General features: G+C 38.6%; 1 protein-coding gene and 1 long non-coding RNA gene across 2 annotated transcripts; one reads left to right on the plus strand and one right to left on the minus strand.

Moving 5' to 3' along the window:
• Positions 1–12,669: 12,669 nt before the first annotated feature.
• Positions 12,670–18,420, minus strand: LOC127526713 (uncharacterized). Its single transcript, XR_007934145.1, has 3 exons — positions 18,343–18,420; positions 17,021–17,089; positions 12,670–13,092 (listed from the first exon to the last, which is right to left on the minus strand). It is a non-coding gene; the product is annotated as an uncharacterized LOC127526713 (long non-coding RNA).
• Positions 18,421–18,509: 89 nt separating this feature from the next.
• Positions 18,510–52,887, plus strand: nceh1a (neutral cholesterol ester hydrolase 1a). Its single transcript, XM_028794706.2, has 5 exons — positions 18,510–18,716; positions 30,288–30,516; positions 32,328–32,397; positions 38,410–38,581; positions 50,786–52,887. The coding sequence occupies exons 1-5, from the start codon at positions 18,579–18,581 to the stop codon at positions 51,401–51,403; spliced, it is 1,227 nt and encodes a 408-aa protein (XP_028650539.1). The 5' UTR covers positions 18,510–18,578; the 3' UTR covers positions 51,404–52,887.
• Positions 52,888–72,089: the final 19,202 nt, after the last annotated feature.

A 72,089-nucleotide genomic window follows, 5' to 3' on the forward strand; every position in this document is an offset into this window, starting at 1 on the left:
AGGAGTTTCCATAATAAAGTTTCTAACATCACATCCACATTAATAAAAGGATGTTTCTGTGTGTCTGTCCAGTTGCTATGTCTCTGTCATTCCAATAGATAGTGAATTGCGAAACATTAACACTGCTTTTACAAATCCCATGCCAAATTGCATATAACAGAGACAGGTGCATTACATGGTTCCTCTGGAAACATTAATGTTGATTATTTAGATTTCAACCCATCTTAGACAGGTTACAGCTAGTGAGAAATAAAATCTTTAATAGCCACTTCTAATGAGGTCTGTTGGTATACCTAAGAAGGGGAGAATTGATGTTTTTGGGCATCTAGAGATTTTTTGTTAGTACACTAAAAAAATTAACAATTAAAAAGAGAAATTAATTCAAAGAGGTAGACAGCTTACTGTGGAGAACAGCTAACAAGGTGGTTTTCTCTGATATTCTGCTGGTGCAATGCAACAATTCAAGTAAGAGCAAGGAGACGTAAGGATTTGGATGAATATGACTGAAACCTTTGGGTAGGGTAGATGGGGCAGATTTATGGGACATTTGGCTGCCTAGGTTGTATAGGTTGCATTAAGTAGTCAAGGAACGTTTAAAACATGAAATCGGGGGACAAGGAGTTTCGGACAGATTGACCTTACATTTTTGGGGTATCATCATTATCAGTCTGCCCAGGTGAGTCCCCCTCCACATTCTACTGTCCCATTCTTTTCATTAGTTTTTACACCACTTCCAACCACATCTTCTTTGGCCTGCCTCTAAGTTTCATCCTCTATCCTGGTGTACGTCTTCACCCAATACTCATCTTCCTTTCACTCGCCTATATTTTCCTGTTTCTCTAAAGCACTAACTATTGCGTTCATAACAAGTAATTCTCTCAACTCAGCATTCATCTTCCTCTCACTCTATGATGCTCCACACAATCATCTGATCATTCCCATTTAATTTTCCATCATGTTCCACCTTTATCTGCTACATCTTACTCCCATACAGCAGATTACTCCTCACATAGCTTTTATAAGTTTACCCTGTAATTCTAGAGACACTGCTTTAGAAGTCAGAATGGGGGACAGCTCCTGAAATGTTTTCCATGCTCCTGTCATCTCGCTGTAACTGCTGAGCCTGCACCCAATATGTCACCTAAGCAGCAGAGCATTCTTACTGTTTCTCCAAAAAAACTCCAATGCTGAAATCTAAAATTATACTTATTACATGAGCATGCTGTGCCACTCTCACACATTTTTCCACAAACAAAGGTCTCACTTGGCACCTATAGACTACCACTCACTTCTGATAAATTGTGCACTGGATGGAGTTTCTCCCAACACCTCTATCACACATGCCTTACAGCCATTCACTAACCTCTTCCACACCTCCCATTTGTCTCCAAATATCACCATGGTCTTTACTATACTTACAGTATATTTACAGTTCAATTTTAGATGAACATTTCAGTATATTTTCTTTGTACTCCAATTCATTTTTTGCCATTCATTTCAGTTCATTGACATACAAGAGTTCCAATGGTGATCTTACACATAATTTTCTAGTCACAACCTCCATAATTATCATGAAAAACAACTCAGAGCAGATCCTTGGCGCAGCCCCACCTTCATATCAAAACTTTCAATATCTCCATCTGCTGTCCTTTCCACCACTCCTGCGTCCTTATACACTGACATTGCCACCAGTGCTGGTGACAGGTAATTTTGTGCCCTAGGCCAAGCTTATTAGTGCACTAACCAACTGTTTGGTAGCCAACCTGTATAGCTGGGTCCCCCTCACCATGATCTGTGCCCTAGGCGAATGCCTATTTTACCTTAATGGTGACACTGGCCCCGATCACCACAGATATTAACATGTTTTTTCACACATTCAATTCTTAATGCCCTACTCACCTCCACCTTGTCCACATTTACAAATGTATAATGTAGCTTCTTTCTTTTCCCCTGATGCTTTTACTGCATTTGAATGACAACAAGATCTCATCTGCTGTTCTCTTCACATATTTAAAAAAAATGTAACAAGTAAGGAGTTAAGAAAGAAACTGCAGAAGACGAACATCTGCATAATGGATACAAAGTCAGGTAACTACAGCTGTAAAAACATAGGACTTAGGAGCATGTGACAGAAATGATTAAAAAGGAAATTAGAAATGCCAAAAGGCAGTTAAAGAATATTGCTTAAAATACAAAAGTTAACCACAAGAAATTCTTGCAATATTTTAGCAGTAGGAGTCAAGGAGGAGTTTTACTCTATAAAGAGCAATAAGGAGAAAGTAATATAAACAAATTCACACAAGTCATGTATTGTTTACATTTTTATCTGATTAGAAGTCATAAACTTTTCAGCCACTACATGAAATTGCAATGAAATGCTAAATGATTTGGAAATTAGAAACTAAAAAGAGAGGGTTAGAGAGAACTGCTATAATTTAAAAGGATGAAATTTATACTAGCCCTAAAGCAAAAAACAACAAAATAAAAGATGAAATCTCAAAAGAGCACAAGGATGCCAGATATTTGCATAGTGTATAGTGACATGCAGGTTATGATTATTACAATAGCTTCATTAACTCAATAGTTTTATTAACTTTATTAACTCAAAACAATGTCACAATGGCACAGTGCCCTTATTCACAATCTGAAAAGTGCTAAAATTGCCAGCCTTGCATATTCACAACTGTAAACCTATTTATACCATATTTGTGTGTATATATATATATATATATTGTGGTGTGTGGCCGGCTAAATATTCCAGCCCTCACCCCCAGGCCGCCAGATGGAGCTCTCCCAACAGCGTGGACATTCCCCGAATTCCAGCAGGGCCTCATGGACTTTGTAGTTTATATGCACAGCCCTGCTGGATACCTTGGGGACCACCAGGAGTCGCTGTGGGGAGACTGCCGGACTCTTACTTGCCCTATAACCCGGAGGTGCGTCATGATCATGTGACAAGAGGAAACGACGTGCTTCCGGGTTGAAGAAAGGAGTTTTTATCTGACCCGGAAGTGTTCATGATCACATGGACAGAAGGGAGAAACACTTCCGGGTCAAGGGGTATAAAGGACTCATGGGTACGCCCAGACATTGAGCTGAGTTGGGAGGAAGGGAGGCAAAGTGTCTGGGAGTGTGGAGGATTATTGTTATTGTTATTATTATTGTTAATATTGAGTATTGTGGAGAGGAGGGTGCTTTGTGCACATATTGGTCTAAATAAATATAATTATTGGACTTTTACCTGGCGTCTGGAGTCGAGTCTGAGGGTTCAAGGGGTCACGGAGACCTCTAATCTATCACAATATATATATATATATATATATATTGTAAAATGAGACAGAAAGCAGAAAAAAAATTGGAGATCCACCCCATAAATTGTGTACAATTGCTCAGCATAGAAAATAACTCCAGAGTAGTGTCTGGGTCAGTGTCCAAACAGGGTCTGGGTAGGAAGGAAAGGTGCTTGGCTTTTATAGTTGCAGGGGAGAAAGAGGCGGGTTCTTGAGGGTTTAAGCCAGAAGTGAAGTCAGAAGGAGGTGTGGCTAGGGAGGGAATGCAGGAATTGGCGAAGTTTTAAGTGGGCTTCTTTTCAGGTAGATTGGGGAAGAGGGAGAAGAAAGGTTAGTGCACTTTGTCAATCCCTGCTCTCGTTTTTTGTCCTCGGTTAAGCCCTTAGCCTGCATCCCAAGCGCATGTGTGTGACAATATACAGTGGAACCTCGAGATACGATCACCTCTGTATACGAGAAATTCAAAATACGAGGAAAGTATGAGTGAAAAATTCAGATCTAAATACGAGCATTGGGTCACGTAACGAGCCACGAGCCAGGCTGTGGGTATAGCTCGCGGCTTAGCGAGGGGGCGTGGTAGCTGTAGCGAGCCGCAGGGCGATCTGCGGTGTCTGCGTTTCTCACCTAAGTGCACAGGTGGGAAACTGCCCACATCCATGATTTGTCCTGCGGCTGATGGGCTGGGCAGGGTTGCCACCCGTCCTTTAAAATACGGAATCGTCCAGTATTTGAGAATGAAATTGCGCGTCCCGTTTTGAATCAATACGTATGCGTCCCTTATTTTTTTGTATTAAAAGTGGTAACCCTAGCAGCTGCCATGTCTTCCCCGCATATATAGAGAAGCGCGAGCTGGGTAAGGGGGAGAAGAAGTAAAAGAAAAGAGAGGAGAGGAGAGAGAACGGAGGTTGCAGGAGGAGGCAGGAATCCGCAGCAGTAGGAAGTCGGTGCGAGAGAGCGAGCGAGTACAGGCTCGCGTGTAGCTGAACAGGCGAGCCAAACTGCTGAAGCAGGACGGTGTAGAGAAGGTCAGCTGCATTAAGTGTCTCGCCTGTTGCAGAGCCCGCATGGGAGAAGCAGGTGAGACGCTAACAGAGAAGAAGCACCGAGGATTGTCATCTGTTTTTTGAAGACTGCTTCCTGTTGACGTTTTAACCTCGTGTTAAAGGATTGTTATTCTTATGTACTTTAAACCTCCACTTCACAACTGTTTTAAGGATTATTTATTTAAAGATTTATTGAATGCTCTACTGCACTTTGGACACCTGTTTTCATCCATCCATCCATTTTCCAACCCGCTGAATCCGAACACAGGGTCACGGGGGTCTGCTGGAGCCAATCCCAGCCAACACAGGGCACAAGGCAGGGAACCAATCCTGGGCAGGGTGCCAACCCACCGCAGACACCTGTTTTGATTCTTTTAATAATCAGTTATATTATTTACCAGTGTTATTTATTAAAGGTAGACTACAGTATATATAATTTATCAGTGTTATTTGTTAGGAAAATTGATTTTTATGTTAATATATTTGGGATGCGGAACGGATTAACTGGATTTCCATTATTTTCAATGGGGACGTTTGTTCTAGATACGAGAAATTCGCTATACAAGCTCAGTGCTGGAACGAATTAAACTCGTATCTAGAGGTTCCACTGTATATATATATATATATATATATATATATATATATACAGTGCCCTCCATATTGTTTGGGAGAAAGACACATTTTTTCTTGGTCTAACCCACTGCTCCACAGTGTAAAATTACAAATCAAACAATTCAGATATGATTAAAGTGTACATTGCAAATTTCAATTTTAAGGTCTTTGTGTACATTTTGGTCACACCGCGTAGAAATTACACTTTTTATCCATGATTCCCCAATTTCATGGCACCATAATGTTGGCACACAACAATGGCAGGTATTCTAAAGCCATCACTTTTAGTACTTTATCACATATCCCTTGTACGTAATGAGTGTTTGAAGTCTGTGATTCATAGATATCACCAGGTGCTGAGTATCTTCTTTGGTGATGCTCTGCCAAGCCTCTAATGCAGACATCTTCGGCACTTTGTTTTGAGGGATTGTCCCCATAAGTTATCTATTTAGAATATGGAAGGCATTCTCAATTGGATTTAAATCAGGTGACTGGCTTAGCTATTCAAGGATTTCCCATTTTTTTTAGTTTTGAAAAATTCCTGTGTTGCATTAGTAATATGTCTGTGATTATTATCTTGTTGTAGGATGAATCACCACCCATGGGTTTGGAGGCATTTACTGGAAATTGAGCAGATAAAATGCTTCTGTACACCTCAGAATTCATTGTGGCACTGCTGTCAGCAATTCTGTCATCAATGAAGATAAGTGTGCCAGTACCTAAGGCAGTCATACATGCTCAAGCCATAACACCACCAGCACCATGTTTAACAGATGAAGTGGTACGTTTTGGATCTTGGTAAATCAAGGATAAAATGTGTCTTTATTGCAAACATTATGGAGAGCACTATATATATATATATATATATATATATATATATATATATATATATATATATATATATATATATATATATATATATATATATAGTGATGGACAGCTGTTACGGTTACGACAACCCGGAAGTACTTCGGAGTCACAGGGATGGAAGCCCGCAGCACTTCTGGGCTACTTGAGAAGGATGATGTGGCATTTAACCCGGGAGGAACACTTCCGGGTCATGGACTATTTAAAGGACAGGTGAAGTCCCAGCAAAGAGAGCCGGAGTTGGGAGGTTGGGTGACTAAGCTGCTGGGAGTGGAGGATTGATTTATTGTATTGATTATTGAAGAATTGTGGAGTGCATTGTGCACTTATTGAAGAAATTATTAAAGATTCTTCTTGGTGCTTTTTACAAGTATGTGTTGGACATCTGTCTGGTGGGTTTCATGGGGCAACAGTGCCTCTAGCATCCACAATATATATATATATATATATATATATATATATATATATATATATATATATATATATATATATATATATATATATATATATATATATATATATGTATACAAAAATTGTATTTCTGCTTACTAGATTATATGTTTAATTGTATACAATTGCCTAAGATGAAAAACCAGGGTTAATGATTAACTCAAGGTATTCAGGTTGCTTTATATTCTTTGAATTGTCCGACTCATAGCTCCAATTTTGCTGGGGTTTCCTGTGGAACTTCCAACTTGGAAACATATTTACTGATTGTGTGATAGCATGTAAATGCAGCATTAGGGTAAGAAGGAAGGATATAGGGGCTTTCTTGAAACATCCACTCAGCATCTATTAAAGGATTTTGGAGTGACAGAAGTGCAGGAAGACAGGCTGTGGTTAAGGGGAGCATGCATTTTGTGAGGCCAGCAATAGAGTTTGATACGTAGAGGCAGAAAACCTCTTTCAGTGACCATAAACAGGGATTACATGGCCAGCTGCAGTGGGTGCCATTGCCCACTACCAGGAAGTGTTCTTGGATTAAAGGAGTGAAACATTAATGAGAGCTGGCTACCGACTAATGACCCTGCAGCTGGACCAGAGCAGCACACAGGTAATAGGTGTACATTGAAAATAAGGGCGTTAGTAGGTGTGACACTGCAGCCTTACATTATTCAGTGTGATTTGCCTCATATCTACTTCTCTACTCATTGTCATTATTATGATCAAATTAAGTGTGCAAGCTCCACAGAAAAAAGACAAAAGAATGAGGAGAGCTATGGCAAAAATGCAAATATTGCTAAATTTATTATAAATGCTAATCTCACACTATTGCACATTTTTGATTGCAGAATAAGAGAAGAAAAAAGAGGAATAAGATTATAAAGAGGGAAAATGAGGTCTGAACTCATGAGGACTGAACTTGGCAACAACTGCTTAATCAGTGTGGTAAACTGCTAGGGATATTCCATCAGTCCACTGCAGTAAGAGTACATGCAAGAGCCAAAATAGAAAAATGACAAGTTTCATTAGGAGCGTCCTCATCAATACACTCTTCCATGCTCTTCACAAAATGTTTCTCTTCAATTTCATTTCAATTAAAGACCCCTTTATCAGCTTAGCATTTAATATTACTTCCTCTGATCCCTGTTTTTCTTGAGGTGGGCTGTATTCAAGCTAACTGATACTTTAATTTATTGCTGTCCATGTGGTGCAGTGGCCTGTGATATTCCTAGAGCCAAACTGCAGCCATAAATCATAGTAGTCACCTGATAAACTCTGTATTTACACACAACACCCAGGGTTTTTTATTGTCTGTTTATTCTAGAAGGAACTACTCACATAAAAATATGCAGCTGTAGAGCCATGTACTGTGAAATTCATCACCTCACACAGCACTCCATACCACTATGTCACAAGCCCTTTTGTCTTTGACCTGGGCACTTGAGAAGTCAAGCAAAATGGCACCTTTTATTGGCTAACTGAAAAGATTACAAAATGCAAGCTTTCCAGGCAACTCAGGCTCCTTCTTCACGCAAGATGTAATCAACTACTTACTGTTACTACCTACTACTACTACCTGGGCACTTTAAAAATAAGAACATCGGCAAGGAGGCAGGACACCAAAGATGAATTGCTGTTATACTTATGGATGAAGAATGGAATATAATCACACAAGACAGGAAAATGGACTGAAGAAATATATCGAAACTGTATTCTTAGGTTAATGTATGGACAATTGCACAGCTGGTTGGCTGCAGGAAGAGTGCAAAAAAAGGCAGGGATATGCTTCAGAGAGGACCAAGAATTCCTTTTCTGAACCTGGTCATTATCTAATCAGGCTTGCACTGGGGTAATGCTCATCTCAGTGGCCTCAGATGCAAGGCTGGAACCAGATGTGAACAGTGCGCCTGAAATACTTTCATCTTTTCCACTGACAGATTTCAGATAACAGGCTTAGCCTGAAAGTCTTATCATGCTGAACAAAAGTGGAGAGTTTTATGGGAAAGCTGAAAGGCAAAGCAATATTAAGAATAGTTTGAGCAGAAAATCAACCTTGAGCTTGAATGATAATGATTTTGTATCTTTTTCTGTGTTTACAGAAACTTTTTATCCTAGTAGTAGAAGAAAGCCAGATGTGTGCACTTATTTTGGGTGAGAAGTGGGGGAGGGAGAAGATAGCTTTAATTAGACTTTATTCAAAAATAGTTCTCACCATTCAATTAATCTGAAATGGACACTTTCATAGGACATTTAGTTCAGGTTAGGCATTTCTGACACTTATGTAAAGAGCTCAGATCAGCAGCAAACCATGGGCACCAGTAAGGAGCATTTCTCTGTTTGCTAACAACTGAAAATGGAAAATGGAAACTGATTTGACTTTTAGCTGCTTAACACTTGCAAAAAAGCCCTCTCTCTCCAATAAGAAATCTTTCTTTTCATTTTCAATAAAGAACATATAATTTGTCACTAAGGAACTGGACTACTTTGAGTGTCTTGCTGATATGAAGACTTAAGACACCTAGGTTGTATAATTTTTTGGGTTGCAAATATTTACAATTAGTTTTCATGCAAATAAATATAATTTTTAAATGAAAGCCTAAATTGATGTTTTTGTCTGACTGCTACTTGTGAGCAGAGAAATTTAATTGCCCATTCCTCGTCTAGTCATGGTCCCTTAAGGGCTCTAGGGGATGCACTTCAGAAGCCCTCTATTGGTGCTAAAACTGTCAGTCAGTCATTGTCCAACCCGCTATATCCTAACACAGGGTTACGGGGTTCTGCTGGAGCCAATCCCAGCCAACACAGAATGCCAGCCCACTGCAGGGCACACACTAGGGACAATTTAGGATCGCCAATGCACCTAACCTGCATGTCTTTGGACTGTGGGAGGAATCCCACGCAGACACGGGGAGAACATGCAAACTCCACGCAGGGAGGACCTGGGAAGCGAACCCAGGTCTCCTAACTGCGAGGCAGCAGCGCTATCACTGCACCACCATGCCACCCGTGCTAAAACTGTGTTTAAGTAAAGGTTTAATAGTAAAGACAGTCCCACTCAGCAAAACAGCTGGCTACTGGAGGTCCCTTGGGTTGAATACGTGCAATACAGCATGTATGGTGAGACTGGTAAGATGGATACCGGGAACAGCAGTATTGCTGGTTTTGACATTTCTTCCTATGTCACTTTAAGGAAAGAACCTACGAAGTTATTTGGTACTTCTTATAGTTGGTGCATCTGATAACACGATACAAAAAATAGGGTGCCATTTCACAAAAAACAGGTTGCCAGCTCACAACTAAACACTCATCACCAATAAATCTAACCTGAACACCTTCTGGATGCTTTAAGAAATTGGAGTAACTGAGAAACAGAAACAGAAACACAAACAGAATGAAAAACATACATGGATAGGGTTATCAGTGGGCTGCATATTTACTTAGATTTTACTTTGTGGCCCAGCCCAAGTGACTTGTCCTGACAGTGCTGCTGTGTTTTTAAGTACAAGTATTGCTGGACTTTTCTACACTGTATTAGATGTGTTCAATAAATATGTCAGTTAAGTAAATATTAGGCAAGTTCATTTGTGTTTTCTATTAAATAAAACGGAATTATGTCTTTTAATATATTCTTATTTCTAATGGTGCTAGAGAGTGGTGACGTATAACATATTGGTCAGACATGCAAATAACTTCACTGCACTCTGCATACTTGAAATAAATTAACCTTCATTATCTGAACTGATCAGCTATAAGCCAGGCAAACAAACAAAGGCTAGAATGAATTGTCTCCTCCCATGTGTTAACTTATTTATGAATCTCTTAGTCATGCTTCATGCCCTGGAAAATTCATACTGTATGCTAATGAAAGCTGAAAATAGCTGCCTTATCTTATAAAAGCAAACAGTCAATCCTTTTGGGCATGCCTGGTACGTGCTCTACTTAACATAACTATATATTCTCATACCTCTTTAATGCAAATTCAAGTTTATGGGGGGCTGGAGTATACCCCAGCAGCGCTAGGCTTAATGTAGGAGAGAAGCCCAGGCAGTATTTGAAACCCCAATCAGCCTAATCCACACATCCATGTGTCTTTATTTATTTTCTTTAAGTCAGGTATTTATTCATTCATTACTGTAGCTACTCAATGCAGTTCAGGTCTCAACAGCAACAAGCAAAGGTAGGAATCAATCTTGGATTAACTGCCAGTTCTTTGGTTAAACCTCTAGCTTATCTGAGCCTGCCATTTCATTAATTGTGCAGTTTATTAAAGTCAAGAATCCTTGGATTACAGGTAAATAAGTACATCATCTATCTATCTATCTATCTATCTATCTATCTATCTATCTATCTATCTATCTATCTATCGTGGAGAGTACAACACACAGACACTGAGGACGCACGTTAAAAGCGCCAAGAGCGTGTTTATTTTTGTCAGGCTCTTTAAAGGGCTCTCTACCACCACAGCCACAAATAAACAGGTGATACAGCCCACAAATATTCTTTCTCTCTCTCTTTTTCTTTTCTCCTCCAAACCTTCCACCTGACTCTGGCACCTTGACTGGGTTTAAGGCGGTCCTTTTTATATTGGCCAACCCGAAAATATGTCTGTGCTTCTGCTCACTTGGCCTGCCAGCACTTCTGAGTTAGATCCTTGTTTCCCACGGTCCTTCCACAGCACCCCCTGGCGGCACCCAACAGGGCTGATACAGAACTCCAAGACTCAAGGTGCCCTGCGGGAATCTGCGGCACTGCTGCACTCCAGGGAAGCTGCCATCTAGCGTCTCAGGGGAGGCAATGCCTTAAAGAAGCTGCTTTCCTCCATTTTTCCATATCCCCATCCTTCCATGAGCACTGTGGGGTGAACCATCCTGTCCTGTGAGGGTTGTTGTTCTCCAGGAGGGGCTGTGTGTATTGGCCGGTCCACGTTTTGCCCTGAAAAACATAAGCAAGAGAAGCACGGGGAGATGCTACTCCTTAGCCATCTTCTGATGTCTTCCCCGGCTCTGAGTGGACATTTTCTACACATGTGACCCAGCTGGCGGCATTCATAACACAGCTGCCTCCCTCTGTCTGTCTATCTATCTATCTGTGGTAAAGAGGTGATTGCATACATGTTGCTATGCATTTATCTTGATTGGTAGATTCCAACTGGAAACCTTGATTCTTCCAAAATAGTTTTAGAAAGGTGGTCTGCTGATCATGGGCATTCAAAAGACACATCACTAACTGCTGCCACCAATAACAATGCAATGTCTGTAAAGAACTGATGAATCACATGAGAAATAAAAAGTGACATCTCCATTTCAGCCCGCTGAAAAGACAGCATACAGTGAGAAGGCCTAAATGATTTAGACAGAAATGTGAAAACAGGTAAAGGATGTGAAGAATTCAGTCAGAAGGAGGAGGGGGAGGAGGAATAGACTGAGAAAAGGCAACCAGTTGGCACCATAACCTACGTGGAAGTGAGTCTGACACCCTTTATTATACAAATTATCTTATGATATTAAAATGCTGTTATTACGCAATGGAGCTTTTCTATTATTATTACCTAAGTCTTAAAATCTGCCTCAAATTCCTTTTCTAATAAAAAATGTCTGCTGTTCTAATAGCAATACAGCATCCACTTCACCAGGCTTACTCTAATCAAGCGATATAAGATGATGAATGGATTCCCAGAAAGAACGCACTCAAATTTGATTCTCAATTTTTAAAAAGTCCTTTCGCCTCAGATATATTACAAATATGAAACTATGTAGCATTTTAAAAGCTTCAGTAAACATTTCATCAGTCAACAGGATATTCAGCTTATCATTTTAAACATTAGGCATCAAAGTGTTGCAAAATTTAGCACTGCTGCCACAGATTGGGAATTTGGGATTTGAATCTTGTGCCCAGTCATTGTTGAGGTTGATTTTAATGTTTTTTCTCTGTGTCTATTACAGATCATTCTTCCAAATCACAAAGATTGGACGACTATGTTAACTGCTAACCTTTGGCCAAGTGCAAATACAGGGCTACGCTAAAACTAACAAAGACACCCCTCCCAGGGTTGGTTTCTGTCTTGTACCCGGATCTGCTGGAGCAAGCTCTAGTACTCCTGACTCTAAATAAGATAAAAGAGTTTTGAGAAAAATAGTTTTAATGTTAAGCTGAATACTTCTGGAAAGGTGATTTTAACGTATTGACAGTGAATAGAAAGCTCCCCAAATGTGTACCTTTGCTTTATTATTTTTTACTCAGAAATACCCTAATTAGTCTGTGGATCCAGACAAAAACAGACCAGGTTAGGTTTAAATAAAACAGCTTAACCATCCATCTATTTTCTATACTCTCTAAGACATTGCAGGGTGAGACAGCACTGGGCATGAAATAGTAACCAGTCATGGATGGGATGCCACTCTGTCACAAGGCACACCCTTACTCATACTATTGCAGCATTCAAAATGCTAAAAATTCTCAACCCCAATTAAATTTTCTTTTTATTCTTCTTTTTACATGCCAGTGTGATTGACAATGTGTATAATTATGAAACATTAAGATTACTACTAAAACCTGAATATTAGAGGGAATTTTTATTTTTTCTTCAACTTATTCAGCTGAAGACTTGGTTAGCATTACTTTGATGCTTATGTGTACACCTCCCGTTTCACTGGAATGTTATAATGACCAGTGTTCACAATACCAATAATCCAACCTTATGTATATTTATAGAAACGTGTACTTTTCAGGAAGGCTTCATGTCTGGGACTGTCTGAGTCCTGTGACAGCTTGCTTGGTGGATATGTGGTTGCCAGGATGGAAATGTTCGTACAGGACAGAATCAGGACCTAGCTGGGCTGTAAAAGAGAAAGGAAAATATGCACTAGCTTTGGATAGGTATGTTGGCATTACAGTGAACAAGGAAGGGTGCCACTGGAAAGCATTCAGCCCAGTAAATACATTGGGTGCCCTAAGAGCACGACGGGTAGAGACTCCAGAGAAGACAAAAGTTGCAATCTAGGTATGATAGTAGAGTGCAGAAAATGCCCAACCCTCCCTTAAGAGAAAAAAATGTGGTCTCAGAAATTTCATAAATCCTCCTATCCTAATGATTAGTAAGGGTCACGTCGTGTCATTCTCCAAAATACTATATCCTAACACAGGGTCATGGGGGTCTGCTGGAGCCAATCCTAGTCAGCACAGGGTGCAAGGCAAGAACAAACCCCAGGCAGGGTGTTAGCCCACCGCAGGGCACACACACACACCCACACACCAAACACACACTAGGGACAATTTAGGATTGCCAAAGCACCTAACCTGCATGTCTTTGGACTGTGGGAGGAAACCAGAGCACCCAGAGGAAACCCACACAGACACGGGGAGAACATGCAAACTCCACGCAGGGTGGACCTGGGAAGCGAACCCAGGTCTCCTTACTGCGAGACAGCAGCACTACCACTGCACCACTGTGCCACCCTTAGTAAAGGTATGTTACTATTTTAAAAGTGGATACCAAGGGACTGGGCAGAAGCAGGCCAGAACCCTCCCGTCCATAAGATGGGAGTTCATTATGTTCAAATATAAAAAGTGTTAGCCCATTAAGAGAGGCAGCCCAAAATTTGCCTATGACACCTTGCTGTTTAAGGCTACTGATGGTATTGGGACACCACATGCTGCTAGAGATAGTTTGAGCCCGATATCCCTGTAGTTTGGCTGACTCTGATCCTGAATGTGATTCAAGAGCTGCCAGGATGACTTTGAGATTGGATTTAAATACACCACCATGAAGATGGGTCTGAAATCTGGATGTAATTTGGGATAAGGGCTCAATGGATGAAGACCGAGAGGAATGGAAGGCAAAGAGAGGTATAGAAAAAATAACTGGTGATCATGACAAAAGGTAGAGCTTTTTCTGTGCCACCTCACCTGTGGTCTCATTTGTAAAACTTTGCATGGATCGGAGTGTGAAAGTATGCATCTGCCATAAAACAGCCAACTGTGTAAGGCAAAAAAAAAAAATCTGATTTATAAAACTTAGTGTACACATATCTGTACAGCCATGGCCAAAAGTTTTGAGAATGACTCAAATATTAATTTTCACAAAGTTTGCTGCCTCAGTTTTTATGATGGCAAATTGCATATACTCCAGAATGTTATGAAAAGTGATCAGATGAATTGCAATTAATTGCAAAGTCCCACTTTGCCATGAAAATGAACTTAATCCCAAAAAAAAACATTTGCACTGCATTTCAGCCCTGCCAGAAAAAGACCGGCTGACATCATTTCAGCGATCCTCTCGTTGACACAGGTCAGAGTGTTGACGAGGACAAGGCTGGAGATCACTCCGTCACGCTGATTGAGTTAGAATAGCAGACTGGATGCTTTTAAAGGAGGGTGGTACTTCCAGCAAGCGCCAGGACCGTCTCCTAAGGTTGATTTACCTGCAGGATTGGGGCACCACCAATGAAGAGCTTGCTAAGGAATGGCAGCAGGAAGGTGTGAGTGCATCTGCACACAGAGTGAAGCAAAGACTTTTGGAGGATAGCCTGGTGTCAAGAAGGGCAGCAAAGAAACCATTTCTCTCCAAGAAAAACATCAGGGACAGACTGATATTTTACAAAAGGTACAGGGATTGGACTGCTGAGGACTTGGGTAAAGTAATTTTCTCTGATGAGAAGAAAAGGTGAGCGCTACCATCAGTTCTGAGTCATGCCACCAGTAAAGCATCCTCAGACCATTCATGCATGGAGTTGCTTCTCGGCCAAAAAAACAATACTTGTGTCATTCCCAAAATGACATGACTGTACGTAAGTTTCCCTATTCACAATCATTTTGTAAATGGGCACACATGAATGTTCCTCAAACCCTGCCTGGTTGTCCCTCTGAAAGTCATATATGGACTATGCTTATCAACTCTCAACTAAATAACAGTGCCAAGAGCATGCATCGATGAAAGGAATAAGGTACCAGTGTTTGAAAGGGTGGCCATTATCATCAGGCACATGTAATGACGTTTGCTGTTACAATAAATAGTACAGGCCTTATGAAACACTGAGAGTTCAGCCATTTACCTTATCAAGAAGCCACCCATCAGCAAGTTATTTGGCAATGCACCTTTGTCTGAAAATAAATCAATTTGGGCTGACCCAGGTCACTGAGCCACAACTTTTGTCAATCTCATCTTGGCATCACAGATAACTTGTATATTAATGGAATTTCATTGCTTACAGTTAACAAAAGCAGTTTCATTCTCACAAGGTACTCTTATTGCAATATGACTGCAGCCAATTGCCCCAGTTACATTAAGAAAACCAGACTCTGTTGAAAATTGTCTTTTTACGTTCGCTTGTACTTTCACACCATACATAAACTGAATATAGCACCTCTTCAGTCGGGTTATGGCTTCCAGCACAGCTAACGAAGATCAACCTTGGTTTAGATGTTCCTGATCTGTTGTTCAGTTCCCTCTGGTAGGTGAACATTGCCAGAAAGACACCTACTCTTAAAACATGCATTTGAACAGGTAGAGCAAGATTTTAAGCAGCCTGACTTTCTGATGCTGAGCCCAATTCAGCACACATTTCCAAGAGAATGTCTGTTGGGAGCCTAAATCAGCTCAAATGCCAGTTATCATCATGAGCAAAAAAAATCCTACCAGTCCCTACAAGCTTGTCCTTTTAGTGTATGACCATTTGCATAGTCTTCAAGTAGCAACAAACAAACAATATTGTGTCACAACATTATGTTATGAATAGGCTATAGGACATGGTATTTATACTTCTCTGTATGCAGGGAGTTCATCACACCTATGTTTTTACTTAATGCACTTATTGACAACAAGGGATTGCACTGGATGGAAGCCAATATAAACTGAGGAAAACACAAGTGCTGCAAGTTCTTCAGTGCAAGTATGTAGCATTGGCCCCCTTAACAGACAATTAAAATAAAATATTTACATCACACTAATCTCTGTTTATGTTTAATATGTTTGTCACATTGACACATATTATAATAACGGCTCGATGATATGAATTATTAATCACATCATTCAGCATTTGGTGGGTATAGCTGCAATTCTCTACTTTTTCAAGGGAGTCGGCATATCCTACTTTCTCTGATATGTTGCATATAGATGGGTCATAGTCACTGTAAATACACTCAAGTTCTCTTATCAAGTTGTCTTATACAAGTCCCAACTGTTATGTGGAAAGTTGCGTACACACATTTTGGGCCAGTTTTTGTGAGCATTTAAGTTTTAGAAATCTGACCTCTGGAAAGCAGAGGGTTGACATACTGTATGAAGAAAAGCCAATATTTTTCAATTTATTTCCTTTATACTTTTGATTCTTTTTTATTCATTAAAAAGACATCACCTTTAGCCTCCTTTGAATGTATTCTGGTTGTGGATAATTGCCAATACTGCACCCTACTTTCACAATATCTTTACTCAATTTCTGTAAACTGCTGCAACTCAGCTGGAGAATGTATATCTGTTTTCTTCACAACCCTGGCAGCAAATGAATAACTGCACCCTAGCAAAGGGTACACTCAGATCTGTCTAAAAGAGGAGGTGGAGCAGGCATATCCAAAAATTCAAAATCTGCAGTCCCTTTTAACACATCCACCCATCTTTCAAACCTTCTTATCCACAGCTGGGTTGCAGGGAAGCTGGAGCATATATCAGCAAGCATTAGGCACAATGCCTGGACAGAGTGTCAGTCCATCACAGGGTCAAAACACTCATGCACACTCAGGGGTCAGTTTAGCAATGCCCTTTCACCTAACATGCATGTTTTTGTACTGTGGAAACAAACTGGAACACCTGGAGGAAACCCATGCTGACATGGGGAGAACCTGAAACATAAACCATAAAAACATAAAATACATACATGTTTAAATATCTTAATAAGGTTGCACAAAAAACGGTTACTTATACTCAGAATGAAATCTGAAATTTGTGGGAGAGACAATGCCTTATTCAAAACTGGAAAGATCTCACCCTGGACCCTGCTCATCTGCACTGATACAGACCGCCTAGCTAACACTAATATCACTCGGAATTTATGATGATTTTATAATGCCCTTCAGTGACAATGTCCAGGATTTGAGGCATCTATTAGAGATTCGGAATAACTTGCTCTAAAATTAATAACAAATACATGTTTTATTTTCTGACTTGCCTGTTTTTAAGTCTGGCCCTGCTTTTTCAGGGTTGGTAAGTCGAACAAGGAGATCATTCCTCGCAAATAGCAGATCGCTTTACGATTTATGAGGACTCGTCAGTCTTCGAAGTGACGTCCTGCGGCTTATACGTGGTAAGTTAAATAAATAACAGTTTAACTACCAACACCACAAAGCAAATTAAACTTCTGCGCAATAGGACAACGTTCGGTTATTTTTACACAAGGTATACTAAAAATAACGTTATCTTCACCGACTGCAAGAAAATGTGATTCGGCCGGGTGATATAAGTGTTCCAGATTTATCGAAAATTAAATTTATCCGATGTTATTTTTATTTTGTTCCTGCCACGGGTTGGGACACTGACATAACGCATCGCGTCCGTCGCGGCTCTTCCGTCGTTTTCTTTAAAGTTACACGATAGGTGAAAGACGGTGACGTCACTTTGAGAAGGATTCCGGAAACCTGCACTAGATAACCAATGAAACACTTTTTTAAAACAGTATCATAATTAGCTACAATACGTCCTGTGATTGCATTTTAAACATTTTAAAATGTGTACATTATATGAAATTACTTTGTGTTTTCTAACAAGCTGACAAGTGTGATTTTACAAAATCTGAAACGCTTTTCCGAAGGCCTCACCAAAGGTGTAAAAATGTGACTAACGTCTCCAAGAATCCTCATTATCTAGCCGTTGTTATGTACACACATTATAACTTCTGGAGGTCTAGTGCCAAGTGGGTCAAAGAGGAGACTTTCGTTAAATCAACATCCCCTGACCTTGCTCACAATTTTATTCGACCTACGCGCTTCTGATAAAAAAAACCAAGCCGTCTCTCCCAAGGTGTGATGGGAAATAGAGTCCTAATTTTTTTCTCATTGTAAACAACGCTATAACACAAGATCTCTCAATTCATACTTACTTGTTTTACCATTTCTGTCATGAATATTCTCCTTTCTTTCGTCTCTTTCAATAGCTCCTTCACTAAACTCACATTCCTGTATCGAGTCTCAGTACTTCAATTCCCATTATCCTTTTCGCTATGCTCAGCCAATTGGCTGAGCAGCATTACACAACAGCTAATAGTAAAACGCTTCATTAAAGCCGTTCCCCTTCTGTCAATTGTGCTGCACCGACTCATCAGGTTCACTTGTAGTCATGAAGCTAGCTGTGGGTTTGTGTTTGCTCCTGACTCTGCTGTCGGCCTATTATATCTACATTCCACTGCCCAGCACAGTCTCCGAGCCATGGAAGCTAATGCTGCTGGATGCCACTTTCCGAGGTGTTCAGCATCTGGTAAGGCTGCGCGTATCGCTCATCGCACAGGTTGTCCGTTGTTGGACCAGCTACAAGGGCTGAGGTTTCACTTTGGCTAAGACTACACTATGTTAACCAAGCACCGAGGTGATAAGATACCGTTTGGACAATGTGTAATAATAATAATAATAATTCTTTACATTTATATAGCGCTTTTCTCACTATTCAAAGCACTCTTCACGCAGAGAGGACCCGGGAAGTAGTAATTCAGTAACTGTTTTTGGTTACTTTAAAACGTTTTATTGCAAATCATTTAATTATAATGTATATTGATGCTTTCATAAATTACTAGGAGCGGAATCACATATTGGAATATAAATAAATGCATTAGGTATGATTATTTAAATTGTCCCGAGTATCTTGAAGAGGATGTAAGGACGAAAGGCTCGATTATGTAATGTACGTAAAACGGGTAGGACGCTTATTTTTTTATGCATCTTGGATTATTTTTTTTACTGCCATTTCGACCAGTTACTAATTTAGGCAACGCGTAAATCGTTACATTAATTCAGTTTTAATACTCTATAACCATCACCTCTGAAGATAACAACGCACGAGGGCGGCCGTAGATCTTGTCAGTAAGAACAGCTGGGGATCGCATTGCAGCAACGCGCAAAGGCTACGGAATATATCACTCTTTGCCTAGGAATGTGCACCTTACCAAAATGTGACTTTGCCTTTTCCACTGGACAGCAGAATTTCGGATGAATGCTATATTTGTGATGAATTCGGTGTGGCAATGAGAAACAGAAATGCGCCGAGCCAGATATTTGTTTGATGGACGGAGAGACGACATCATGCAGTGCAGAGTAAGATACAATGGACTTATGTTTCAAATTGTTTTAGTGTATTAAGCTGTGCAGGGTGCTACGCGGAGTAAATTACAGTTTACTCCATCATGATGACCTTAGTGTCCAGTCAACAGATATTCTGCACGTGCAGGTGTCAGTCAGTGGTCAGTTGAGCTTTCACTCCATTGTGGGACTGTGGAGATATCTTTACAGGTTAAATGCTAGATATAATCCATAGTAGATAGCAGAATTTCTGAAGAGTGTAGGCCCTGTGTACTGTTTGACATTGCAATATTTCACACCTTTATACATTTGTATATTAGTTGCAAAAATATTACTTTTTAGCCGACAAAATAATATGCTATTCCCTGAAATAATGAATAAGGTTACACTGAATGTAATTTATAAGGTTATGATTATGAATTATAATGTAAACTACTGATGAGGATTGAATACAAGTATAGTTATTACTTTATATAGTGCATTATGTTGTTGTGACTATTCGAGTAAAGCAACCATCCATTTTCTAGCATGCTTTCTTGATGGAACTGGACATGAGGTGGGTACTAACCCTAGACCCTGCGCCGTCCTGTATATGACACACTTGTGATTTCTCATACAGGGCCAATGTAGAAGTCCCTAGAAAGTGTGAAGGCATATTTAATTCTGCATTGAACCCAGTTTCAGAGTTTGTTTTGACATGTACTACAATCCAAGAAATGTAATAGAATATATTTGGCTGAAAATATTCAGTCCTAGTCTGGTGACTACCAATGTGGACTTTGTTTGTTCTGTCAGTGTGAGAGTAAGATTTTCTCTGTTTTTCCCAAAATTGTCCCAGTATGAGTGAGCATGCCTTGTGATAGACTGTGGAAATGTTAAGAATTTGTACCTACATTGTCCAAAGTGCTGCTGGTGTAGGCTTCTGTAACCCTAATAGCCTGAACTGGTTTCAATAAATGGATAGACCAAACATTTTTGCTTGCATAGTGTTAAAAGATAAGAGATCTGCAGACTTTGCGTTTTTACTTAAATGGTATACATTAAATAGACAAATGAGTTTATCTCCTGACAAATGAAACACTCCCATCATTAGGATGTGAACCACATAAGTTCATAGAGAAACAAAGACAGGTAATTAAATGATAAATTCAATTTAGGGGATACTAGCTTATTTGTACTTCACAAGCCGAAATCAAGTAGGTGAACAGTCCTCAGTTTTGACAGCATTCGAGAAATTGGATGAAAATGAATAATGGTCAGAGTTTTAGTTTTTGGTGTTCAAATAATTTTATTTTATGGCAAAAAGTGAAAGTTGAAAGTATTTTTTATAGTATTTGGTAGAATTTTGAAAACAGTTCAGTGTATGCTTGTAAGTATGTAGTGGCTTAAGAAACTTTTTTTATTCTATAGCAGAGCATTCTAGATTGTTAATTCTTACAACTTAATGTTGGACCACAGAGTATTGTTACCTAATCTTGAAGATAACTGCTTCCATATACAGTACAGTATGTATAATTGACCACTTTTGTACAGGTGTATAGAATTCACTCTTAACAAGCGCTGTGCCTTGTCAAACTACCCTAGAAGCTTATTTTAAAGCAGTAGCTTGTATAAAATGTTTTTATATATCTGTCCATTTGCTGAGTGTTTATTGTTCAGTATGAGGTATTGGAGCCTATCCTGACTACAACAGGGAGGAGGTAGAAACCAGCCAAGAATGGGATTCCCAATTCAAACTGGACTGTGAGAGCATACCCCTGGTGAAACAGCAGGAGGAGAACAGAAGTGCAGATTCTAGACTGATAATCCAGTCAGAAAACAAACCTGGACCCAAGTGCTATGTGGCAGCAACACTGGCTTTAGTGTTGTGATGACATCTGATATTTCCTATTTCTTCATTTCCTTTAACTATGATTTTCTGACTTTCACTCCAAAACTAGCCCCCGCATTTCAGTCGTAGTCTTAATATGATTGCACCACACTAGGGCTGGGCAATAAAATGCTAAATATAATTATTTCAAAATAACTTTTCTTCAATAGAAATATAAGACATAATCGATAGAAAGTTGATAGAACTCATTAATTCCTTCCATGTTTTGGTAGACAACACAAAAAGCCAACAATAAACCAATCAATCCAAACCAATCATGTGGCTGGAAAAGAGTTACAGCCACATCACATCAGGTTAGGTTGGTGCACACAGCACAGAGCGTAACAGCTGGCAGCAACACATGCTAATATTTGGGTTTCAGCAGTTACGCACGCCAATATGTCAGATGTGGAAGCAAGATAAATGAGAAAATGAAGACAGAAAATGTTAATGAAATCCAAAAAAAAATCGGCTTTAATGAAGAAGACATCCCAATGGAAATAGCCCAAGGCTCAAAAGACGAGGACATTGTTGAAAAGAAGGGTCAGAGGAATTCGGTAGTGTGGAGATATTTTGGCTATTTAAAGTCCCACAAGAAACAGAGTAGCGTACAGTGCAAATTGTGTTGAAAGCATGTTCCCAGAAAGACAGGTTATACCACTAATGATATGTACCATCTAAAGCAGTGCCATTCTTTAGAGCAGACACAATGTAAAAGTTTACAGTCCCAGACCCAATCAAATGCTGCACTAATGTTTTTTTTTTTTGTGCCTTTCTTTTTTTGCTTTAGAGCATAAGCTGACCTCAATTGAGTGAATATGTCAGTTTTATGTTTTACATTGTTTACATTTGAAACCTGCTTGAATTTGTATTGAGGATATATACAGAATGTTTTTTGTCTATTATTTGTGGGTTTTTTCCCGATAATTTAACAGTTTGAATCTATACCAATGAAAGGATACAGTATAGATGTAGTTTTTTTTTTTAGATTTTATTTTGTATTAATACCTACTTTATTTATTTGGAACTGCACAAAGAATTGACTTTGTGTTCTCCTGTAGAACTTGAAAGCTTAAAGATTTTAGATTTAAGAATTTAGAATTAAGATTTTATTTTATTTATTTGGAGATGACCAACAAATTTAGTTTATTCCCCTGAAAAAATCGAAAGCTTTTGGATGGTCAGAATTCACTTTTTTATTTTCTATTACCTATTTTGTTTTTGTTTTCCTTATAACACTTGAAGCTTTTGACTGGTCAGAATTAAGATTTTAGTTTATTATACATACCTATTTTATTTATTTGAAATACAGTATAATGCTCTACAGTACATTTGTCATGTTTAACTTCTGACAGAAAATAAATAATATTTAAACCAAAATTAACCTAATAATATCTTTATATCTCACTTAAGAGTAAAAAGGAACTTTTTTAAGCTTGACAGAAATATCACAAAAATTTTTTCATATCGGTCGATAATTTGTTTCCATATCGCCCAGCCCTACACCACACTCAAATTGCTTCCCCTCATTGTTTATTATTATTCTTACAAAAAACTTTGTAAAGCATCAAAAGTCTTCTGAGAGTCTATTAAATGATTTTGACCTTTCTTTAATGATTCCAGAATATTATCAAAGGAACCTCTCTCCCCTTTATAAACACTTGTACTGGACAGCTGCTTCTGTAATTTATCTTACAAATAAACGGAGGGAACTCTGCATCTTATCCAAGTCAAGTTAACTGGCCTGTAGCTTCCAAGTCTGACATAGTCTTTTCCTTTTGTATACAATAGTGCATACACTAGAATTCAACTTCAGCAGGAATGGTCTTGTTTTAAAGAGATATGTTTAAAGGCTTATGCATAATATTGTGTGTTTCCAGCAATGAATTCCAATTATCTTTTTAAATGTACCATACTGTTTAGTATACACCTTCAATTTGCTTATTATAACATGCAAAAAGATATTCAGTTGTTTCTTTATAATTATTTTATCTGTCTAGTGCTTTTCTCAAACTATTTTGGTTATTTTTTCATAGTTCTCTTTCAGCTACAATAATGATGAGAAAATATTATAAGGTTGATTTTTTTTTTTTGTAGTGTTAGTAATGCTGTTTGGCGTTTCCACTTGTTGCTTCTGTTGATCATGCTGTCGTTAAAGATGACTAGTTCCAGGGTTGTTTTCCATTGGCAGGGTGTCCCATCATCTTTTGTGTATGCTTTAACATAACTGACCAGTCTGTGCTACTTTTCATAATGAAGGCTTTTCAATCTCTGTCCCTAAGGATGTATCCTATCTCTGTAAATGATACGGGAGTACTCCCTTAATTCTCTGGACTAATGTTTTTCCTGAGGTACTGAAATGGCCACAAACAGTCTTGAAAGGCATCTTTGGTAAAGCAGTCTGTTTTAGTTTGGGAAAATGGTTCAAAGGTTTTAACAGAAAATAAGCAGGCAAGAATCAGAGAGGAAAGGTCCAATACTTCAATTGTTTACTTGTTCAAATATAATATCAGTTACATACAATATAATAGCAATATACATGCAGATATAGGAATTGTACTATTGACTTACAGTAATATATATATATATATATATATGAATTATACTATTGACTTACAGTAATATCAGATATATGAATTATACTATACTTACAGTAATATCAAAAGATATGATTTATACTATTGACTTACAGTAATATCAAAAGACCCAGAGCCATCATCCTAGACCAGTAGACTGAGGGAGCCCGCGTGTCAGTCTCGTCAGAGGATCAACTCGTGAGCCTGGTCCAATACCGGGCAGTGTGCACGTTCCCCACGGTTGAGCTTCCGAAGAGGGGCGGAACCTTCCCTTATATACTAATTGAGTGTCCTTACCCAAAATGGCTTACGTGTAAGCAGTGTATACAGAAGTGATCAGTTTCAGCACACACCCTTCCACGGGATGCAGTATTGTTTTTCTTCTACTTGGCCCTCACTGAGATGGTGCCTAGTATCAGAAGACACACAATAACGAGCGTTGCTTGCAATGAAGCCCCTCGAAGTGAAAAACAAGTACATGGCCTTGACTGTATTCCCATAACATTCTGAAACTCTTTATGAGAAGCAAGTTTTTGCACATTCTTTCGCTATCATCCCAAACATTCCAGTCTTTGTAGCTGGTTTTGCACTGAAGCGACCAACCCCCCCCTCTTACTCCTTTATTTCATCCCTTCTCCTGTTACAGAGAAAACCTTTTTTATTACACAGTCATACTGGCTTTTTACTTAAATTTCTCATTTTGGTAATTGTTTGCACAATCAAAAGAGAATGAAAGAACCTCATTAACAACTAATTATGGTGTCATAATACTCAAGCCTCCAATGTCATTCTTCCTCATCATACACTGGCATTTTGCTCCTGCTCTCATTAAAAGTAAGTTAATGAAACATTTTGTGGCTTATTTCAGGCTGCCAAAAATATTTTATGAAAAAAAGATTTCATACAAAAATATAATTCATACCACAATTTTAACTTTAGCTCATCACTCTCTGTACAAAATGCTGTTGTTTAAATTTGAAAACAAGAGGTTTTACAGGATATGTATTGCATATTTTTTCAACAGATATGAAATAGTCTAATTTTTGCACAAATACATTTGTCTAGTTTGGCTGAAATTGGAATTTGGGTATAGAAAACAAGTTATGTCCTTTGAGATTGCCAAGTATTAATCAGCAAATTTCAAGTATTCCACAAATAAGATACTCATCTGATCATCTTTAGTTGCACCTTAAGTAAAATAGAGAAGTTCATACTTATGACCACAGAAACAGTGTTGAAAGAAACTAGGATGTGGGTTAAAACATGATGTAACTGAGAACAGGTTATTAGAGTGCAAACTTGTTAGAAGACATTTTATTCTAGATATTGCTGCATAAATTCTGTCTGTTCCAACTGTGTCTTATTAACTGACTAAAAAAGGCCAAAATGCCGTTTTTTCATTCATCCACATTTTCTCAAGTGTTGAAAGTTTAACTTCAAAACCTGAAAATGTTGACTTTGAAATGAAACATACTGTCGTTCAAAAAGCTTCCTTTATTTGTAAGCCGATACACAAACAGATGTCCTAAAAGTTGCATTCTTTTTTCAGAACGTTTTTGATTTTATTTAAAGCTAGCTTTGTGTCCTGAATTGTCACATCTTAAGTTACTTTTCCTGTGTTATTATTAATCACTTATTAAATGAGCAATGGCAAAAATGAATATGTCAAAATTTCTGAATAATATAAATATAACAGAGTTGCTGTTTTCTAAATGCAGAATAAACTTTAAGATCATTTCGAGATAAAATGTCTTCCCGAACAGTATGCTTTTTTTTAACAAAAACCAGCAGCCACATGGGGCCCATCAGGAGTGGGATTGGAAACCACTGTATTAGTGATTTTTAGAAATTTTGCCAACATTTACTGAATACCTTTAAGTGGAATACTCAGTTGGTTTCTGTTTTAAGCAAACCATGTCTTTATCCTAAATTTACAAGCTGACTTAATGCATTGCCTTACAGTTAGATTTTTTGTTTCTGTCTTTCCTTGTCTTTGAGCACATTCAACATAAACTAAAAGTTCATTGCAAATGGCCCTGCTGATTTAATGCAAGTCTTTGCTGTTGTGTCAGACAAAAGTGTACTTGCGTCTTCAGGTCAGTCTACATTCTCACTGTTTTTTTTGTAAGTGCTTTGAAAGTTGATGTTGACCTTCACGTTCTGCCTTTTTTCACACTTATTTCACTTGCAAATTGCATTGGTTTGAATCCTGCTGTGGTGACACATTTTTTTCTGTTTTTACATTGCCAGTTTTCAAAGCAGACTTCTTTTGTAAAAAATACCACGTGTTCATTGAGTCACTGATGCATTCCTTCTTGCTTCTGTAAGTTTCTATCATGTTGTAGTCCTACGGTAAATTTAAAATGTCACAATAAAATTAACAAAAATTGGAAGTAACATTCCATCAATCAAAAAATATTACTTATTGGTAAGGTTGTGTTTTTGTAACCTCTGTGGAAAGCAGCCCGGACACAGGCAGGCGGACATCATTTTAAGCACCCAACACACGTTTATTATACAACTATTTACAAGTCAGTGACACACACAACCCCAAAACTCCCCCAAAGTCCAGGCCTCTGTACAATGCCTCTTTCTCTCAGGTCCGCCTCCACTCCTTTTCTCCCGAGGTCCGTCTTCTCCACTCCCGACTCAAGCCATCGAATGGAGGAAGGTGGCCCCTTTTATCCCCACCCGGATGTGCTTCAGGTGCCTCCTGATTAACCTCCGCCAACACTCTCCAGTATGGCAGAAGTACCGGCCGCGCACCTGGAAGCAATCTGGGTGTCCCTGGTCCCTGCTGGGACCACGGGCCCCTATAAGGTTGAGCTTCCAAGCTCAGTTCCCGTGGTCCCCTCCTCCGGTCCTCCCGGGCGTCCCGGCTGGGCACCACCCCCACCCGCTTGCCACACCTCATATGAGATAAACAACATGCAGTTTATTGAAGTTATAAATATTAATGTTGTATATATCATGGTTTGCAGCACTGGTCACAGTTTGAATTATAGTTTGAAATTTTCCCTAGATTCACTTGCTAGATGCTAAAGATGGCAGGCTTCTATTTCAAGAATAATCTCATTCCATAAAAGTGGAAGGCAGTGCCCTTTTTCTATGGTGTGAGAGATGCAGGTTGTATAGTATATCAGGGGTGCCCAATGCGTCGATCATGATTGACCGGTAGATCGGAAAGGTAGTGCAGGTAGATCACGTTGCATTCAAAAAAAAATTTTTTAAACTTTAGTCTATCATATATCCTCCCTATGGCATTTGCCAATTAATTGACATACAGGGCGGCCAGTCTGAGATCTCTTTTCTTCTAACACACTGGTCATCCCGCACGCACGATCAAAGCGTGAACTACTTCAAAACTCCGGCTGTGATCTAGTTAGCCTTCCAATTTATATCAACTAAAGAAGGGATTTAAAAAAAAAATTGTTTGGGGAGGGTATGGGCTGGATGTGGAATTGGAAGAGGATTTTTTTTCTCAGTGTCACAATCGAAATGCGTTTGTCTGATCTGTCATCTATTGTTGCTATTCCAAAGAAGGAAAATGTGGAAAGGCACTTTCGAACTGTTCATAAAAACTATGAAACTGACTTCCTTCCGAAAAGTGATCTGAGAAAGAGAAAGGAGAGGGAACTAAAATCGTAGTTAATTGGACAGCCGCCATTTTTCACTCGGCTGAATTCAAAAGCAAAGGCAGACACACCAAAGCATCATTCTGGGTGAGTCACTCAATCATTACGCATAAGAAGTCCTTCTAAGATGGAGAGATGATAAAAGAAGCTTTCCTTGAGACAGATGGCTAGGGAGAAGTTCCTGCTGAGATTTCAAGACCCCTGGACGAAGAAAAAGGAGATTCTCCTTGTCATTAAACATGCAGAATACAAGCAACTTAATAACGATCAATGACCGCTAGACTTGGAATTTTTTTTTTTCGATCTGACCAACATGTTGAATGAGCTTAATTTACAGCTGCAAGGAAAAGAGAACTCTGCTAATGCTTTCAAACAAAAAATGCAACATCTGTCTTCAAAGCTGCAGCGCCTTGATTTGGGGAACATCCAAAACCTCGCGTCAGAGCTGGAGACTCAATGGAAGGCGTGTGCGCAACTTGACAGCATACGCTACACAGAGCAGATTGGAAATTGCCTGTCAGACTTTGACAGACGGTTTCAAGACTCAGCTTTACTTGAGCCAATCGCTACATTTAAGTGCTATCCATTTAGGGAAGATGTTGAGGGCGATTCACCAGCATCAAAAATTGCAGCACTGTTTCACTTAAAACTCCTCTACAGTGGAGGATGAGATTTTGACACTACAGGATGACATTCACCTGAAGTATGGGGCTCTTGGACATTTTTGGAACTTACTCACAGAGGAAAAGTACCCAAACATGAGGAAATGTGCTACCTCCTTGACTGCATTATTTGGCTCTACTTATTAATGCGAGTCAGCCTTTTCCCACATGAAGATTATTAAATCCAAATACTATAGTGACCAGAAATGTATTGAATTGTTATTGTGCCATAAAGGTTATTCAGTTATGCAAGGTACGACAACATATATTTTATGAATAAAGTATACTCAGTATATATATATATATATATATATATATATATATATATATATATATATATATAAATATAAATTATTTTGAATAATAGTTATTCCTAGAAGTTTACATACCCTTGCAGAATTTGTGAAATATTGACCATTGTTTGGAAAATATAAGTAATCATGCAGAAAGATTTCCTTTTAATTAGGGAGTGTGCTCAGGTGAGGCAATTTATGATAACATAATTGTGTGTGTCCTTTTTAAATCATAATGATAACTGAAATTGCCCAAATGGGCCTAATCAGAAGTTTACATACCCTTGACTGTTGGGGCTGATAATATATACACAATGGCACACACAGGTTTAAATTAAGGGTAATTAAGGGAGAGTGTCCACACCTGTAACATCTTTGACTATAATCAGTGTCTGTGTATAAATAGTCAATTTAAATTCACGCAGAGCTGCACTGACTTTCCTGGATACCGAGCCATGGGGAGAGCAAAAGAAATGTCAAAGGACCTGAGAGAAAAGGTTGTTGAATTGTATAAATCAGGCAAAGGATATAAAACGATATCCATTGTGAATTTCCCATTGGGATTAATAAAGTATCCATCCATCCATCTATCCATTCATCGATCTGAGAATGCCTGGCAGTAGTGGTTCTGTTGTTACCATGCTAGACTATATCTGACCTCAAATTTGAGCTTTATTGAGACCTTTAATGTAACCACTTACAAAATATAATGACTGATTAATGTTAATGGTCTGTGTCAGCAGGTGTGGTTTGCTTCACTTAAAACATATGGGGCGGAGTGGTGGCTCTGAGGTTAAGGATCTGTGCTGGTATCCAGAAGGTTGCCGGTTTGAATCCCTGTCACTGCCAAAAAGAGATCCTACTCTGCTGGGCCCTTGAGCAAGACCCTTAACCTGTAATTGCTCCAGGGGCGCAGTACAGTGGCTGACCCTGCGCTCTGACCCCAAGGGGTATGCGAAAACTAACAAATTCCTAATACAAGAAATTGTATAATGCAAAATAAAGAAAAAAAAACAAACATGGGGAATTCCTTAATCCAGTAACGTGTTGAAGTATAGCATCTGTGCTGATTATCATAACCATTTGTTTGTCATATCTTTAACTCAGATGTACCAACTCTGTTTTACTAAATTTGCTCAAGGAATGTTAATATACAATTAAAATTATTTCAGCTGGGCGGCACGGTGGCACAGTGGTAGGGCTGCTGCCTCGCAGTTAGGAGACCCGGGTTCGCTTCCCGGGTCCTCCCTGCATGGAGTTTGCATGTTCTCCCCGTGTCTGCGTGGGTTTCCTCCGGGCACTCCGGTTTCCTCCCACAGTCCAAAGACATGCTGGTTAGGTGGATTGGTGATTCTACATTCTACACTAGGGTGTGTGCTTGGTGTGTGTGTCCTGCGGTGGGTTGGCACCCTGCCCGGGATTGGTTCCTGCCCTGTGTTGGCTGGGATTGGCTCCAGTAGACCCCTGTGACCCTGTGTTCGGATTCAGCAGGTTGGAAAATGGATGGATGGATTATTTCAGCTTTCTGCAGTAGGTAATAAGAAAACCATTGCATTGTGATTGAACTGTACAGTGTTCCCTTCTGAAAAATCTTATGTGTATAGTACCTCAGTGTGTTGTTTTTTTTTTATACATAATGACTCCTTCACCTATGAATAATATTAGATTTGTGATGGATTTGCATTTCAACAGGTGTTTTTGTTTTCTTTTGAATATTCAGGGTCACCTTGCCCATCACCTGGGACTAAGCCATTATATAACGGTGCTGAATTTTGCAGTGATGTCATTTGAAATCTTGGCTCCGTTGTCAAGTGAAAATGTTCGAGTTTCAGATGTGATGTTTGACAAAGTTCTGGTGCGGGTGTTTGAAGCCACCAAGCTTCCAAGCAAGGATCTGAAGCGAAGTGTCATTTACATACATGGTGGAGGATGGGCATTGGGCAGTGCAAGTAGGTGTCTATGGAAATACAGCTCTGACTATCTTCATCAACATTTAAGTTATGTTACCTGTTGGAAACACTCATCAGTTACTGTTAAAGCTTTTGTTACATTTGTTTTTTTTTGTTTCATTTTTTTTTATTTTTTGTATTTTCAAAAAAAAAAAACCAAAAAAACAAAACAAATGTATCACTGCTGCTTTGGGAGTTTTGTTTGTCACTTGCTATATATTTTTATCTTGAATAAAATGGTAAACCTTATTACAATAATCAAACAAGGCTGTAAGCAATCCTGAATGTGGGACCAGTCCCAGTCCCATCACAGGCACACTCATGCACACAGTCTCATTTACTTATTTAACCAAAAAAGCAATAGCTTAGAATCTGGGATGGTATGGTGGCCCTGAAATTTGTGCTGCCATCGTTATAGTTCCAGAGTCCTCATCTCCTTCCTTGGACAAGTTGCTGTTTATGTGGAGTGTGCACATTCTCCTCATTAATTTATGGTTTTGAATGGTCTACTCAGGTGTCCTCCTGGTCTGGGCTATATGGAGTAAAATTGACTTTGCAATTATTTTGACACAAAATGAGATATTCAATATATGCTGATATATTCTCGAAACACAATAAAGATGGAAGATCAGCACCATATTGACATATTTTCTATACAAAGTCCAAAACCTGAAAATATTTTGTTGTAGCAATATTATGAAATATGAGCACAAGTCAAAGAAACTGCTCAGAGATGTTTTTATAACCATTTCTGTTTTAAATTCTGGTTATATTAGAATTTCCATTGTATGCCTGCCTTTCCTGACATCTGCCTCTCTCTCTCTCTTTCTCTCTCACTCTCTCTTTGATTGATTGTTTTTATATAATTAAAGTCAAAGCTCTTGTTTCATTACTGTGCTAATCACTGATTGTAATAGATGTATATATGTATATTATGCATATGTTTTATTATTTACATCATTTGTGATTGTTCCAAAGTATCTATTTATGTTTGTAAGTTCTTTTATAACATTCACCAGCACAGTAAATGCTGTATTCTGGGCCAGACAACTCGTATTTTTGCATTCAGTTTTCTTCATAGCTTCTTGAATCCTTCTTTCTCTTTATGGTATACAATAGGGACTAAACATGGCCAGTTTCAGGGAAGAATCTGAGGTACTTTCAAAATTCTTATGTGAACAGTTTCAACTACTTGGCGAAACTGTACTTTAATTTTCAATCCCAATCAATAGTGAATGACATGCTGTATTAGAATTTGGCATTATATTCACACAGGTTTCCAAACAACACAATTAACCTTGTAAATTCTTTCTCATCTGATCATTGCTTCTTTTGTACTTCACCCTTATCAAACAGGGAACATGGGCAGCATCAACACACTGAAGAAAATGCTGAACATTGCAATATTAGGTTTTTTATATTGGTACTGTATTTCTTAAAAGTTGAACCAAAAATTCTGTATATTGCCCAGCCCTATGTCCACCTAAATCATAATTGGAGATTTTCACTTGAGTGTGATCTAGCCAAACATGAACTGGTGCAAAGTCTAAAGTTAGCTCCTACCCTGTGCCCTTTCCTGCTTGGATATGCTCCAACCCCCAACCCCTGTTCCTTTATTAGAATAAGTGAGTTAGGAAAATAAGTGAGTGAAATCACAGAAATCAGAAGGCAGTCAACCATTTTAAAGATGCATTTTACTAGAGAAACCTCCTTGTTTCATTTTTGAAGTTATAACCATGGACTTTTTTATCTTGAAGTAAGAAAACATTTTAGCACCTGACTTGAATCATTTTTACTGTCACATTTCACAGGGATGCGGTCCTATGATCATTTGTGCAGAAAAATGGCTGAAGACATGAATGCTGTCATTGTGTCTGTGGAGTAAGTATCACATATTTTAGAAAATGTCTTAATTCACTTCAAATCTGTGCAGATGAATGCCTTTAAACCGTTTGTCACATGGTCTTTAGTACCTATTGTTATGGTGCTGGTGGAGGTGGCAGATTATACAGCAATACGGATGTTGTTATCTTTGTAAGGCAACACTCAGGATTGTTTTCATTTGTGTTACACAGTGGGGTTCCTAAACATCCAATGTATAACACAAATGGAACATCCACAACCATCTATACAGGACTCCTAGCACTAATGTAAACCCAATGCTGCACAGCAGACCATAATCTTGGATTCTTGGTTACTGCTAATAGTAGTCACACTGTATGACATTGTATAATAGTAGATGTAATAATCAAAGTAAATGCTTAACTACACCAGGCTATTCGTACACGTGTGATAAAGTGTTGTACAGTATATCTAGGCCTGGGGTTCTTAACCCTTTTTCTTAGCATAACCTCTCCAGGAATTGAATATTTTTAAAAAATACTTCAATACAACAAAATACTACAAAGCACTGAACTCTTACTAGGTACAAACAACTACAGGTGATGTTTCTCAGTCCCCCGTTCCTGATATTGTATTTTGGGTTTTCAACAAGTGATTACTGATAGTTTTTCTGTGCATGTGTGTCTTTTAATTTTTCTTAGCAAGACCTATGCTTTTTTTAATTAATTATTTTTAATTTAATAACAAAGATATGGTTTGATGTGGAATAAAAAACAGAAAACCTAAATTCCCATACTTTTGTTTACAAAAATTATGCAGATACATATGAATCCAGATCATAATAAGTATTCACACGTTACACACTCTTTCAGGTTCAAAGAACAGCTAAATAAGGCTGTGAAGGCAGAGTCTGCTTCTTTGCTTCACAGTCTTGCTTTTGTGTTCCCTCTTTTCCTGTGTTTATTTTTAAGGAAGGATGAAGGTTCTTGAACATAAACAAAGGAACACATACACAGATAGTTTTCTATCACCTGAGAGCTGCTTACGTATCGCTCAGCCTTAGTCAATAACTACATTAATACAGCACCTCAGTAGCGCAACAATTGAAGAACATTTTGACAGACAAATTGTACTTTATTTGTACTAAGGATAAATTTGGCTTTTTTTTACAGAAGCTCAATAAATAAATAAATTAATTAATAAATAATCAAAAATTGAAGGTAAAACAAGTACAGAAGCAAAAAGATAGCAAGAACACATAACTTCTATAAAAAGGGTGCTTGCTGCTATTGAATTAATACAACCCCAATTCCAATAAAGTTGGGACGTTATGTAAAACATAAATAAAAACAGAATACAATGATTTGCAAATCCTTTTCAACCTATATTCAATTGAATACACTACAAAGGCAAGATATCGAATGTTCAAACTGATAAACTTTATTGTTGTTTTGCAAATCTTCACTCATTTTGAATTTGATGCCTGCAACACTTTCCAAAAAAGCTGGGACAGGGGCATGTTTACCACTGTGTTATATCACCTTTCCTTTTAACAACACTCAATAAGCGTTTAGGAACTGAGGACACTAATTGTTGAAGCTGTGTAGGTGGAAATCTTTCCCATTCTTGCATGATGTACAGCTTCAGTTGCTCAACAGTCTGGGGTCTCCGTTGTCGTATTTTGCGCTTTATAATGCGCCACACATTTTCAATGGGAGACAGGTCTGGACTGCAGGCAGGCCAGTCTAGTACCCACACTCTTTTACTACGAAGTCACGCTGTTGTAACACATGCAGAATGTGGCTTCACATTGTCCTGCTGAAATAAGCAGGGACGTCCCTGAAAAAGACGTCGCTTGGATGGCAGCATATGTTGCTCCAAAACTTGTATGTACCTTTCAGCATTAATGGTGCTTTCACAGATGTGCAAGTTACCCATGCCATGGGCACTAACACACTCCCATACCATCACAGATGCTGGCTTTTGAACTTTGCGCTGATAACAATCCGGATGGTCCTTTTCCTCTTTGGCCCGGAGGACACGACGTCCATGATTTCCAAAAACAATTTGAAATGTGGACTCGTCAGACCACAGCACACTTTTCCACTTTGCGTCAGTCCATCTCAGATGAGCTCGGGCCCAAACAAGCTGGCGGCGTTTCTGGGTGTTGTTGATATATGGCTTTCGCTTTGCATGGTAGAGTTTTAACTTGCACTTGTAGATGTAGCGACGAACTGTGTTAACTGACAATGGTTTTCTGAAGTATTCCTGAGCCCACGTAGTAATATCCTTTACAGAATGATATCGGTTTTTAATGTAGTGCTGCCTGAGGGATCGAAGGTCACGGGCATCCAGTGTTGGTATTCGGCCTTGCCGCTTACGTGCAGAGATTTCTCCAGATTCTCTGAATCTTTTGATGATATTATGGACAGTAGATGATGAAATCCCTAGATTCCTTGCAATTGTACGTTGAGAATCGTTGTTCTTAAACTGCTGGACTATTTGCCCACGCAGTTGTTCACAAAGTGGTGAACCTCGCCCCATCCTTGCTTGTGAACGACCGAGCCTTTAGGGGATGCTCCTTTTATACCCAGTCATGACAAACACCTGTTTCCAATTAACCTGTTCACCTGTGGAATGTTCAAAACAGGTGTTTTTTGAACATTCCTCAACTTTCCCAGTCTTTTGCTGCCCCTGTCCCAGCTTTTTTGGAACGTGTTGCAGGCATCAAATTCAAAATGAGTGAAGATTTGCAAAACAACCATAAAGTTTATCAGTTTGAACATTTGATATCTTGTGTTCGTAGTGTACTCAATTGAATATGGGTTGAAAAGGATTTGCAAATCATTGTATTCTGTTTTTATTTACGTTTTACACAACGTCCCAACTTCATTGGAATTGGGGTTGTACATATTTAAAAACTACAGCTGCCCTTCATAATTTCTGGGGCAAAGACACATTTTTTCTTGATTTACCCCTCTGCTCCACAGTTTAAAATTAAAAAATCAATTAATTCAGATATAATTAATGAGCACATTTCATGCTTTCATCCATCCATCCATCCATCTTCATAATGTTTGGGGCAAAGGGAAGGCTGCAAGGATCTGTGGTATCCTGGGTGAACTTCTCCAGGCTGGTGGTAAGGCTGTTTTGGCATTGCAAGCAGTCTTTGCTTCCATTTGGGAGATGGGTGTCATCCCAACTGACTGGAAAACAGGACTACTTGTCCTTATCTGGAAAGGGAAGAGTGATAGCTTGGATTGTGGCAACTACAGGGGAAAGCACTGCTCTTGGTGCTGGGTAAGGTCCTTGCTAGGATCATCCTCAATAGGATCTGTGATCACTTGCTCACCTACCATTGACTGGAGCAGTCTGTTTTGAAGAAGCCCTACCATTGACCTCATCATGGCACTGAGGGTTCTCATTGAGCGCAAACATGAATATCGGCAGAGTTTCTTGGCAGCCTTTGCTGATTTTTCATAAAGCATTTTACTCAGTTCATCTAGTTGCCCTGTGGGACATCCTGAGACTTTGTGGGATCCCCCGAAGTTGCTGAATATCATGGCCGGCCAGACACTGGCACTGTAAATGCTGTGCAGAGTGGAGGCAGAACCTTGCATTTTTCCCAGTTGATTTAGGGATTTGTCAGGGGTGTGTTCTTGCTCCTCTCTGTTCAGTGCTTGCATGGACTGGATGTTAGGCAGGGTTGTGGGGTCCAGCAGCTGTGGGGCATCTAGTGGTGAAGAAAGATTCACTGATCTTGACTTTGCCGATGATGCTGTGATCTTCACTGAGTCAATGGAAGCTCTAATCTCTGGGCTCTTGAGAGACTGTGTTAAGAGTCTGAATGTCTGGGTTTGCGAATGTCCTAGATTAAAACCAAGATCCAGACCTTTTAATGACCTCTTTGGCACAGCCATCAGAAGTGTGTATGTCTACAAGAGAATGTTGACCTCATCAAGAGGTTTACTTACCTTGGCAGCAACATTCATGTCTCTGGTGACTCTTCCTATGAAGTCAGTAGATGGATTGGGAGAGTATGGAGGGGTCATGAGGTTGCTGGAAAGGGGTGTGTGGCGCACTCAATATCTTGGCAAAAGGATGAAAATCAAAGTCTTTGGAGTCATAATGCTTCCTGTTTTGCTATATGGTTGCGAGACATGGAAGCTATCCAGTGACCTGAGACGAAGACTGGACTCCTTCGGTACTGTGTCTCTTCGAAGAATCGTTGGGTTTGACTTTGTGTCAAACAAGCAGTTGCTTATGGAGTACAGAATGAGGCTCATTGCGTGCATTGTGAGGGAGCGTCAGTTACGACCCTACAGCCATGTGGTGCAATTTCCCCAAGGGTGATTTGGCTTGCAGGATCCTCATTTTTGAGGACACGAGCAGCTGGACCAGGTCAGGAGTATGCCCACATAACACCTGGCTGAGGCAGATAGATGGTCCTTTCCGGGGGGTTGGACTGGACCGCATGTCTGCCTGGCTGTTTTGTCATCTGGTGAGTGTGGTATTGTGCTGTGCCAGTGAATGCTCCCCAACTTGACCTGCCCTGATCTGTTGCCTTTGTTCAGCATGAGGACAAGAGCTGTTAGAGTGAAAGTCAAAGAAGTCATTAAGAGGCTGACAAACAAGAATATAACTATTACAAGAAAGAACACACTGGTGAGCTCAGTAATAACAAAGGAGCTGGTAGGCCAAGGATGATCTTCACTGCTGATGACAGAAGAATCCTCACTCTGATAAAGAAAAAGCCCCTGTCTGACTGATCAGAAACAGTCTTAAGGAAGGAGATGTGTATGTGTCAGAGACTACTATCCACAAAAGTCATAATGAACAGAATTACAGAGGCCTCACTGCAAGATACAAACCACTACATTGCCACAAAAACAGGGTGGCCAGATTAGTTTGCAAAAAATTACAGATAATGCAGAATTCTGGAAAAAAAGGTCTTGTGGACAGACAAGACAAAGATTTACCTGTATCAGAGTGATAAGAAGAGCAAAGTGTAGAGACAAAAAGGAATTGCCTAAGATCGAAAGCATAGCACCTCATCTGTTAAACATGGAGTTGGAGGTGTTCTGGCTTGGGCATGTATGGCTACCTTTGGTACTGCCACACTTATCTTCATTGATGATGTAGCTGCTGACGGCAGCTGCATAATGAATCCAGAAGTGTATGGAAAAATGCTGAAGTGCCAGTAAAAGCCTCCAAACTCATTAGATGGCACTTCCTCTTAAAACAAGATAATGATATCAAACATACTGCTAAGGTAACACAGGAGTTTTTCAGAAGTAAAAAATGGAAAATTCTTGAATGGCCAAGCCAGTCACCCGATTTAAAAGCAATTGAGCATTCCTTTCATATGCTGAAGAGAAAATTTGAGGGGACAAGACCCCAAAACGAGAAAGAGTTGGAGATTGGTTGCATTAGAGGCTTGGCAGAGCATCACCAGAGAAGGTACTGGTAATACACTTGGTGATCTCTATGAATCACAGACTTGAAGCAGTTATTGAATGCAAAGGATATGCAACAAAGTACTAAATCCAGTGTGACTGCTTTAATATACCTACCATTGTTATGTCCCAAACATTATTAAATGAGAGACCATGTAGAAAAAGTATTGTAAGTTCTACATGGTGTGACAGAAATGTTTGCAAATAACAGCCTTAAGTTAAAGTCTGCAATATGCACTTTAATTGTACAGTATCTGAATTGTTTGATTTTTAATTTTAAACTGTTGAACAGAGGGGTAAATCAAGGAAAAGTTTGTTTTTGTCCCAAACATTATGGATGGCACTGTATGTGAGATAATTTAAACACAAATTGCCTTATATATTTAATTTTTTTTTATTTATAACGAACATCAACCTCACCAGGGCTACTGTGGTCTCCTAAGAGCAGAATGGCTGACCTTAGTTTGAAAACACCTGTAGTTTTTTAATGTCTTGGCACTGCGGAAACTGTTCCAAATCACCAATACTTTTTGGAACAGCTAATTAAATATCATACTCCTAGCTATGTTTTCACCTTGTTTTTTTACTTGTCCAGATACAGACTGGCCCCAGATGTTCATTTCCCTGAGCAGTACACTGATGTATATGTTGCCACCAAATACTTTCTACATCCAAATGTTTTGGTCAGGTATTCTGTGGATCCTGACAGGGTGGCTATTTCTGGAGACAGTGCTGGAGGCAACCTTGCTGCTGCTGTGTGCCAACAGGTAGGCCACATTCCCATTTTCTTTTGAAACCTATAATACAGTGTGATGAGACTGATTATTGAGGCTTAGTACTACAAAGATATCATTTCAGATATCACCACCTTCTCTTCATTGTGCAAGTCTGAATAGGAATATGTCATAAGCTTGAGGCCTGTTTAACTTCCAATAGTAATTGCATATTGTCTCTTTGAAATATAGAATTTACAGTATTTATTCCTAATAAGTCATTACACAAGATTTTAGAATCACTGAACTTCTATCCACTACTACTACTGTCCAATTAATGTTCTCGGAGATCTGATAATATCTTAACTGCAAACTTAGACTAGATTCCAGTCCATTACAGGGATAATGAAAATTTTTAATCCAGAAAGATTTATTTTGTTTCACCATACAGTTTTCCATTACATATGGCCTTCATGATTGTAATTCCTCATTCTTTTAAATTAAATGTGTATTACTATTTTTATAAGCATAGCATAAATTGAATATGGATATTAAACACTGGGGTATAACCAGGCATTGTACTTATTAATAAGTTGATAACCTTACAAGTGAGGCAGCTGTTTTCATGTTCAGTTACTCTATACCAGAAACAGCCAGGAATAACTACAGTTCATAGTCCTTAAATTTTCGTTGTTATTAGTCTGTACAGGGCTGCTTAGACACGTACTGTGCTCTGTGGGGTTAATGGAATTTACCAAGTTTAATATAGGTTAGCCTACTATTGCACCTTAAGCTTAACACACAGAGAAAGACACACACACATACAGACCCCATCTACTTGAGCACTGAGTGATTGCTATATAGCCTATCACTTATCAGTACTCTTCTTAGGGACTCGGTAGCTACAATGCTGAACAAGATATACAGTGCATCTGGAAAGTATTCACAGCGCATCACTTTTTCCATATTTTGTTATGTTACAGCCTTATTCCAAAATAAATTAAATTCATTTTTTTTCATCAGAATTCTACACACAACACCCCATAATGACAATGTGAAAAAAGTTTACTTGAGGTTTTTGCAAATTTATTAAAAATAAAAAAACTGCGAAATCACATGTACATTAAGTATTCACAGCCTTTGCTCAATACTTTGTCGATGCACCTTTGGCAGCAATTACAGCCTCAAGTCTTTTTGAATATGATGCCACAAGCTTGGCACACTTATCCTTGGCCAGTTTCGCCCATTCCTATTTGCAGCACCTCTCAAGCTCCATCAGGTTGGATGGGAAGCGTCGGTGCTCAGCCATTTTAAGATCTCTCCAGAGATGTTCAATCAGATTCAAGTCTGGGCTCTGGCTGGGCCACTCAAGGACATTCACAGAGTTGTCCTGAAGCCACTCCTTTGATATCTTGGCTGTGTGCTTAGGGTCATTGGCCTGCTGAAAGATGAACCATCGCCCCAGTCAGAGGTCAAGAGCACTCTGGAGCAGGTTTTCATCCAGGATGTCTCTGTACATTGCTGCAGTCATCTTTCCCTTTATCCTGACTAGTCTCCCAGTTCCTGCCGCTAAAAAACATCCCCATAGCATGATGCTGCCACCACCATGCTTCACTGTAGGGATGGTATTGGCCTGGTGATAAGCGGTGCCTGGTTTCCTCCAAACGTGACGCCTGGCATTCACACCAAAGAATTCAATCTTTGTCTCATCAGAGCAGAGAATTTTCTTTCTCATGATCTGACAATCCTTCAGGTGCCTTTTGGCAAACTCCAGGCGGGCTGCCATGTGCCTTTTACTAAGGAGTGGCTTCCGTCTGGCCACTCTACCATACAGGCCTGATTGGTGGATTGCTACAGAGATGGTTGTCCTTCTGGAAGGTTCTCCTCTCTCCACAGAGGACCTCTGGAGGTCTGACAGAGTGACCATTGGGTTCTTGGTCAACTCCCTGACTAAGGCCCTTCTCCCCCGATCGCTCAGTTTAGATAGCTGGACAGCTCTAGGAAGAGTCCTGGTGGTTTTGAACTTCTTCCACTTACGGATGATGGAGGCCACTGTGCTCATTGGGACCTTCAAAGCAGCACAAATTTTTCTGTAACCTTCCCCAGATTTGTGCCTCGCGACAATCCTGTCTCTGAGGTTTCCAAACAATTCCTTTGACTTCATGCTTGGTTTGTACTCTGACATGAACTGTCAACTGTGGGACCTTATATAGACAGGTGTGTGCCTTTCCAAATCATGTCCAATCAACTGAATTTACCAAAGGTGGACTCCAGTTAAGCTGCAGAAACATCTCAAAGATGATCAGGGGAAACAGGATGCACCTGAGCTCAATTTTGAGCTTCATGGCAAAGGCTGTGAATACTTATGTACATGTGCTTTCTCAGTTTGTTTATTTTTAATAAATTTGCAAAAACCTTAAGTAAACTTTTATCACATTGTCATTATGGGGTGTTGTGTGTAGAATTCTGAGGAAAAAAATGAATTTAATCCATTTTGGAATAAGGCTGTAACATAACAAAATGTGGAAAAAGTGATGCGCTGTGAATACTTTCCAGATGCACTGTAAACTAGACCTAAAGGCTACCCTAGTCAGACAATATCCTAGACCAGGGGTTGGCAGTGTCAGTCCTGGAGAGCTGCAGTGGCTGCAGGTTTTTGTTCCCACCCAGTTTCTTAATGAGAAAACAATTATTGCTGATGAAACACTTATTGTTTAAGTGACATTTTGATGCTTCATTTTAGTAGTCTCGCTTGTTAAGGTTACCCACCCTCGATTGCTTATTTCTATCTTAAACAGCTGCATTCATTGTTTTAATGGCTCCTTATTAGCAATAAAATGTAAATGACAAAGCAGCCAACAGTTCTCCATCCAGTTTGTTTTAATTTACATCTGTGTGTGTTCATCATGCACTGTTTGTTTTAATAAAACATTTAACAGAAAATGTGACCGACTGAAAATGATCTGTTTTAGGCTTCAAATCATTTGGATGATATCCTTGGAGAGTAAAAAATCTATGATATAATAACCTTACATTGCAGACTAACAAGCCATGAAATTAAATAAGGTGCGAGACTGGCAAGAATTGGTTAATAATTAAGCAGTTGGGTTGGAATGAAAACCCGCAGCCACTGCGGCTCTCCAGGACCGACATTGCCCACCCCTGTCCTAGACAAACAAAGGCTAATGCACCTTCACAGTGTCCCTAAAGGCTGGCACACCATGATCCAAAACAATAACCTAGACACATGTAAAATGATGCACCTTGGCTAAAGTACGTTGTAATTTACCAACCAGTTATGCATTACTCCCACTGTGCTGTCCTCTGTTGAGGCATTCCACCTTGGTCTGCTAACTCTGTGACAAAGGAAGTTGCAATCTCCTAATATCAGATGCCCAGATTTGAATTCCCCCCTTTATTACTTCAGTCACTCAAGATGTACAGATGCAAAAGCAAAGCAGTATTTATCAAAATAGAATAATAACAAATTAACTAAATAAAAAAATGATCGAAAATAGTGTATAACAGTAAAGTATGGGTATAAAAACCCAATTCACCCTTGCACTAAAGTCAGTAAGCTTAAACAATAACTTTCTGCAAAGATAAAGGTAACATCTGTTTGAGAGTAGAGGTGTTGTTGCATGGCTTTTAGAATGAGCATTAAGCACTGATGCATTACATCTTCAAAGTCTAGGTGGATGGAGACTCTCTCTCTCTCTCTGTGTCTCATATGTCTCTGTCTGTCTGTGAATTTAAGTCTCTCAGATGGGCTGTTCTTTATGTCAAAAAGCCACATGGGCTTCCGGATTTCATAATGATGCACAAAAATAATGGGTTAGCTACTCTGGTGATAGACAACTCTGACTAAAAGGTTTGATCAGAAAAGTATATGAAAAACACTTTGGGGTGGGTATCCAGGGTGCTTTATCTTTTTTTCCCTTTCTTGAGGTGTCACCCGCTGCATGGCTGCACTCGGGACCTAATCTGGGGATCCTGAGTTGGTTTGTCATGTGGTGGGTGCGGCAATGTGCTGTATCAGCGCCTGCTCCTAACCTCTTCTCCTCTAGTTACTTTGCTGTCTGCAGTTCAGTTGAGAAAAAAAGACTGTACTACACTGTCTGGTCTTTTTAATCTAAGATTATAATAGGAGTTTTATATATTTAGATAACAATGAAAGAAAAGTGTGAGTAGACATTGTTAACCTAAAAAGGAAAATATACAAAATACATTGAATTAAAACAGTGTCTCAGTCAGTGTTACTTGCAGCATTGTTCTTTACAGAGTTTTACAGCAGCGCTCTGTATAAGGCAGTCCAAGAGTTCATTTATAGGTCATCACTGAGCAGAAAACTTGTAAATGGGGCAGACAGACTTGCTTTTAAAACAGTGCCTGCGGTCCTGATGTTTGCCACTCTGTAATACTTTGTACACATGACAATACTAATACTACTCATACTGCTTGTGCTACTGCTAGTGTTAAAGTGCAGCTATTGAGCTGAACATTTTAGCCACTTACCTTGAAGAGAATTCTAGGATACTTGGCATAGAACATCTTATACAAATAATCTTCCACCCAGTTTTCTCTTTTTTTTTTTTTTAAAACCGTGCATGTTTTATGTTTCCCCACATAAACTAGGTTGATTAGGACCGTTCAAAGATAATATCAGATAGTTGATTTTGAAACTTTTTCCCCAATGTAAATGGCCTGTTTCACTGTAAGAAGTGTTAACTGCGCCTTCACTTAGAGTTGTATGTCACTGTTTACGCTGCACGCAAAATGTGTAAAACACAAATGTATTCTTTATAAATTCTGATCTAAAACCAACTTTAAAGTGACCTGCATATCAAAAATATCACATGGTAGTAATCTCATAAAATTTAATCTACGCACCCTAAGGAGATGTGTGTGAATGTACGTTATTTATTACATTGCAGTATGGCAACTGACTCAGTTTTACAACAATTAAAATTACAAAACCCTTTGAATAAGTACAAATAGTAGTACAGTCACATATACAGTACAAGGAAAGGTCACAAGGATCTATAACCTTCTTCAGCAGTACTGGGCACAAGACAGAAGGAAGGCACTCGTCATACACTTTGCCACATGCAAACACTTGCACAGGGCCAGTTTATTGTAGAATCACTAGTCAGTGTGTCTAAGAGGCATGTTTCTGATGTTATGTCAGGAAAGTGAACTACATAAAGAAAAACCAGTCCAGTTTTGGGAAGAATGTGTAAACACCACACTGACATTGGCCAAGTGTGGGATTTGAGTCCAGGATGTCCATGCAACCACTGCATTGTAGAAAACTTCAGATCTTCATCATTGGCATAATTCTCTTCAGAGTTTTACCTTCACATTGGTTGACAGGTGGTAGTCACATAGGGTCAGATCTGGAGAACAGAGGTTTTGTGTTATTTCTTTAAGTTAATTCCTAAAGTGTCTCATCTCACTTACTGTCAGTCTTTAATTCATCATTTTTATTTGCCATGGTGGGAACATTTTTTTCTGTCATTGACATTGAAGGATGGCATGACCTCTGGTCATCTTCAAGAAATGCCTTGACATTTTGGAATTCTACTGCTTATATCTCAGCTGTGGCATATGTTGATTATTTGAAACTAAATCTCCAAATGCATGCAGTAAGAAATTCAATGATAATACTGTATTTGATTTTTCAGTGTTTTGGAATCAATGCCAACTTGTTCCTGAAGTAAGAAACACATATTATAATCACAAATTCTAGAATCTTTTAATTTACATATTGTAGGCGCTAATGTTTCACCATTTACAAGATTAGCACCATAGAATATCTGTTTAAGTTTCAGTCTTAGAAGCCATATAATTTTGATTACTGATTAAAAAGTGGTAATATTTACCACATTCACAATAGCTTGTTAACTAAATTTCATTGTCATCCTCTGTTTTGTAGTAAAATTAAACAGTAATGTTCAGCGTTTATTTTAAAAATCTCATTTACTGGTCTTTGTTGTTATTTCCCACTCACATGCTGAAGGACAATTTTAAAGACAAAATTATTTATTAGTCAGTAGATACTTCAAAGTCAGAGCTGAAATTGAAAAGTATTGTGTGTTCTTGTAGGTCCTAGAATTAAATTTTTTTTGCACTAGCCTCTCCCTCTGCAACACTGGAGTCGCCGTTGTATTTTATGGACTACAAATGTCAGTCTACCACAAAATGAATATGAATAGAAAGTACGGAAATGAAGACTCTTAAGACAGACAGAAATAAAGTGATAAAGTTCAAAAGTATATCAGAGTGTTTTTTCTCTCACTCGGAGCACACTTGGTGCAGAAATTAGGAGGTGGACAGTAAAACATACTATCATTAAAATGATCTTGGTCAAAACTGAAACCTAAGCAAAAGGAGGGTTTAGGAGCTTGCCAAGTAGGCTAAAAATCACCTGAAGAATCCTCCAGAGCTTATTGGCTGAGATTGAAGGTGATTCCGTCATCTTTAGAAGACCTGAATGCAAAAGAGTGAAGAAAGAGGCTACATTTTTTTGGAAGAGGTCTTATTGTCAAATAAGACCAAGATAGATTTTTTTTGGCCAGAATGCAAAGTGTCTTGCAAGGCACAAATGTAACACTATCTATATCCCAAGAATCTTATCACCGAATTAGTGGAGGCAGCAGCATTATTGTCCTTGAGTGGCACAAAGACCTGATTAGGGTTGTGATTTGTACTAGTATTGAAAAAGTACTGAAAAACACAATTTTGACAATGGTGCGATACCGGCATGTTGGGAATTTCTATACCAGAAGTTAACAGTAGTTTTGAAAGAGCTTGTACTCGGCTCTTCGTTCTTCTGCTTTCCCATGTGCCATAACTCTGCAGGGGACAAATGCTCCCAAGCCCCTTTGGACTCACTAGAGCTGTGTTTCTTAAATTATGGGTCGCAAATGTTTGTGATGGGTTGCCACATTGTTGTATTGTAAAATTACACAAGTTTATCCAAGTGTGAATTCTGTGATGAGTGAAATGCCCACCACTATTTATTGTACTTTTTATTGCTGCAGTATGTGAAACAATGCCATTGACGCATCATGGAGAGCTTTCATTTCTGTAGCAGGAAAAATATACATTTTCCTCCACTCCCATCTCACAACCTATTAAACATTCAGTCTGAGAAGACTGACAGCAAAGATATGTATAAGAAAGGATAGAGAGGAAGAACTAACAGACAAGCTTGTAAGGTAAAGAGACGGTGACACTAGATTGACAAAGAAGAAAAGCATTTTCCAACATAGCAGGCATAGAAGAGTTGCTTTCCACGGTGCTTGTTGTGCTGGTCACGTGTATGCATCTAAATTGCATTTTGTTAAGTGTGAATGTAGTATACATGCATAAAAGGCAAATTATTTACTGGTCTCTGCAGTTTTGTGATGAATCCTGTGACTGGTGGCATTACCATTGTAGTGAAAAAGTCTGAGTCCTGTGAAAATCGGATTGTAATAATAATAATAATAATAATAATTCACTACATTTATGAACTGGTAAATAACTCTGTTAAGAGCGTTTAATCAACATTTTATTGTTTAAACTTAATCTGCTCAGTAAAGAGTAGTGCATTCTGCAGCAAAACTAATAACAGGGTGCTTAACAAAGTGGATTGGTGTAGAATCCATCTGATCTCACAATATTACAGGACAGAGACAGACATGAAAGTATGGTGTAGTTAAGCAAAGATATATACTTATGTATGTATGTATGTTTTCCTATTGAGTTAGTTTTACAAATGCTTTTGGTACAAGATTCACTTCAATTGTTGTGGACTGCTTATAATCAATTTTTATTTAATGACACGAAGACTGCTGGTAGTACTGAAGACTGTTATTTTCAGCTGTAATTCATACATTAACATGACAAGGGGTAATTTGCTATGGCTCCTTAAAGAATTTTTCTTTTTCCATGTCGTGTATGCACTATCAGAGTCCTGCATGCGTGGATAGTTTTGAAAGTGCATAAAGCTGATGGCAGTCTGATTTGGATAAGGAACCTTTTGAAAATGATTTAAAAAGTCCATATTATGGATGTAGCCACAATGTGGGACAATCACCCTAAACCACTCCCTTCCCATCGATCTGCTTTTGACTCTGTGGTGGACAAACCACCATACCCTTAGCCTTTTTCTCTTTGACGTGCTGCGGACTCTACAGGGGACAGCAAATTTGGACACAATAACGAATTTGAAGGGAAACTGCAACTTGTAGCAAAGTAGGGAGGCACGTGGTAATGTGGCGCAACAAGCTCAACACAGGCTTGTGCGCCGTAATGGATAGGCTAGCGAGTGTGTGACCTTGTTAGGTTTATGGTAGGATGTAGTTGCTCATTATTTGCTTCAGTACTGTTTTGGTGCTGGTACATTATGTCCAAAAGCTGGCATTGATTCTGAAGTGAAAATTTTGTACTGTACAAGTCCTGTTGTCATTGAGAATCTGTCACACCATTTCAAAATGTTAGTCTAGAGTTGCTGTCCTAGGAACTTCAGTGAGCTAAAGCAAGTCTGCCTTGAAGTGACTCCTAATCAGTGTGCCCAAAAGAATACTGAATACGTATCAAGAAATATATTTCAGAGATATCTGATAATAAATGATTTATGTTTTCCGTTTACAACTTTTATTTCTATGTATTTAACATTGTAATAAAAATACAGATTGAAGCAGGTCTGTAAAATACCATTTGTTATTCAGCAAAATTGAACAACTTCACCCGTGTTATAAAAGTAATCTTCAGTTTGGGAAAGAAGCCTAATCCTAAACTGTACTGCACCCTCATTTTTGAATCTCACTATTTGCACTTTTTATTTATGGTGCTTGAACTCTTCCAGTTTTTGCCATTGTATGTTAGACTAGTGTTGAAACGGACTGTGTGCTTTACATTAGATGTTAGTTCTTTCTGACAACAGATTTATGCTTTTTACTTATTGTGTTTTACTTTTTATGCATGCATGTATTCACAAGTTATTTTTCATTCAATTTCAACAATAGGAAGGAATGTGGCCTGTGGCAAGGTGGGAGGGACAAGCATGCTCAGCTGGTTTTGTTGGTTTCATAAGCCTTGATGCTAATTGTTCTAAAAATAAAATCTTTTTATAGTAAGATTTTGGGGCGCAGTGGTAACGCTGCTGCCTCGCTGTAAGGAGACCCAGGTTCGCTTCCTGGGTCCTCCCTGGAGTTTGCATGTTCCTCTGGGTGCTCCGGTTTCCTTCCACATCCAAAGACATGCAGGTTAGGTGCATTGGCAATTCTAAATTGTCCCTAGTGTGTGCTTGGTGGGTGTGTGTGTTTGTGCGCGCCCTGAGGTGGGCTGGCGCCCTGCTCGGGGTTTGTTTCCTGCCTTGCGCCCTGTGTTGGCTGGGATTGGCTCCAGCAGACCCCCATGACCCTGTAGTTAGGATATAGCGGGTTGGATAATGGATGGATGGATGGATAGTAAGATTTTTTTTTAATTACAAAAGCTTTTACCTTGGACACAGTCCTTTATCTGTTTTACATGTCATTGAATAATTTATGGGTGCTGAAGTAGATTGTATTTCCTTGGTACTGCTTGCCCTATTAAGGGTCACATGAAATTGTATTCTAGGAAGAGGGTTTTTTATTACTGTAGTTTCCTCTGGCAACCCACAAACTTGCAGGTTAGGGTGATGGTCAACTCTCAATCTGGCTAATATGAAAGAGCCAATGGGGGGCTGGGGTTACATGAGTGTATCCTGCAGTGGACTGGTGCCAGGGTTGGTTGCTGCCTTGCCACCCTTAAATAGATAAGTAGGCTATAAAATTGGATGGATGGATAAATTATTCATTCATTATAATTAGTGAACCATGTGTGAATAATATGCTCCTTGCTGGCTCTGTAATGGATGTGCGTCTTTTTCTTAAACTTTACTTAAACATTGATAGCTTGAACCACTCATTCAGAGCACTTGGTTGGCTTGTAAAAGCATGAACTGTGTAATTTTCCATGCTCATCTTCTATTTCTGACTGAACATGATTGTATATTACAAGGCATACTACAGTCAAGTTGAAAGTAAATATTTTAAAAACTTTTTATTTTTCAATTATCAGCTTTGAAGTACTAAAACATTAAGCTTTTTTGAGTCTTAAAAATGTACACATGTCCACTTAGAACCGTAGAAATACTGTAAATAAAGGTATAGTGTAAGCAAAATGCTAAGCACTTATTAGACACAAAAACATCAAACCAATATGTATAACATAGTGTATAGTACTGTAAGAGGTGCTTTTAAATGTATAACTTTCTTTTCTAGGCATTTAAGTAATATGTTATTAGAACACTACTTATTTTTCATCTATTCACACTTCTGAATGCAGTCTCTTACTTTGATTATGTAGCTAAATATTGAAAGCACTTTGGTCACAGATTCTTTTTTTTCTTTTTTACCCATGTGGCTTGCACTATAATAAAGGCATAAGTATAGCCAAGGGGCTTGATTTTGGGTTTGAACGTTTTATGACAGTTCCAGCTGATTCATCATAGATGGAATCATATTTTATGTACTTTCTCATCCCCCACAAACGTAATTCCTGGTTACACCCCTGACTAAAGGTGACAGCAAAGCAGGAGATGCCGGCTCTCATTAATTGAACAAGTAATATTTTTTCATAACGGCTTCATAGAACTAAGTAGTAGCTAGTTTACACAATTCTAGTTAAAAGCAGTCATTAATAACCTTCTGTAAATTCTTCTCCTGGAAGCTAACAAGCCAGAAAAAAACTGTTTGTTGGTTTAAAAGGAACCAAACAAAAATTCCTAACTTGCTTGTCATAATTGTTTTATTTGTTTGGTTTCTGTCATGCTTTTTTAAAATCAATCTTTAAGTACAAATGCAGTATAGCAGAAATAAAAGCTATTGATACTTAAAAGCAGCTGCATTGGGTGCTAAGAGTCAGCCTAATCTTGGTTGCAGTACATTTGACTGAGTGTCAGATACTTAACAACATGTTAATGTTTGCTCTAAAACAGCAGTACTGAAGAGTGTTATAATATTAGAATCTTTTTATTCTATGGGCTGTTATAATCATAATATTGCCAATAGTGTTCCTCATTTATAGTGCATGTATTTCTTCATGCTCTAAAGTCACACCTGGCTATTTATTATTTATTTTCTTTTAAAGCTATGCATGGCTTTACACATCAAATGTGCTTTATCTGGGTGTTTTAGGTTTTAATTTGGATGTTGCACAACAGTCTGTAGTACTCCAGCAAGATAGAACAAGAGTACTGTATAAGTCGGGGGTCTGTATAGTTCATCCTGAAGGGCTATAGTGGGGTAATAATTATTCTTCCACTTTAATCCACAAATGAAGGAAAGGTAACAATGTCTACAACATAATGTTCTATACTATTTGAAACTGGAAAAAAATCAATTTCTCACTTAGAGGATCTCTTTAAAACTTTTTAAAAATATGGCAGGATCTAATCAATAACATTTTAGAATAAGCTTCCATTTTGGGGAAAAAGATACCCTTCATTTCTTGCCCCTTTCATAGAGTAGCTTTGGTTGCTGGCTCCTCTTTTTCTCTTGAGAGGGGGGTTGAATTTTGTTTTATTTTGATTTGTTAAATTTTGACTTGACTGTATGGAATGACCTAACATGGCAGAATGAAAACGCTAACAAACCATGAAATAGTTTAAATGAGATCTGCTATTTTCAAGGACTGGTTTTGTAATTGGGCAAAGAGTTTGGATTAAAAATATGAGGCCACTATGACCGTCCAACTTTGCAGACCACTGCTTTAAACAGTAAATGTCTTTGGAATGCTTATATGATCAGCATAAACATTATTAAAAACAGCAGGAAAAGAAGGTCAGGATGTAAACCCCCTACCCCGCCCCACACCAAGCACTGTTTTAGCAGCTTTCTTTTTTAAATTTTATTTAGTGTCCTATTTCAAGTTAAATCCATCCTAAACTGCACAAAGTATGAAACAGTGCCTAGATGCAATGTGGAAACCTTTTCATTTTAGAGCTTTAATGTTTTCTTTATTTAGACTTGGAATGAAGCCAGTCATTTTATATACTTCTTTAAATCAACATATGCCAGTTAATAAGTACATATTTGATACTACAATATGCTGCAGGTAAAAACAATAAAATAATCAATATAGTTGTATACAGATTTACTTTCAAATAATTTATCATTGTGTTATGTCTCATTAAGAGCTATAATTTTGTTAAAAATGAAGTACATTTTTTCTCCTTCTTTTCAGCTGGCTTTGGACCACAGCGTTTCCAACAAACTTAAGCTTCAGGCATTAATATATCCGGTTCTCCAAGCTCTGGATTTTAACACGCCTTCCTATCAACAAAACAGAGACGTGCCTATACTTTATCGGCCTCTGATGGCACGATTTTGGCTGGAATACCTGAATGGGGATATTGGTTTCATTCAGCCTTTGCTAGTGAACAACCACTCTGCCTTAGAGCTCAGTCAAGCCACAATGAGCCGTGCTAAGCTCAACTGGACCTCTCTTCTGCCTTCTAACTTCAAAAAAAATTACAAGCCTGTAGTTCAGACCATTGGAACTCCTAGAGTCCTTGAGGAAGTACCAGCATTTCTAGATGTGAGAGCTGCTCCACTTCTAGCTGACAAAGGTGTTCTACAATTGCTTCCGAAAACATACATCATGACATGTGAACATGACGTCTTAAGAGATGATGGAACTATGTATGTCAAGCGTCTGGAAGAAGCTGGAGTCCAAGTGACCCACGACCATTACGACGATGGATTTCATGGCTGCATGATTTTTGGTATCTGGCCAACGTATTTCTCAGTTGGTGTTCGAACCATGACCAATTACATAAAGTGGCTTGATCAGAATTTATAGATATTTCAGTGCTTGACGTATGTCAGGTTGTTGGCGGCACACACAGTCGCATTTTTATGTCATGCAACATAGCAATGCAAGTTTATCTCATCTAAAAAGACATTTTTTAAGGTTTGGACTAACCTTGATTGTTAACTTTGTCCTGAGTCTTTTATGTTCTTAGTAAGAGCCGAGAGTTCCAATAGAGCATTTTAACAAGTTATCATTTATTTGAACAATGAATGTAATCCAGGAGTTTGTAGCCTTAGTTTAAAAGTATTTTTATACACTTTAATTCATTCAGCAATCATAGGTTTATGTATAAAGTTGCACATTTTTGACAAGTATATTTCAGGTTGGTGAACAAGTATAAGCTTCAACATTGGAGTAGTTGAATATTGAGAATCAACATTTAGATTGTTGAAAGTATCATAATATTATTCAGTCATTTGGGTTATGGTAGCAACACAAAACAATTTTCATCAATTAAATTAATAATAACATGCAATTATCAAAATTAACAGCTGACAGTTTTATCCATTGTTTATGTATAGCAATAGAGAATTTATTTCCATTACAATATGTGCATGTTTATTTTAATCAGTTTTTAAGTATTGTTAAACGATAATGTGCATGGTGGTATTTAGAGCAGATATCCTTTCCAGATATTGCTCCCAGGGACTTCTGTGAATTCTCAGTTAAATGACATATCAGAAGTAAAGCATAAAGCCAAAGGTTTTTTGAATTTATTTTGTAAAAAAGCTGCTGTGAAAGTAATTGCACAGAGTATTCGTCACTGGATGTATTAAGAAAATTAAGAGAGGCGTGAAAATGCATTTCATCCTGTTTATTCCCATCATTATTATGTACAAGTAATTTTGAGTTTGCTGTTAGCTTAGTGGACTGTGCTCCACTGGTTCAAGCAGATACGACGGAGAGCCCAGCAGGACTGAGTGCGAGTGTTTTTAAAACGGGAGGAACTCAAATCGGAGACATTTGGTGAGGAGGCTGCAGACATCTCAATGGTAAACTTGACTGAAAGTTTCTTTGCTACTGATTATTACTAAGCTGCTTTGTGTATTTCACTAATATGTACTTTTCTCAAAACGTTTGTTTGTTCTGTTAAGTGTGTACTGTGTAGTACTTAATAATAATGATATAGTTACTTGATTATTTTGACTTTTATTACAAAAACTATTGGTGAAGGACCTTCCATGTCAGATATTTGTCATTTTAATTTTCCAGACTACAGATGTGCTGCATCTGGCCAAAAAGTGTGTCCGAGGATTGTTTTCCAATAATGTTTTAATTTATCACAAATCGACTGTAGAACAGTTCTTTTTATTTCTTTTTTTTTTTTAGGGAGGATGCATAAAAGTTACATTGTGTACTTTATATTTCCTTGACATTTGTATGTAGTTTACAGTAACCACTTTTGTCATGTATGTCTCATTTTTAATGTTAGTGACTTTGTCTTTAACATTAAAATGAAAAAAGGGATGCAATTTTGTGTTTTTTTTTTGGTTTCCCTTGAATCTTATTTACTTGAAAATAACAACATGAAGGAGTTTTTTTTTTTTTTTTTTTTTTAACAAATATGTGCCAGACTGGTCTTTACAAAAGACTACCAAATGAATGAGGCTGGATTACAATGACATTTTTCTTTTGTCCTTATGAAAAGTCTTATATACTGATTGCTTTGCCACCAGGCTACTTTCTTTGTGTTTTTCACATTCCCAATTATATTATTAAATCATTTGGTTTTAAGTTGCTCACTCACATTCTCTGGCCTTGTAGTCTGCTTCATCACTACTCTAAATATGTTTCCTCTTGTATTAGACACAGACTTGTGGAAGTGCCTTTTCAGAGGTTCCCCACAATGTCAGAAAGACGGCAATACAAAATGTGGGAGAGGCCCACAGAGAGCTCCATGTTGGCTCTGGAATTCAAGATGTGGTGAGTTGGAGGGTGGCACAATGACACCATGGTTAGCACTGTTACATCTCAGCTCTAAATGGCCAGGTTTAAATGCCACCTTAGGCATGACTTGTAAAGATTGCATTGGAAAGATCCTGGAAATCTGGTTTATAAATTACAACTAAGATGAACGGCAAAGAAAAGAACAGTTTACCACCTTAAGGAGGAAGGTGTACTGACTAAAAATGGTGGCAGTCTCATGAAATGTAGACTGAAAGACGGCGAGAATAGTTCTCCAAGTGCAACTCAGCCCCTGATAGTTAGTGGATGATAATACCGTAAAAACGCCATCTTATGGACAAATAAGCCAAGCATTGATGATGTTCAAGCCCAGAAAGTAGAGATTCTCCTGTCTCTTGGAGAGTGTGTACTAGAATGGTTAATCACATTCTTTAAAACAGATTTGACAAACCACTGTCAGACAGTTAGGACACATGCAGCACAATCAAGGTGATACTGTATCTGAGTGGCTTAAAGAACTGATTGGTTATGAAAACTGAAGAGGTGGCTTTACAGATGTGGGTTGTTTTTAAGATCCTAGGGCTGGGATTAGTGTAACATGAAAGTACTGCACGCATGTATTAAAGTACCTGGGATTATCTCAGGGTGTTACCTTTATGAGATCAATCCATATCTTCCCTAACCTGAAATTTGTTACCACACAGACTCGCACACACACACACACAAAAAAAGTGTACTTCTTCAAGGAGATGTTGACAGGAGACACAAAGAAGAAAATGACACATAATATGAAAATTATATGACAGGCTTAATCACTAACACAAAAAAACAACAATGAAACCTTCACAGATAAAACAGAAAAGAGTCTATTTTCTTTACCTTTCCCCATGGGGTATATGGGTGTATTTACCTAATATTAACTAGTTCTTAAAGAGTGAAAACCAGTTGAAAAAGGAATCAAAAGCACACTCTAAGGGACCAACCTGAGGCATGTATAATCCTATTACACAGTGGTAATCGCTAAAAGAGTAGCTGTTATGACTGGGGGTCCCAAAGCACTTCCAAAAATGCCCACTAGAGGGGGAAATCCTGGCTAGATACAAAAAAGGCCATGTATAATCTTTATAAAATATTTACTTTCAAAGGCTATGTTAATCAGTGAATTCCATAGAGCACAAAAAAGACAAACATGAGTTGCCAGCAAGGGACACAAGTGCCAATATGAAATCCCTAGAATAGCTGAAATACAAAGTGAAACGTCAAAAACCCAGAAAAGCATTAAGCATGTGAAATTCACAAAAAGCACAAGAACTCGCCACTCCTATGTGTATTCAAAACAAATTGCCAGGAGTTGTGAAAGACCCTCCAGTTTTATAGGGTGGAGTTCAGTCTCTGGCGGGGATGCCACCCACAAAACACATGGAACATTTCACAGGCATAGAAAACAAACAAGGCAATAAACAAAAGCCACATTAACATACCTTAACAACTTAACATTGAATAAAACAACATAAAACAAGAATCTGAATCCCCATCAGGGGAGGAACCCTACCTGAGCTATAACAGTGGCCAACTAAGTTAAAAGCTAAAATGATGGAGTTTGTTTTATTCAAAAAGTATAATCAGAAGAGCTGACAGTCTTAATGGTGATCCAAGACTCGTTTTATATATGGGGGAAAGCACCCCTGTAATTATACCCGCTGATTAATACTAAACAGCTGGTAGCCACAAAATCGCAGCCATCTTGGACAATGAAGGATCACCAGCCAAACAGCAATATGGAAACTACAGTAACAAAAAGTTCGATACACAAATCAACATGAAAATGAGCTGAATCTGCAGATGCAGCTGACAAACTCACTTGACAGATGACAAGAATAATGGGGAACAGATCATCATTAGACCAGGAAGAAGGTTGGCAGTGGCAGTTAAAGATTCATTAAAGTGTCAAGATTTTGCCAGTCCCCTCTACCCGGCTTAGAGTTTTGTCCAGTATTGTCTGTTCATTTTTCTTCGTAAATTGTTTCATTGTTTTTATGAATGAAATTGTTTGTGTTAACCTTTCTTGCTTCATTTTAAATGATTGTCCTCTTTGTTAATTGTGCAATGTTGGTGTTTCTCTTGGTTCTTGATCGCTCTGCTTTTCCCTGCTTATCTTTAGCCCAAGAAAGTGGTGCCTCCCAGTTATGCAGGTGTGCTGCTCATAAGGCTGCCATCTGCCCCACAGTTTTTAAGGATTTTGCAAGTGCCAGGCTGACCACTGGAGCACTGAGCTTGCCAGCCTTTTCTCACACTTCTAAATTTTTGGATCATATTCGCCAAGGCTAGTTTTGTAATTCTTTGATTTTATATCACTTGTCCTTTTGGATTATTTGCCCCATTTTATAGTTTGGTCTTTAGTATTGCTTGGCCTTTTTTATTTTATTTATTTAGCATTTTCTATTCCTTGCTCTTTTCCCTGTGAATGTATTTTTATATCTTAGCCTTTATTACTTGTTCTAGTTCTTTATTTTTGTAGTTTGTGTCTTGTTTTTTGCATTGCTTGTTCTTTGTCTTTATTACATTTCCACTTTTTCCCCCATTTTCTTAATTATTTTGACTGGACTTTGATGAATTGATTTTTTGTAGTGTTATTAGTCATTAAACCCATTAAGCTATTATCTAGTCATTTTGGGATCTCACGGTTTTCCTTTCAGATCTATTTAGAAAAAAAAATTAAAGAGACAGGTAAGCTGTCATTTAAGAGGAAGAGAGTAATTAAGACAGAAGAGTCTCAGGTCCAGGACAGAGAACCAGCATGGATACTGAGCAAGAAAGGTAATGTAGAAAGAACAGCAGAGACTGGTATTATGGACTGAGTGTAAAAAAGGCCAGTCCAGATGGACCACAAGTTTAAGACAAAGAGTCAAGGTTTTTAAAAAAGAATAGTCAAGTGTCACACACGTGCAACTTGAAGGCTCTGATATTGGTAATTCCACTCCAAACCATGGGTTGGCGCTATCACTTACTGCCTCTTCTGTCCTCTTATCCTCGGCTCTGAAGATGATGTCACTTCTGGCTCCAAGGACTTGAACCTACTCCTTCTACCTCAAACACCTTAAGAGAGCCAACATCACTGCATGCCCAGTAAGTCAGCTTGACTTGCGTCTGAAGATGTCTCTTATTGACTAATCACAGCCAAACACTTTATCTTGTCCTGTGTTTCTCTTTACACAGGGAAGTGTCTGAGATAAAAAACCCAAATGAGTCAGCCACTCAAACAAAATCATTTGTAAAAAAAAAAAAAAAATTGTAGGGCAAAAAATGAAGAGCAGTTATGGAAAAATTACACTAACTCCACCCAGACAACAAATAAGCACCATAAGGCAGCAATGCTAGCAACGGAGCCACCATTTTGTCCATGTTACATCTTGACATTTTTGGGAAATACTGAAAGTTCACTTTAAGTCATAAACTCTGGTGTGAAAATAGGAGAACAATAGCAAACCTAGGAAAGATTGTTCATGTAAGACAAGCTGGTCCTGAAATTAAAGGCATGGCTCAAACAAACTTTTTTCTACTGCTGTATAGAATTGAAGTGGAAAGCAGAATGTGTCAATTAACATCAGCTATACTATAAATAAAATAAAATTATACCTGACACGTGTACAACAAACAAATGAATTAATGAGTAATTTTTTGTCTCAGTTCGTATTAACAACATTATTTCAGATAACTTCAAACTAGAATGTGGTACTTGACAAGGATGCCCCTTATCACCATTGATAGCTCTTTACAATTGCCATTTAACTGTTGGCTGATTACTTTCGAAATGCATCAGAGATAAAGGGGATTTTCAGAGAAGGACTTGAACAGAACATATCATTATATGCAGATGATATGATACTGTATATACTGTATCTGACCCACAAAATACTGAGCCAGCAGCCGTAAAAGCATTAGCAGAATTTCTAAAGATATCTGGACTTGAAATCAATTTGAATAAAAGCGTGCTCTTTCCAGTCAATTCTCTAGCATGTAATATCAGACTGGACACCTTTCCACTTATCTTAGCAGATCAGTTTAAAAATCTAGGGGTAAATATTACAAATAAATATAAAAGTCTTTTTCAACAAAATTTTGCTGTCTGCATGGAAAAAATTTAAATAAGACGTGACTAGATGGTTTACCCTCCACCTTATGTTAGCAGGGAGAATCAACATTGTTAAGATGACTATCCTTCCCAAGTTGCTCTTCCTATTTCAAACCATCCCCTTATACATTAAAAAATATATTTTTAAGAAATTATACTCAATCATATCTCCATCCATCCATTATCCAACCCGCTATATCCTAACTACAGGGTCACGTGGGGTCTGCTGGAGCCAACACAGGGCACAAGGCAGGAAACAAACCCTGGGCAGGGTGCCAGCCCACCTCAGATCATATCTTCATTTATTTGGAAATCAAAACATCCACGCATCCAGAGGGCAACTCTACAATGACCTAAAGCCGAAGGGGGCATCACACTACCCAATTTCAATGTTATTACTGGGCGGGAAACATGCAAGCTAGAAAGACATGGAAATCAACCCAAATTCATGAATATCAACAAGCCTGTTCTGCAATAGAAATAAAATCTTGCAGTACTTCTTTATATTCCCTGCTCTGTGCCCCAGTAAATACAAACTACCATCATTACCCTAAAAATCCAATTGTCCTTCATTCTCTCAGAATATGGAACCAATGTAGGAAGCACTTTAAGACAGAGAAGCGTTCATCTGTTGCACCACTACATGACAACCACCTTTTTCCACCCTCCAAACATATATATTATTGGACGTCTGGAAAATGTCTGGGATTAAAACACTTAGAGACTTGTACAAAGATAATGTCTTTGCATCCTACGAACAATTATACTTCAAATACAACTTCTCATCAACACAGTTTTTCCACTACTTTCAAGCTAGAAACTTTGCTAAACAGAACCTGCCCAATTTTCCTCACCTTCCACCTTGTTCTATTCCAGAAGAATTATTGATCAGTCTTGCGCATCTCTACAATTTATAAAAATATTTTAAAGTCTCTTCCTTTCAAAGACCCCAGAGTACACTGGAGAAAGGACCTGTCACTGAATATTTCAGAAAAGGAGTTGAAGGCAGCCATGCACAGAATACACTCAAGCTCTGTATGTGCAAAGCATTCAGTCATTAAACTTAAAATCTTTCATTGAGCACATCTATCTTATTTAAAATTGTCCAAAATGTTTCCAGGGCATAATTCAACCTGTGAATGTTGCAATCGAGCTCCAGCCTCACTGGGCCACATGTTATGGGCCTGCACCAAATTAACAACATTTTGGACAGAAATCTTTGAATGCCTAACAGACAGCTTTGGTGTCACAATCTCTCCGAGTTTATTAACAGCTGTGTTTGGCATACTTCCAAATGGGCTTAAAGTGGAGAAGGACAAACTGTAACTTCCTTTACTACACTACTAGCACGTGGACTTATCTTTCTCAACTGGAAGAATCCCAACCCACCACCATTAAGTCAGTTGGTAACCAATGTTCTATACTATTTGAAATTGGAAAAAATCAAATTCTCACTCACAGGATTTGCTCAAAACTTTTTTTAAATATGGCAGAATCTACTCAATTTTATTTCATTATGGAATAAGCATCTATATCAGGGAAAAAGATACCCTTCTTTTCTTGCTCCTTTTATAGAGTAACTTCAGTTGCTGGTTCCACTCTCTTTCTCTTGGGTGGGGGTTGAATTTTGTTTTGTTTTGTTAAATTTTGACATGACTGTATGGAATATTATGTTTCTAATTAATATCAATAAAAAAATATTCATTTTAATGTAATGTGGTATCACTGAGCTCAATGAAATGCTCTCTTAAAAGCACCAGTTGTATTCTAAACAGGTTTCCCACGTAAATTGCTCTCCCCATGTTACTGCATCACATCAGCCAGCTAGACCAAGGAATCGTGTAAAAGTCAGAGATAGAATATATAAGACCCTTTGAACTTGGCACTTCAGTGGGCAGAAGGCATGTTGACTGCAGGAGATCAGGAACAGCAGCTCTACTTGGACTGTATCCCATAATGCAGCTGCATTTAGAATCAGTCACTGCCTCCAAAAAATACCCACACAGTAACAGTCATTTAATTGGAAACAAACCTCTTCTTGAGGACGTAAAAATATTGTGCAGAGCCATATCAGCATCCACAATCTGACATGGGTGGGATACAGCTGCCAGACTAATATCCAGCCCTGTTAGCAAAAACAAAATGGTAAGACTACAATGAGTTAAGCACTACAAGCACCAGAGGGGTGGAGGAAAAATACCACAAGGTCTTATGAATCCCCGTTGTTGATGATTCATGGTTATAGGACACCCAGAGTATGACAAAAACCTCATCAGTTCATGAGTCCCTTCTGCTGAATGTGAACTGTTTAGGCTGAGGGTGGTGGCCTACCGGTTTGGGGTGTGTTTTGAGTCCCAAAACCTGATACTCAGGCCATTTCTTTGAGTCAGCAGTAAACCAGTCTATTTGTTTGATAGCGTGAAACAACACATCACAAACGTAGGACTGTCTGTCCCAAATGACTCAGAAACAAGACAGTGGGTTCAACTTCGGGCAGAGAAGGCTGTAATTAATTTGTGACTTTGAGGAGGCAATGGGAATGGAGTGATGGTTCTATAATGTGATTTTCTGGTCCATTTGTGCAGCTGACGCTCCCTGCTGGACACAGTCAACAGATCTCAATCCATGGGATGGAACATAATGAGCAATTGGAAGCAGACATCACACCATAAGCTAATTTACAACCATGTCAGGTCACATTAGAGTTGACTGGAGTCAGCATTATCATGCTACAATTTTGACAGCTTCTTGAGTCTGTGACCTGACAATTCAAATATATGCAATGGCACACTATAAGGCAGGTATACTTAAGAAAGTGGCCATTCACTGGGTGTATACCTGATGACTACTGTTTAAAATAATTCTGAAAAGCTTACTTGCTATAATTTAGACCTGTTTCTCCATTTTGTGTTGGTGGAAAAGTCTTACTGACAAACCATGAGACAGCTAATTAGCAAACACTTTCATGATGTTTTAGCATTAAAGTTAAATGGATGATAAAACTTAATCTGAAAGATCATGCTGAGAATTGAAAATCCAACAATTTGCATGACAGTACTGGTTTTCAACACTAGATGTCACCCTCATACCTAGAAGAAATTGTCACGTCATTATCGGAACATTTTTATTAGATAGATAGATAGATAGATAGATAGATAGATAGATAGATAGATAGATAGATACTTTATTAATCCCAAGGGGAAATTCACATACTCCAGCAGCAGCATACTGATACAAAAAAACAATATTAAATTAAAGAGTAATAAAAATGTAGGTAAAAACAGACAATAACTTTGAATAATGTTAACGTTTACCCCCCCGGGTGGAATTGAAGAGTCGCATAGTTTGGGGGAGGAACGATCTCCTCAGTCTGTCAGTGGTGCAGGACAGTGACAGCATAATACATAATCCAACATACTTCAACCAGTTAATAAAGTTCAGGATCTTTGAGTGTCAAAGCCTATACTGGCAGCATCTGGCATAAGGCAGGAAACAGTCATGGACTGAATGCCACTCCATTGTTAGGCCTAGTCATGGATGTAGCGAGTTTGAAATTGCCATTTAACTTAATCTGCATGTGTTTGGGAAGTAGGAGGGACACCTGAGTACAAGGAGGAAAAAGCCACAAGAACATGGGGAGAACGTACAAACATCACACAGACAGGATCCTGGTATGGAAGATGTTAGATGCATGAGGCAGCTGCAATTAGGTCTCCTAGCAATTTTATTATTGTTTTATTTCATTAATTCATGAATTAACTAAAGTTTTACTGGTTTTCTCTAAACATTTGAGAACAACATAAGGGTAAGTTAAACTCTGATGCTCTGTGTGTGAGGATGCAATGCACTGGCTCCTTGTCCAGCTTTTGTTCCTGTGTTCAGCACTGCCAGGATAGGCTCATGCTTTGGTTATCCTGACACTTAATGTGTATTAACTGGAGACTTATGGATTTGCTCCACAACAAGCTGGTGTGGTTGTGTGCATAAACATGGTGTCTTGATATAGACTGGCGTCACGTCCAGTGTTGGCTTTAGCATTATAACCAGTCCTGTTGGGATAGCACCAGCTCCCTGTGACTGGGTAAGTGGGATATAACATTGATGGATGGAATCTGACAAACACAATCTTTAAAATAAGGTGAAAACAGTAAATTAAACTCCCCTTTAAATAATTACCATGAACTTTGTAAGTGGAAAGAAGCATTAAAATCACTCATTCATTAAGAACTAGCTCTAGGATGTTAGTGACATCACATCCTGAGGATACTTGGCAACATCTTAAGGAAAGAAGTGCAAGAAGACAACAAGAAAGGTGGAGAAGATGGCAAAGAGAAATTGAAGACTCTAAGCTGCACAAAGGTTTAATTAGGTAAATGTTTCCTCAAAATGCATTTTCTTAACCAGTACTTTTGAAATTAAAGAGTGACAGATAACTGAACTTATCCCAGCAGGAATTGACACATGGCAGACTCTAACCTAGGATGCACACATAACAGACAAATTAGCATAGCCAGTCAGCCGAATGTCTTTTAGCTGTGGAAGGAAACTGAAGTGCCTGAAAAAAAACAGCAGACTCAGAGAGGATGTGCAAAATCTAGCCCAGGATTTAAACATGGCCCCACTCGAGTAATAATTAATTTTTGGTGAATTATGAAATATTATAGATAGATAGATAGATAGATAGATAGATAGATAGATAGATAGATAGATAGATAGATAGATAGATAGATAGATAGATACTTTATTAACCCCAAGGGGAAATTCACATATAGTACACATATATTCACATATATATTCACAAATATAGTAGCTATTGTAAGTGATTTTACTTTGTGGTAACCTAAAAATCTTTAGCATTTCATTAGTAAAAAGCTCAATGATAACCAAAATATGCCACAAGGACAACTAAACAGATAATCATATTTGCTTTCTTTATGCTAACAAACATGTAACATGCAATAATATCCTATTGGAACAATACAATGGAACAACTCACTGAATAAAATGTCTGGCTTTGACTTCTTATCATCAGGTAAGACACAGAAGTGTGGCTCAGGCTAACACATGACAGTCGTAGTTTGGTTCTTGTTGCCCGTCTAAAGCATGCAGCCATCTGCAGATGGAGATTCACAAGGATCCAGGAGAAACTGTGCTCCAGTTTTTAAACCACATGCCACAGACTGGAATGAGCAATTAGGAAAAGATAGAACTACTCTCACGAGAATGACTCTCACATACCAAACTCATGCAGTTAAATTTAATAATATTAAATATTAAATTTAATATTAATTAAATTAAATTTAATCTGAGAGTGGGTGTGAGTGCACCCTGCAATGGACTGACACACCATCCATGTTTGGTCCCACACTGTGCCCAAAGTTACCAGGATATGACTGCTTGCTTTCTAAATTCTGAACACAATGCATACAGACTCCTGTCCTTTATGTCAGACTTCCAGGCACTGTGCAAGCAGCAGTCTGTTACAGAAGCTCCGTATTTCTCACTGCTTTGCTTTTTATTTCTATTTACTTAATTTTATATAAATATTTTCTTTAAAAATCCAAATATCCCCCTGAGAACAAGTAAACTTCTATCTATCTATCTATCTATCTATCTATCTATCTATCTATCTATCTATCTATCTATCTATCTATCTATCTATCTATCTATCTATCTATCTATCTATCTATCATTAGCTCATCACTGTCTGTCTGTCTGTCTGTCTATCTATTAAAGTAGGCTTTGGCACTGGTTGGTAGTGAGAAAGGCCTCGATTTACTGTAGCTGAGCAAAACAAAGTATGACCTCAGAGTGTGAAGGGCCTTCCAAATTTCAATGTTTTGCTGTTGTTACAGTTTTACTTTCATATTTTTAAAATGATATCAATCTATTATGCATGTTGGCGGGTTACCCAGCCTTATTCTCTATTTCTACTTTTATTTTTCTATCAGTATGCTGCTGCTGAAGAATGTGAATTTCCCATTGGGATTAATAAAGTATCTATCTATCTATCTATCTATCTATCTATCTATCTATCTATCTATCTATCTATCTATCTATCTATCTATCTATCTATCTATCTATCTATCTATCTATTAACACTTGCCAGATAGGGCCTCTGCCACATCCCATAAAGGTTAAGGCACACCATGTCTAAATCCGGCCCTGTAATGAACTGAGAACTCAGCTGGAGGAGTCCAGGGCATCCATTGCGTTCTCATCTGGCATGCATGGCTCTGCAGAAGTAGTTAACTGCTGCTACACAGGGGTGAAGAGAATGCACAAGCCTCACTGCCATCCACTGCTTGAAGCCAGATCTTGGAGCTGTGAGAGATCAGTGTTAACTTTTATGCCATCCTGTATCTTTTACAAACCAGTGCTTTAATATGCTTATAAAGCTCTTTTTTCGTTTGGTGATAATAAAACGCCTTAGATTAATATTTCAAGTCTGCACTGTTCAGCTACTTTATTTCCTTATACACAGAAATGGCTAAGTCCAGTACTTCTGCTGAATTTTTCTGGTTGGGTAAACACCATCGACTATCATTAGAACAAAGTCTGTTTGAAGTTAAAATAGCAACAAATGCCTACTAGCTACTTTAAAATTATCTGTTGCCCTGAAGAAAAACATAAATAATTGTTGCAAAGGCAATCATCTAAAACTGAAGAGCTGTCACCTTCCCCATTGTCATTTCTTCTTTGCTTCCTTATTTATTCTTTTTGAACTTGAAATACGGAACAATTTTCAAACAGACCAGGAAGAGTTTAGAGTATACATAATAAGGCTTCCGAGACATTTGAGAAGCACAGCATTATCACAGGGCCATCCTGCAAGACCAGAACAGCCAGCTGGCACGGACAAGAAGCGAACTCCCTGGAAATCCCCTTGCAGTTGAAACCGCGGAGAAACTAGACGGCGAAGTGCTCTGTCTAGTAAACAAACTCCAGGAGATCTCGGCTTGCACGCCCAAAGCTGTTTTTAGTTCAGTATTATTTTATTGACTACAACCAAATTTCAACACAGCTGTACGAGTGACATATTAAAACGATACGTATATCATATCCATCCCATAGGCTTTCTGTGAGCAGCTCTGGGCACACTACGAACCCTCTTGGTCAGAGCGCCAGTTGATGCCAGGCAGGGTCTTAGGACTTAGAATGTAAGGGGCCCCTGGATTTGAACCATACTCCGAGTCCAATCAAAGTTGCACAGGACGAACCACGAGAAAACTATCATCTGAAGTCAAATCTTAGGGGTAACTGAGACTTGAGTAGCCTGTGCGCAAGAACAGCAAGTAGTGGTAGAGCCTGCAATAGAGGTATGGAGAGCCAGAAACAAAAAAAAAAACAACGAAACAGCATCTATAAGTGATATAAAGAGAAGGACAGTGGATCCTATGTAATAGCTTGGAAATAAATAGTAAGGCCATCAGAAAACAGTATGACACGTCATCAGAGTACAAACCCTCCACTGTTTATAAGAAAAGAGGGAGGGAAAATACTTTAAAACGTTATTCTGACACCTAATTATTTTCAGAATATTCAGGATTTTTAATCTGTTAAAATAATCTGAGAGAAAAATGAAAACAAATAAATATAAAATATAACTTTACACAAATAAAAACATATCATCAGGTTTAGGTTTTCATCAGCTTGCAGTCTCTGGACACCAATAAACTTCAACTGCTACAAAGATACGGCCAACTCGGTCACTGTACAAGGTTTGTATAGTTTTATTACCAAACGAGTATTCCAAAGCACGGGTGATTCATCAATAAAAATATTCTGTTCACATGTGTAGACCCCGTGCAGTCTGAAATTCTGTAAGTGATCATCTGTACCTGATAAACCTGCCTTGTGCCCTGGACATCAGCGAACTGTAGCTTAAAGACGCCTAGGACTCGCATCACCCCGCGCGTATTCAGAAGTGGCGTCAGGGCTTTACCGCGCATGGTTAAGTCAATCCATTCCTATGCTTCCTCATCACTAGAATTAGTAAACTCGAGCGTGCTGTCACTGACAGTTGATGAAAAAGTGTCACTACCAGGGCCGGATTTTCCTATAGGCTAACTAGGCTTCAGCCTAGGGCCTCAAGATCAAGAGGGGCCTACATTCAAATTGTTAGCAAAATTTTATTATCTCTCATGTAATTTACAAACTTAAAAATGGAAGGTGAAAGGGCCTCATAAGTGGAATAGCCTAGGGCCTCTTTTCATATAAATCCGGCCCTGATTATAACACAAACATCTTCCTTCTGCAGGCGCTTTCCGTGCACTTGCACGAGCTTTTCCAGTACCGTAAATGCAGTCCGCCAGCCGCCGTCCTCTATGCCATTCCTTGTAGATCATTGGAGACCGCGTAAATTCGGGGAAACCTAGTGGTGGACGAGTTAGTTCAGGGATAACGGGAAAGGGGTTAAAGAGCTCAGATTAGCCAATGCATAAGTGCGTTCGTGATCCCAGGGTTATAATCACGCGTGCACGGCGCTCAACTAATCGGAGGGCGCTCGTAGATATATACAAATACGTCAAAAAAGAAACTAATACGCTCATACAGGGAGAAGCGTAGAACTCAGCACGCTCCCTCTGACTTTCCACAACTAAGGAGCAAATGTAATAATAATAATGACCCAGCTTAGAATGCAGGAGGCTGTGTGGCAGGAGCTTAGTGCTGGAAAGCACCAGAGCAATGACTTCTTGAAGGAGCGACTAATTACAATTACATCCGGCTGCAGGTCGCAGACTCGGCCTTCCACGCCTCCTGCCTTCCACACCACGCCCCCAGCTTTCGCGTCCCACGCCCCCGGCCTTCCACGCCTCCTACCTTCCACACCACGCCCCCAGCTTTCGCGTCCGTCCTGTGTCGCATCATGGAGTAGCTAGTAACGCTGATTTACCCTGTAACCCTATAAGACGATATTAATACACCTTCCTCCAATCACGAGGCAATAATACTTGTTTCTCTTTATGGTATTACTGTCGTATTTACTTTTAGTAACAAAAAAAATAGTTTTATAATTTATGAGCCAGGATTCCATCCATTATCCAACCCGCTATATCCTAACTACAGGGTCACGGGGGTCTCCTGGAGCCAATCCCAGCCAACACAGGGCGCAAGGCAGGAAACAAACCCCGGGCAGGGCGTGAGTCAAGATTCCATATAGTTAAAAGAAAGAGGGCATAACATATTTTTAGATTAAGGAAACACCATACTAAATATGAATGCGGTTGATCTAACTGTTATTATAGTGAATTCTATCATTCAAAATATTTGAAATTATTTTTACGGTACTTGTGTACTAAACGGCATGTCTGACATTATTTCTGGAACCTCGTTCAATTAAGGGAAATTCCGTTAATGACATTAATTTATTATTTTACAAAATAAATGCTGATCAATAACACAACAAAGCAATCAACAGGCATGAAAATGAAGGTCTAAACTTTCGAGTTATCAATAAAAGAAACTTAAAATTGTTTATATTGAACAATTTTTTAAATGATCCAGCTTACTATACAGTTCATACCTTCATTTTCATTGTCTGTCTTGAATTGTGTTTTCTTAATTTTGTTCTACGCTGCTGCTATAATGTTGATAAATTTAAAGTGGAGTTATTAAACTTTCAAACGTTTACCTGGTTTTTAATTTTAATGCAAATTGTTCTCCCTGGGACCCTAACCTATAAGTATGTACTTATCAAAAAAAAGTGAAGCAAATCTCTTAAATTGCTTAAGAGATATTGTATCGTTTGCTTTTCTAAATAAATGTAAACATTTGCATTATTGAAAGTTGCACTTCCATAAACCGTCTTTTTTATTTATTTTGGAACTGAACAGATTTTAAACTTAACTTTAAAAATGTTTTGTTTGGGTAGATGCAATAATTACAAATCAATTTTTTAGTGATTTTAAATTCTTTAATCGCCATATACAATTTCTTGTATTATGAACTTGTCATTTGTCGCATACCCCAACTTACTCTCCAAACGGAGATATACAGTACTTTTTTGTAAATAAGATTACCGTTATTAGGTCATCGGTCTCACTGCTTGCTAAGGATTCATCTCTTCCCATAGTGTGTTCAGCTGTCTTTGACCACTTTGAGCCTGCGTGTGTCATCGTCTTTGTTGTCTGATTTGGTGCAATGCCTGAATCCTACAAATTGCTCCCTGGACAGTGTCCCCTCTCGATTAGTTAAGGGGTTTTTGATTCTGTCAGACCAAGTATTGTTACCTTAATAAATGCTAGCTTGATTTCTGGTTGTATTCCGGCTGCCTTGAAACACGCTGTGGTGCAGAAACGTATTTTAAAAAACAAAATAAGGACCCTCTAATGTGTCAAATTTCAGGCCAATTTCTAAACTGCCTTTTTTATCTAAAGTCTTAGAAAAAGTTATCCTAACTCAAACATTTCTGGATGAAAATAGTATTCAGGAAAAATTCCAATCCAGATACAGATGTTCTTACAGCACTGAAACATCCCTGTTAAATGTTTACAATGACCTTTTTTCTTGTACTGCTAGATCTTACCTCAGCTTTTGATATTGTGGATCTTACAATTCTTACATCCCGTCTTGAACAGTATGTAGGTATCCAAGGTAATGCCCTTAAATGGTATAAATCTTATCTAAGCAATAGGAGCTTTTCTATTCATTTGGGTGAGTTCTCATCATCTGTAGCTCCTCTTACTTGTGGGGTTCCGCAGGGTTCCATCCTTGGACCAGCTATCTTTTTGATATGCATGCTACCTTTAGGCTCCATTGTTAACAAGTATGGCTTCTCTATGCTGATGACACTCAAATATATCCATCCATCCATCCATCCATCCATTTTCCAACCCGTTGAATCCGAACACAGGGTCACGGGGGTCTGCTGGAGCCAATCCCAGCCAACACAGGGCACAAGGCAGGAACCAATCCCGGGCAGGGTGCCAACCCACCGCAGCACTCAAATATATTTGCCACTAAAATCAAAGCGAGAAAATACAGACCCTCCATGTGTTCTTGAATGATATTAAAACCTGGATGGCAATGCATCTTCTTAAACTAAATTATAATAAAACTGTGATCATGGTGTCCAAAAGTTAACAAAGTTTGAGTGTCTCTGATGTTGCTCTTGGACCCCTTGTCATATACGTATCATAAACCTTCAGTTAGGAGCCCAGACGTGATCTTCAACAGCTCATTCAAACTCTACAAACAGATAAATTGTGAGGTTAAATGAAGCTTTTTCCAGCTGAGACTTTGAGGTAAAGGCTTTTCTTTCTTTTAGTGATCTTGAAAAGGCCATCCAAGCTTTTATAACATCTCATTTGGACTATTGCAGTTCTTTGTATGTAGGTGTTGGTCGTGTCCTGTTACGACACCTACAACTATTCCACAACTTTGCTGTTCGCTTATTAAATGGCTCTCATAAGTGTGGCCATATTTCACCAATACTGACCTTGCTTCATTGGCTTCTGGTCCATTTCAGAATTGATTTTAAAATTCTATTTCTTGTTTTCAAATGTTTGAATGGATCAGCCCCATCTTGCCTCTCGGTACTTGTATATGCCAACAAGAGCCCTGCAGTCTACTAGCCAGATGATGTTAGTTGTGCCGAGGTCGAGGCTGAAGCAAAGGAGGAATTGGGCATTTGTGGTGGCTGCTCCTTTTCTCCGGAATGGCTCACCTTATTATATTAGGTCTTCTCCAACACTGGCCATTTTTAAGTCATCATTAAAGTCTTATTTCTTCTTGCTGCCATTTGACCCTGCAAGAGGTTGACATTGTGTGTATATGTTGACTCATGTACATTCATGTTTATAAATATGTATGTATGGGTATTTTGAGTTTATCTTTTATGTAATGGTTGGTTATGCTTGCGGTTTTGTGCTGTGTACATACTGTATATTTGAACTGCTTTACCCTTTCTTGTACAGCACTTTGGTTCAGTTCTGGCTGTTGTAAATGTGTTTTAAAAATAAAAATTGCCTTGCCCTGCTTTATAAAACATTATTTTAATACATACCACCAAGAAGTGCAGATGTGAGACAATGGACTGTAAAGATGAAGTTGGTTTGCAACATTTGTCACAAAAAAAGTTAAAGAATATATAAAATATAAAATAAGAATTGTAGGTTGTAACTGAACAATGAGAGATGTGTATGTTTGTTACATTTTCTCACATAGTCAAAGACCAAAAAGTAATCTTTGTCTACTGTATACTTTTTTGTTGAAAGAAAGGTAGAGCATTAGACTTCTGTTTTTGGTTAAAAAATGCAATTTCTTTTCTCTTTGCCTCCCCCCAAAATGTTCTGTAGGGTAGGGTGGTCCTTATTTTTCAAAGCTGGAGGTGGCGGCCCTTATATATCATCCAATTCTGTTAGGTTTACACAATTCAATCTGAGGGCATATTCTAGGACAGTGGTTCTCAATCTGTGGGGGGGGGGGGGGGGGGGGGGGGCACGAAGATGTGAAAAAAAGAACACAAGAATCTAAAAAATGAAAAATACATCTATTGAAACAAAAACAAATTAACTTAAACTACATTCTGATACTAGAAAAATAAATATAGAGTGAGATGAATGTCGATAAAAGTTAAGTAGGTATAATAAAATATGCATCTATGATATATCATTAATTAAAAAAGAACAAATTGGTATTAGTGGGCTCCTTTCAAAAAAACATTAGGGGGGGCGCGGTTAAAACTGTTATGAAAACTCGGGTCGCAAATACTTAAAGGTTGAGAAATGCTGTTCTAGGAAAAATAAACCACTGTTTTGAAACACATTGCTCATTGCATACTGATTAGAACATGCATGTAAGAATTTCAATGTAATCTGTACACATGGCAATAATGACCCCATAAATCCATCCATCCATTTCCCAACCCGCTGAATCCGAACACAGGGTCAATGGGGTCTGCTGGAGCCAATCCCAGCCAACACAGGGCGCAAGGCAGGAACCAATCCTGGGCAGGGCGCTAGCCCACCGCAGGACACACACAAACACACCCACACACCAAGCACACACTAGGGCCAATTTAGGATCACCAATCCACCTAACCTGCATGTCTTTGGACTGTGGGAGGAAACCAGAGCACCGGGAGGAAACCCACGCAGACATGGGGAGAACATGCAAACTCCACGCAGGGAGGACCCGGGAAGCGAACCCAGGTCTCCTTACTGCGAAGCAGCACAGTGCTGCCCCATAAATCTATCTGGTAAATATTCTTTCATTATATTCAATTAATATCATATTTGCTTTCATTTACTGCATTTTATTTCTCATTGATGCACTAATAGTGCCTTGTATATCTACTATATAATAAAACACTAAAGTCTGTGTGCATATCCTGTCTCTCAGAGCAAGAAACATGAGGAATGAAGGCATAGGAGAGTTGCCTTGAGAGATGTGAAGTATAAAAACAAGCAGGTGGCTAGCAAGGTACCTCGAGATGAAAGAGTCTGAGAAGCAGGGTTCATAGGAATGTGCTTGAGAGAGGGAGCGTAGGTCAACAGAGATACAGACACAGGTAGATACGGAGAAAGGGCACTGAAGGTACACATGGGACAAGAGATATAAAATATAGTTTTTTTATTGAATTTATTAAAAGCAAGCAACATTCCATACAAACAGGTCAAACTTAACAAAACTAAATTCAATTTAGCTCCCCCCAAGAGAAAGAGAGGAAGGACAACAGATGGAGTAGAAAAGAGGGAACAGAATCCTTCTTCCCAATAAACAGTAGTACTAGGGTGTTGTACCGTGTTAGCCATTATGAATGTAGAGAAAAGGCAAGCAAAATGACACCTTTTATTGGCTAACTAAAAAGATTACAATATGCAAGCTTTCGAGGCAACTCAGGCCCCTTCTTCAGGCAAGATGCTTATTCTAAAATGTTATTGATTAGATCCTACCAGGTAGATCCTCTAAGTGAGAATTTGATTTTTTCCAATTTCAAATAGTATATAACATCAGTTACCCAAAGAGGTAGGTTAGGATTCTTCCAGTTGAGCAGCATAAGTCTATGTGCCAATAGTGTAGTAAAGGCAGTTACAGTTTGTTTGTCCTTCTCCACTTTAAGCCCATCTGGAAGTACACCAAACACAGCTGTTAGTGGATTAGGAGGGATTGGGACACCAAGGCTGTCTGAAAGGCATTTAAAGATTTTGGTCCAGAATGATGTTAATTTGGTACATGCTTAAAACATGTGGCCTAGTGAAGTTGGAGCTGAGCAACAAGGTTGCAACATGCACAGGTTGGATCTTGCCCTGGAAACAATTTTAAATGAGATAGATCTGCTCGATATAAGATTTTGAGCTGAATAATTGTATGCTGTTCAAATATGGAGCTCGAGTGAATTCTGTACATGGCTGTCTTCCACTCCTTTTCTGAAATGTTGAGTAATAGATCCTTTTCCCTCTTTACTCTGGGATCTTTGAAAGGAGGGGACTTTAAAATGCTTTTATACTGTATATTATAAAAATGCTGTCTGAGTCTTTATAACTGATCAATATTTCTTCTGGAATAGAAATATGTGGGAGGTGAGGAAAATTGGGCAGATTTCTTTCAGAAAAGTTATTAATTTGGAAATAGTGAAAAATTGTGTTAATTGGAAGCTAAATTTGGAGTGTAATTGTTTGTAAGATACAAAGA

The sequence above is a fragment of the Erpetoichthys calabaricus genome, chromosome 2, assembly GCF_900747795.2.
Source record: "Erpetoichthys calabaricus chromosome 2, fErpCal1.3, whole genome shotgun sequence".
Classification (NCBI taxonomy): domain Eukaryota; kingdom Metazoa; phylum Chordata; class Cladistia; order Polypteriformes; family Polypteridae; genus Erpetoichthys; species Erpetoichthys calabaricus.

Coding starts and splice junctions, on each gene's coding strand:
- nceh1a (XM_028794706.2), top strand. CDS start 18,579: ATGAAGCTAGCTGTGGGTTTGTGTTTGCTCCTGACTCTGCTGTCGGCC. Junction 18,717..30,287: donor TCCGAGGTGTTCAGCATCTG/GTAAGGCTGCGC, acceptor TTGAATATTCAG/GGTCACCTTGCCCATCACCT. Junction 32,398..38,409: donor GCTGTCATTGTGTCTGTGGA/GTAAGTATCACA, acceptor TTACTTGTCCAG/ATACAGACTGGCCCCAGATG.